The sequence below is a fragment of the Mya arenaria genome, chromosome 10 (genome assembly GCF_026914265.1).
Source record: "Mya arenaria isolate MELC-2E11 chromosome 10, ASM2691426v1".
In the NCBI taxonomy this organism is placed as follows: domain Eukaryota; kingdom Metazoa; phylum Mollusca; class Bivalvia; order Myida; family Myidae; genus Mya; species Mya arenaria.
The window spans coordinates 33,709,443-33,781,531 of record NC_069131.1 but is presented as its reverse complement, the minus strand read 5'-3'; the positions used below and the strand labels follow the sequence as shown (position 1 = coordinate 33,781,531).

General features: G+C 33.3%; 2 protein-coding genes and 1 long non-coding RNA gene across 8 annotated transcripts; all 3 read left to right on the top strand.

Annotated features, from left to right (window-relative positions):
• The first annotated feature begins 16,028 nt into the window (after nucleotides 1-16,028).
• LOC128205801 (uncharacterized) lies at nucleotides 16,029-21,845 on the top strand. Of its 5 annotated transcripts, none has more exons than XR_008256328.1 (6): nucleotides 16,029-16,254; nucleotides 16,785-18,772; nucleotides 18,935-19,070; nucleotides 19,287-19,342; nucleotides 20,261-20,322; nucleotides 20,501-21,844. It is a non-coding gene; the product is annotated as an uncharacterized LOC128205801 (long non-coding RNA). The 5 variants fall into 5 exon arrangements; XR_008256326.1 differs by having other exon boundaries at nucleotides 16,785-18,588; nucleotides 20,501-21,842; XR_008256327.1 differs by having other exon boundaries at nucleotides 16,785-19,070; nucleotides 19,719-20,322; nucleotides 20,501-21,845.
• An 11,881-nt stretch (nucleotides 21,846-33,726) lies between these two features.
• LOC128205788 (receptor-type tyrosine-protein phosphatase mu-like) lies at nucleotides 33,727-52,810 on the top strand. 2 transcript variants are annotated; one of them, XM_052907748.1, is made up of 21 exons: nucleotides 33,727-33,922; nucleotides 38,675-40,102; nucleotides 40,516-40,624; nucleotides 40,753-40,838; nucleotides 41,085-41,231; nucleotides 41,670-41,833; nucleotides 42,003-42,090; nucleotides 42,289-42,353; nucleotides 43,170-43,206; nucleotides 43,347-43,450; nucleotides 43,813-43,938; nucleotides 45,084-45,241; nucleotides 46,410-46,545; nucleotides 46,979-47,110; nucleotides 47,961-48,063; nucleotides 49,136-49,212; nucleotides 49,846-49,965; nucleotides 50,246-50,374; nucleotides 50,596-50,753; nucleotides 50,898-51,033; nucleotides 51,579-52,810. In XM_052907748.1, exons 1-21 carry the CDS (start codon nucleotides 33,862-33,864, stop codon nucleotides 51,675-51,677), a joined length of 3,663 nt encoding a protein of 1,220 aa, XP_052763708.1. In that variant the 5' UTR covers nucleotides 33,727-33,861; the 3' UTR covers nucleotides 51,678-52,810. The 2 variants fall into 2 exon arrangements, with proteins under 2 accessions (XP_052763708.1, XP_052763707.1); XM_052907747.1 differs by having other exon boundaries at nucleotides 40,504-40,624.
• A 4,883-nt stretch (nucleotides 52,811-57,693) lies between these two features.
• On the top strand, nucleotides 57,694-65,933 carry LOC128205793 (multiple epidermal growth factor-like domains protein 10). The gene is made up of 6 exons (XM_052907755.1): nucleotides 57,694-57,718; nucleotides 58,287-59,624; nucleotides 60,197-60,317; nucleotides 63,736-63,791; nucleotides 64,827-64,978; nucleotides 65,594-65,933. Exons 2-6 carry the CDS (start codon nucleotides 59,099-59,101, stop codon nucleotides 65,618-65,620), a joined length of 882 nt encoding a protein of 293 aa, XP_052763715.1. The 5' UTR covers nucleotides 57,694-57,718; nucleotides 58,287-59,098; the 3' UTR covers nucleotides 65,621-65,933.
• The last annotated feature ends 6,156 nt before the right edge of the window (nucleotides 65,934-72,089 follow it).

Here is a 72,089-nt window from a genome sequence, read left to right as displayed (position 1 = left end):
TGTGTTCGTCATAAGCATGTTACGTACTTGCCGTGTTTCGATATCTATATATTATTAAAAAGATGCCAATGAACTGCATGTTTTTATTTCCTTGGCGCTGTTTTTGTCGGAAAATTAGGTCGAATAATGTTTATCATATCCTAGCATATCATATGCATTTTATTGTAAATATTTGTATGAAGTTATATGTTTTGCATTGTGTGTTTAATAAAATGTTTTATAATAGTCTTTAATTGACCAAATATAACCACATTGTACAGTGAGATCGTCATATTTTATATTTTACTATTGTAGCAATGTTTGAAGTGATATCAAAAAAGGACAGCGTTGACATATGGCCTTTTAAACATTAATGAATGCATCATGTATTGGTTTTCATTTCGCGTTAAGGGGGATTTTTCCCGCGTTATTGTGACATTATTTGATAAATTATTTCCGGTTACGGTCGGATCATCTTATTAACAGAATGGTTGAGAGAGAATTACTGTAAGTTTTTTTTTAAAGATATAAAGTATTTTTTAACAGGTTTTTAAATGAAATAATAAACTATTGGTGTAAATATAAGTAATGTATTGCTTTAGTGATGTAATTTTCGGGGATATTAACGCAATTGGGCTAGTTCAATTAAGCTCAACTGCGTTCGTAGTCCGATTATAACGTCAATCTTATAAATCATTCCTTAAATGGTGTATGCACTTCAAGTTCAGATTATATTGACAATGCATGTAAAACTGACAGTAGTATGTCTAAAAATGAAAGCAGACTAATACTTGAAAAGAAGAATGTTATTCAAACAGCAGCCAGTGTCTCCATGTATCTGACATATGCAAAGAATGGAAATCAAATACAGTTTTGTAATTTGGCATGCAGTCCAAATTGTAAAGAATAGCTATGTAACAGACGGACAGTTTAATAGATGATACCAAATGTGTATGGCCAAAACTATGAGTACGAATGCCCAGAAACATGTGAAGCAGACGGTGACAATGCAAACTGAGGCTTTGAAGGTCATGCACATATAATTGCACATGGGTTACCAAGAAAAAACTCGCAATATTGGAATGTACCTTTATCACTGTTTTAACCTTGAATGTAAGTGTTTTCTCTTATATTGTTTTAACATTTGAACATGAAAACATATTTTGTTAATTAACAATTTCATTAAAAATACAAACTTATATTGTCTTAATATGATATAGTTTGTGTTTTGAAGCTTAAAATATATTCATTTTGCCAAGGTTGAGGAAGGAAATAGTTTTCACAGCCGCAGTTGGTAAAGATGTGGCCGAAAATCTAATATTTGTTTTGGCAACTTGTGTGACCATTTGTTAAATGCGACGGTGGTTTATGTACTATTCGCTCTGTTCTAAACGTATATGTAACCAATATTCATAACAATGTGCTCTCCATAATAAAGTCACGTTAATTATTAAAATGACAATAATGATATGCCATGTCTCCTTTCCTAGTTCATCATAAACTATAAAATTGTCATTAATATATATGCAAAGAGGATGAAGAATAAACAACGAACCTCTTCTCAAAGTGTGTATGCTAATGTTTCGGAACGAGCACTTTATAAAATGTTACACACGTTTACACGTTAGGTGAATAGATGGGCATATTTTATGTATTAAGCACATTTTAATTCACCCTATTATACTTTTATTACCGTTTCGAATTTTACACGCATTTGCTCGTATTGCCTTTATATAAGTAAATATTTCTAGTTCTTGAAAAAGACATGGAAACTGTGCCTCGAACGCTATATGTTCAGATGGTAACCCAAAATTGCAAACCTTCTCCAAAACAAGTAAGGACGACACAATCACATGAAAGGCAATCTCGCAAAAAGATAACACAACCAGGATAACAACCTGCTAAAATCGTGGCAAACAAATGCTGAAAACAGGTAAGTCTATGTTGCATGATGTTATTTGGATTGTAAATGGAACATAACGAACTCGTGTAATTATTTATGTATTACGCTGGTTGATTTGTAAAATTTTATTTTACCATTGAATAAAGAATTACTGTGTACATAATCTAAAAATAATACCTCAAGCACTTTATTGTCAGTCTTTTTTTTCTCGAAATATTTCCTAAAAATATCCAAACGGCCTCACGAAACCGTTCCATCCCTCGCAACTATTAGGGCAGGTCGCAAAGAAAAGATAATGGGTAATCCATCCATGTACATTCAACATCAATTTACTGTTGATATTTTCACCAGAATGATTAAAAACAAATCTCTGAGGTCACAATAGTCTGTAAAACATACCAGGTGCGTTTCCATAAGTATATTCTATTTTGTTATGGAAGATGCGAAATGTATGTCATATAAAATTACGATGGTAGCAATACTAAAGAGGTTGCTAAACACGACGCGTACATGTACTTGTACGTGTAGCTACACGTTTATGTAAATATTGGGATAAAAAAGTTATCAAGTTTAAACTTGATACTTGTACATGTAGGTTCACTGGTACTCTTTTAAATCTGATTCGTGCAATTGTACATTCTATAGTATACGCATAAAAACATTTTATTAAATAATTGTCCTGAGATTCGTTACAGAAAAAACTTGGTGGCAATCTGGTGTACAGTTCCTTTAAGATGACGAATCAAGAGTACGAATCAAAGGAGAAGACTCGGAATACTTCAATGTCATTTTTATTAATGTATGCTAATTTGAAACGTTAATATCTTTAACTTGAGATATTCAATTGATAAATTGTAGAAATCCACTCGTACCAGTTTACGTATTCTGAAATGAATTAGTCTTTCTGTTTTACTAAACTTGCGTTTAATTGAATATTTGCCGAAATGAGGATAATCGTTTTACAAAACGATCCATACTTCGGAAATATGATACAGTTTTATCAGCATCAAATGTTAAAGGCCATCCTTTCAAAAGGTATTTTCTTTCTTGAGGTGTTCAACATGAAACGCGCTTACATAGACATCAGGAAGTATTTGTACTTTGTCTTTATTTCATTAAATTATGATCAAAATATACTTGCAAACTTGTATTTGCTCAACAGATTAAATATGCTAAAGAGACACTTTTATTCAAAATCAATGCATACACATGTATAACAAACATAAATTCCGAGCGATAAACCTTTTACTACTTCCTTAATAATGCATTTATGGAAAATATTAATTACTGATAACAATGTTCAAAGATATATTCAATTAGTCCTGAGGAGAAATATTACTTAGAACATTTAAAGGACTCATGTCTAAGCCAATGTCCTTGATATCAGCCTTATTATGTCCCTTACTTTTAAATTTTGTTTTGATAATAAAAAGGTATTTCGCATTTCGGGTAAAATCTAATAACTATTTGGCAATTATTTCTTATGACTATATAGATGGAATTCAATTGTTTGATTTATTTTAATTATATATGTTATACTTTGATTGTTGAACCAAAATACGGCTGTTAAACCTTCATAATTACTTGGACGTTTTATTTTCCTTTTATAAAATCTATTAACATTACTGTAGCAGTTTTTATCATGGAGAATAGTATTGCTTGTTATTCCAATACTGTGGTCAATCAATATATCTTTAATATTTAGTTTAGTAAAGGTATTTCTAATATTGACTAATAATTAGTAATAGCTATTTGACTAAGTATTACCGTAATACAATGTGTTATGTATATACTCACATCGATATTTTATTTCTACCACTATTTAGATTTATTTGCTTGAATACATATTATTCATCTTACTAAATCTACCAGTGCTACCTAATATGTGTTTTCCAATTGAAATACCTTCCCTTTCGTTTTGTTAAGGTGTTTCAGCATACGGACACAATAGCTATTTAAGATAGATAATCTATCATCCTCACCTTAGTTCTAAAAAGCTCAAACTAGATATTCATTCGTTAAGATAAGCATTATGACTGGAGTGCTAATACTAAAATCTTAAGATTTTGATTGTTAACTACTGCAAAATATGCATATGGTTTGAAATTAAATCACTTATACAACTAATACATTTTATATTTTGACCAAACTATGTATTACCTGTTCTTATACAATGTATGCAATATATGTTCATTTCTTAACCATGGTCCAACGAAGAAACTACTCACCTATGTTAAATAGCTTCGATAAACTTAGTTGTGCTATAATTTTTCTTAGATGAACAAATAATTACATGTTTAAAATATCTTTCTTGGTATAGCTACTGCACTAACAATTATACAGTCTACATTTTCAAAGATACTCTTATGTGTCCAATAGTACTGTCATCATCAGTTAAATAATATTATTTTTGTTTTGACTTAAACCAATAAGTATTTCCTTAATGGTACTACGCATGATATATCTTATATCCTCCTAATACTATCAACATATGTTTACATTTACCTATCTTTTTTGCCCTCTTTTCAAGTTTTTTCTTTCTGTCTATGGTGGTTGGTATCTGGATAATTCACATCCTCGTGTCACTGTTTGGCCTAAACATAGAAGTAGCTGTATGACACTGATTATGTTATTGTATATTTTATTGGTTGGTTAATCTCATGAAAGCCCACATGAACGTGTACGCGCTTCAAAAATATAAGTACATCGGCCATTTCAAATGTTTTGTTTATTTGGTGTTTTTACTTGGCTTAGTAAACGATACAGGTGGCATTTATGCTTTGTGCCTTAATTTTAAGGTCACATCAAATTTAGGCTTGCTAGCACGTCAGCACCACGATATAAAACTGAATCATTGTTCGGCATTACGTCACGCAGCACGTGTAGCTTTCCAATCTAATTCTGAATTTACAAGTCACTGCTTAAGTGTATTGTTTTCCACTGTACTATTCACTTGGTTATCTATATTTCTTTTATTGTCTGGTGATGTTCACCCAAACCCAGGTCCTACTTCAAGTCAAGACTCATCTGTCAGTAGTTCTCATTTTGACTTTTCAAATAACTTGTCAAACTTCTTGTCTTGTCCTAATTACCTTTCGCTTGTTCATTATAATGTCCAGAGTTTACTACCAAAATTAGATATATTGACATCTGAACTTCGCTCTTTCGATATTCTTACTTTTTCCGAAACTTGGTTAGGGGATGCAACTTTAGATGGTCAAATTCTTATTTCTGGATTTTCTAATCCAATTCGTCGTGATCGCAGCGATAATTGTTATAGTGGAGTTGCTGCTTACGTTAAAGAAGGTATAAACTTTAAACGACGAAGTGATTTGGAATTAAATTATCTTGAATGTCTGTGGCTTGAACTAAAATTTCACACCAATAAACGAGTATTAGTTGGTGTTTTCTATCGTCCACCTAATTCTGATAATAATTACTATAACCTCATTGAAGATTCTATTGGTCTAGCAAGAGAAAGTGGTGTTGATGATGTTATAATTACAGGTGATTTTAACCTCAACACCCTAGTTGAAAAATCAGGGAGGAAAATACTGTCTTTATCGCAACAGTTTGCCATCGAACAATGTATCAAAGATCCAACTCATTTATATACTAATACTAAATTATTTTGTTCTTCAGACTTATGTTGACTACTCATCACATGTATTACCTCGGGTTGATTTAGCTTTCAATGATAGAAAACTTGATTTAATTGTTATCATGCCTTCAGAGGTAAAAGATGTTCTGTGTAGTCTATCAATTGGAAAAGCATCTGGACCCGATGGCATTGATAATCGTGTTTTGCGAGAAGCTTGTACAGCAATTAGTCAACCTGTATGTGATTTATTTAACGCTTCGCTCTGTTCTTGTGTTGTTCCTACAAATTGGAAATGTTCAAATGTTTGTGCTGTGTTCAAAAAGGGAGATCCTTCGGACCCTTCTGATTATCGACCAATATCTCTTTTAAATACAATGGAGAAGGTTTTCGAAAGAGTTGTATTTAAACATGTATTTAACTTCCTTCGAGACACACATTTCTTTACCCGATATCAATCTGGTTTCCTGCCAGGGGATTCTACCGTAAACCAACTTACCTACTTATATAATAGCTTTTGTCAAGCTCTCGACTCTGGTCTCGAAATAAAAGTTGTTTTCTTTGATATAAGTAAAGCATTTGATAAAGTTTGGCATCGTGGTCTTCTCTTTAAACTCGAAAGAGCTGGCGTGTGTGGTAGTTTATTGTCTTGGTTCGCCAACTACTTAGAAAACAGACAACAACGCGTTGTTATTCCTGGAGCATCATTTGACTTAAAATCAATTAAAGCAGGTGTTCCACAAGGATCAATTCTGGGCCCTCTTTTATTCCTTGTTTATATTAATGATATTGTTAGCGAAATTGATTCGTCTATTAACCTTTTTGCTGACGATACTAATCTTTTTGTTATAGTGGATTCCCCACAGACGGGAGCTGTTCAATTACAGAGAGATATTGATAAAATAAGTCTTTTGGCTGAAAAGTGGCAGGTCAAGTTTAATCCAAACAAATCAGAATCAATGGTTATTTCTCGAAAGAGGAACAAACCAATACATCCCTCTCTGTACATGTTTGATATCGCTATCCCTATAGTGGAATCACACAAGCACCTTGGTATCTTCTTTTCTGATGGAGGAAATTGGCATTCTCATATTAACTATATTATTGGAAAGGCTTGGTCTAGTGTCATGAAACGACTCCGTTATCAACTTGATAGGAGGTCTTTTGAGGTCACCTATCTATCATTCATACGGCCAATCTTGGAATACGCTGATGTTGTTTGGAGTAATTGTACTCAATATGACAAGGATGAACTTGATAAAATTCAAACTGAGTGTGCACGTATTGTTACTGGTTGTTCTCGACTTGTTTCCCTGCGACTTCTTAAGATCGAATCTGGTTGGGAGGATTTAAGTTTTCGGCGAGAAAAACACAAGCTTCTTCTTTTTATCAAAATGAAAAATGGTCTTGCACCAGATTACCTTTCAGACCTCGTTCCACAAACAGTAGGCCAAGCCTCGTCAAGATTGTTAAGAAACTCATCACACATACCTAGCATTCGTACACATACTTCACTTTATATGAATTATTTCCTACCTTCTACTATATCTGCATGGAATAATCTCCCAGGCGAAGTAAAATTGATTGACAGTGTTTCTGGATTTAAAACTTATCTGAAGTCGGATGTCCCAAAAACGAATGATCTTTTTTATTATGGTAAGCGCCGATTACAAGTCTTGCACACACGTCTTCGCAATGAATGCAGCTCACTGAATCATCACCTGTTTGTTAGAAATATCGTGCCGTCTCCCCTCTGCTCGTGTGGGATTCAGGAAACATCTTATCATTTTCTCCTAATTTGTCCTCTTTATACAGATCAAAGGCGAATAATGCTGTCTTCTGTAGAAGAGCCGACTGAAGTAACTCTTCATAACCTACTTTATGGTGATGAAACTCTTTCAGAAGATCAAAATAAGATAGTGTTTGATGCTGTTCATCTGTTTATTCAATTGTCCAAACGATTTGACTAGTTATCCAACATTTGTATCGAATTCAGACTAAATTTGTAATGTCATTCATAGTTCTAAGCTAAGTAGATTGCTTGACACTTGAAGTGTATTACCGAAACCAACCACCTACCCTTTCCTTCTTCAACTCTATATTTCTCCGTTTGAATTCAATTAACGATATTGCGTGATACTAGTAATTAAGTAACCGTGTTATCATATGTCCCAGATATAGTTCAACATTCTATTACTTTATATTCATCGTTATGATTTTCATTTTGTCATCTATATAGAGCTTATATAATGTCCGTCACTTAGAAAAGCACTCTACAAATTGTTTGGAGAAGAACATTATAATATTTATTTATCTTTCGTTCTCATCCGTTTCATAACATTTGTACTTGTATTTGATTTACATTGTATTTGACATGTATTGATGAATAAAATATGTTTAAACTGAAACAGCTTGAATATTACGGTATATTTTGGCAAATGGTTTGGCAACAAAAGGTAAGATTGAATAAGATTGCCATGGTTACCAATCTGACTTAAGAAGGGGTTTGTCTTGTAAATGGCTATGAAACTATGTTGATCACTATTGCAGGATCATTATATTGCGTTGGACTGTATCGAAGTTCGAAAGCAAAATATTTCAATTTATAGCAGGGGATGCATTATTCAAATTGCAAAATCACGTGACTACTTTTCATGTTAAAGTTTACAAGCAGACACAAGGTACTCACTGCACGAGGCTAGAATGATATTATTTAGGTTTCGTGCTACACTGAAAACAAATAAACAGAGTTCATAAAGAGAGTGTTTTCAGTATCTAAGGTCAATGTATATGTTTTTACTGAGGAGAAGGTATTGCCATGGAAGACACTAACATAATTTCCGCTTGTGTTGTATATAATTTTATTTATTTTATTGGTAAAGGTGTAAAACGTAACGCTTAAAAAATAGTTGTCAAAATTGATTTTCAAAACCTGCATTAAACATATACTACAAAATACTAAAATACTAAAATACCAAAAACAAAATAATACAATCTGCATTAAAACTGAAGGTTGCTCGGTTGACAGATTAGCATCCATTCCTTTGAGAGTTTCTTATTGTGTGTTGCTGCAAGCTCGAGTCTGGAAGCACTTTTATCAAATTAAATTGCATTGCAATTAATAAAGTATTTTATTACTCAGCGGACAAAAAAAGAAAGCTGCACCACAGACACTTCTCTTGTTTGCCCGACAGGGATGTCCCCGATCACCGCTATGATTGACTTCAGACAGTGTTAACCTCGCCCATGCAGTCTAATGGTCCTCTGGCTTGTTCATTGCAGGTTGAAATGTTAACCTTCCTTTTAGGTAGTTGTTGCATTGATTGCATGTATGTTAAGGTTTGATGAAGACATTTCAAACAGTATAAGTTTTTAAAAATCACTTTGACAGCATGACCATTATAAACTCGAGAATCTCACAAATCTTTCAATCTGGTCGTGAATTTCATTTACGGAATTTATTTCCTGTCGGTGCTATTTGCATTATACCGAAACGAGACATCAGTTTAGCAATACAATTTATTTTTAATAAGGTAGAAGATACTGCTTGTTAACTGAAATGGTTTAATCTGTTTTGTGGAATGTTTTACATTTTACTGACCGTTTCAAGGCGGTACTTAACAATTCTTGATAAACATACCAATTATATATATATATATATATGCCCATTGCCACTAAACCGGGTTTATGTTTAAACTTTTTGCTACTGAGCATGTTTCTTTAGCTTTTTGCATATATATGGAAAGAACAGGGACATATTTTGCACTTGATTTTTTTACCAAAGAAGGGAAGGCCGAGCTATTGGCATTCCTAGATGCTACTGAGCTTGATTCCGTAGTTTTTCACATAAGTATTCATGCGGTTAAACAGGCCTTACATGATCCAGACACTGGTTTGACAACATTTTCATGTGCCATGTGTCATGTTTTCTGGGCCATTAATAAAGAACACAACAACAATCGAGTCGACTATGACGAGCCCAATAAACAAAACAGTTAAATTCGATCACATTAAATACCAAACAAAAGCCAAACAAGAGACACAATGCTATGTCATATTTTGTACAAATATCAAAAACATAGCAAAGGTCAAATGTGTTATTCATGTATAAAGTAAAGAAATCAAAATAATTGATCTGAGACTACATGCAAGCTATTTGCCTACGCGACCGCGGGATTGGTGAGATAAAAGGACTTGCTTAATGTATTTTGTTATTGACAATTAAAGTGTTCGTTTGTAACTAAAAAACTGATTTTAACATTTATTTCATCAGCTATCACATTTTGACTTAGCGGAGGTACACTGAACGAAACATGACATAACCCGTTAAGTAAACTTTAGATTTACTATGAAGCAAGATTTGTTTTAGATTCAGTGCAAAATACCTTTACCTATTTTTGGTTTATTCATTGCTCTAAGCTGCAGTCCAATGAAAGCAGAATAATTCCTGCAATAACTGATCCGTACGACAGATTCTGAGTCAGGGCACTTTTATCAGGTTAAACAACTACAAACATCTTGACATTGTTTTCTTGTAATTTATTGGACAAGAATAAACAATTGAGTTTATGTGGCTCAGGAAAAATGCAAAATTATGCAGTTCATACTTAAAATGGCATTTTAATCACGGTTCACTTTTATTAGAACGTTAGAACTGTTTGGAATTATTCTAATATTCATAAAAAATAGCTTGACTATTCAAACAATGTCAGATGAGGAGATGATAGCAATGGAAAGACACGAGGCAGAGGCTAAAGCTAATAGACCGCATGCAGACATCCCAGGTATGAGACAGTATACATTTGAATAATAATTTGTGTCATGGTCTTGAAAATATTGCGTTTGTACAAGCAAGCAAACCCATTTACACGTTTGAACAAATTGTTAGTCATTAAAAGTTCTCCTATAAATCTATTAAGGCTTTGTTGCGTGTTCAAATATCAAACATAGCTCAATCAAAGGTTTCAACAGCGGCTCAAAAGACGATAAAAACATTGAACAACTTTGTGTATTCTATGTTATTAATGCATGTGATAAGACCAAGACCAAGATTATATCTTAACTTTAAGCCAGACACATATGCTTATCACCGGCTGCTTATGTAACTTATTCAAATACAGAGCTTCACTGCTAAGGACCGTTATCTTGATTGTCAAACTCCCCTGAGCGAAACTATGTCTAATTTCTAATCACTTGTGTCACGATGTTCTTTTGTCGTCAGCTTTGAAAGTGAAATGGAAAAACAGATGGGTTATCATATATTTAAATACTGTTTTGATGTGTTTTACTTTGAAATATATTTCGGATCGGCGTGATGTATTGTCAATGAATTATTAATAATTGGGTCCTTTACCTTATACATACATCAGATAGATATATTGTTTCAGAATTTAAAAAGAGCAATTTATGATATTCTAGATTAATTGTTTAGATATTGCACATATAATGCAATTTATATCTAAGTTCATATTTAAAAACGTGGAATTGTTCTATTCAGCCGACAATCAGGAACTTGTAATGGGTGATATTAAAGCCAGCTGTCGCAAGGTTGAAGGCAAGGATTACAACCAGTAAAGAACGCTCACACGTACACACGACACTGCATACGGTATAGGCTTCATGTTATAGTCAAACGTGTATTTAGTATAGATTAGATTAACGTTTCTCAAAAAAAAAAACCCAAAATCTTACCATTGTTTGATATTAATTTATTGCATATAGTGCGATAGAAATTGTGTTTAAGTTATGTTGCTACTTGTATGTAGCTTAAATAGTTAGCTTACTAGAATCAGTACGTTTAATAAGTTATGCATTTTATGTTTTGGTATTTTAGCGCTCAGATGTGAGCTCACTACCCCTATATAGTTTAAAGACTGAGATAAGAAGCGCAACGTTCCAAGATCCAGAATTTCCTGGCATTCATTGAAGATGTTGATGTGGCGGTAAAGGCGTTACAACATGATGAACCGATACTCGTCCATTGTTTGTGAGTCATATGCCGTTCAGCGTGACATTTCCTGGTGCATTGAAACATAAGGCATAAATGATCTGCAATCGTATGGTCAGTGTATTTTGTTGATAACTTGATTATGTTAGAATGATCAAAATAAATCTGAGAGTAGATTCAAATTTAAATTTAGCGATTTCATTTAATTGTATGCTTTCCGGTGATTTGGTATATCACTGTTTTAAAGTCTAACACAAACAATAGTCCGATATATTAGCAAACCAGTTGCAAACGTGAACATGAGAACTTTTAAATGTATGCTATTTAAGGAATTCGAAACATAGACGTTTGATAGCTGAAAGCTCCATTAACGTTAATGCTTAATTGTTATGTCTGTTAAACATATACAATTGCAATATCTTTCAAAAGTTATTTTCTTGCAAATTACTAAAACATTAAAATAAATATCCGAGAGTGCGTCATGCATAAGGTTGTACAGTTCCAAACCGGTTGTAAATGAATTATTTTGAAATCGTTTAAAGCTAAATAATTATCTTTACTGTAACATTATTTTTTTGGAAAAAAATATTATTATGTTTGTTTCGAATACCCTTTCAAAAAATACAAAAAGATATGACGTCACCAGTCCTTTAAAATTCGCGTATTTGTTGGTCGGTTAACTTGAACAATAATGTTCCTAACAAATAAGTTTTAAAATAGTTTTTATAATCTGCTATAAGCGATTGAAATTCATCGCCTCTAATGTTTAACAAACTAATGTAGCTACATTATAGAGTATATTTTCGGTCCTTCGATGCGAATATTTTCTTTTTAAAGTGTGTTCAATACCGCTCTTGATTTGTTAAATGCATTTACAAGCTGAATTGATTCATTTAACTGGTAAAATTACATGTTACAACCTACAGTAAATTACCGCAGAGATGGCGCGGACAAGATTGGCCGATTGTATGTGATATCACTCCTACCACAGCGAGTGGCTGTTGATCAGGAAGTTAGCGTAGTGAATGTTGACTGTGAGAAAAGTAAGAACAAAGAGGAAGCTTTCTATACCAAACATGAATCTTTATCTTAAGTCGGGTATATGTTAACAAGCAACATAAGCTTGGTGAGCAATTTTCCGGCATCGCTAAGGGGTAAAAAGTTTATATACTGGCTAAGTTGTTGTAAAAGTTATTGATTAACTAGTAAGCTTTTAAGTTTGTCCAAGTACAAATGCACCTGAAGTGTTCTTTCGAGTGATGTCTTCGATAGGTCTTGATACTGCATGTATTAGTTTTATCCCCGCACAAGTCCCTCACAAGTGTTATAATAAGTGTTGCTCTCAAGCGTGTTGATGAATTCAAGTACGCACTCGTTGCAAATGTGAAACTGTTCCTGAAAGGAATAATTTACAATTACCTCTTCGGTAGCATTAATTAAACTTAAGACTAACAACACGAACGCACTAATGGGCTACTAATGTTAGCATGCCTCATTCTTATTTAAACAAAGTACGGAAAATAAATAACTCGACCGTCAGTTCTCTGAAATATATTAGTATTGTTAAAACTATATACCTTGTGCGGTATAGAAAGCTTCCTCTTTATATTGGTCATCAATAAAACAATGTCAGTAAGAACGAATAAACGTCGTTCATATTATTTCATTCTCTTACAAAGCTAGCATAACTCCTCATGTTATATTTTCTTTGTGTATATTGTGGTTATAGCCCTTTATTAAATACATTTGAGTAAATAAGACTAAACAACTAACATCTTATTTGTACGATTTATATGTTACAGAACCAAAACAACACCAGCAATGCGATTGTCAAAAGCATGTCAATAAATATAATAAAGATATAATCAGAGTGACGTAAATGGTCTTGGGTATAGTGATGTAAAAGTTGAACAAGTTATGTATATCGATAGTGAAACGAATTTGACGTGCATTCATGCACAGTGAAACAAACATGCCTTGACACGTGTTTGAATAGGCAGAAAACACCACGCGATGTTCTACAACATGCAGTCTTGGAACTGACTCATTGATTAGCCAATGAATCAGCGCACTGGGACCTGTATGCAACCGTTAATTTATACACATGACAAAACCAAGCTTTATACAAGTCTGGTCGATGAACCAAAGCACTTGCACTTGCATGCATGCGTATATTTATACACATGCAAAAAAACGGCTTTACACATGTCTGGTCGGTGAACTAAGGCATTGGGACCTGCATGCAAGCGTACATCTGTATACATGACAAAACAAGTTTTACACATGTCTGGTCGGTGAACCAAAGCACGTTCACCTGCATGCATCCGTACATTTATACACATGACATAAACAAGCTTAACACATTACTAGTCAGAGAACCAAAGTAATAGCACCTGCATGCATGCGTACATTTATACACATGACATAAACAATATTACAAGTCTAGTCGGAGAACCAAAGCACTTGCACCTGCATGCATGCGTACATTTATACACATGACAAAACAAGTTTACACATGTCTGGTCGGAGAACCAAAGCACTTGCACCTGCGTGCATGCGCGCATTTATACACAAGACACAAACAAGCTTGACACAAGTCTAGTCGGAGAACCAAAGCACTTGCACCTGCGTGCATGCGCACATTTATACACTTGACACAAACAAGCTTTACACAAGTCTAGTCGGAGAACCAAAGCACTTACACCTGCGTGCATGCGTACATTTACACACTTGACACAAACAAGCTTGAGACATGTCTGGTCGGAGAACCAAAGCACTTGCACCTGCGTGCATGCGCACATTTATACACTTGACACAAACAAGCTTGACACATGTCTGGTCGGGGAACCAAAGCACTTGCACCTGCGTGCATGCTCACATTTATACACATGACAAAACAAGTTTGACACATGTCTGGTCGGAGAACCAAAGCACTTGCACCTGCGTGCATGCGCACATTTATACACATGACACAAACAAGTTTGACACATGTCTAGTCGGAGAACCAAAGCACTTGCACCTGCGTGCATGCGCACATTTATACAATTGACACAAACAAGCTTGACACAAGTCTAGTCGGAGAACCAAAGCGCTTGCACCTGCGTGCATGCGCATATTTATACACTTGACACAAACAAGCTTTGCACATGTCTAGTCGGAGAACCCAAGCACTTGCACCTGCGTGCATGCGCACATTTACACACTTGACACAAACAAGCTTGAGACATGTCTGGTCGGAGAACCAAAGCACTTGCACCTGCGTGCATGCGCACATTTATACACTTGACACAAACAAGCTTTACACATGTCTAGTTGGAGAACTAAAGCACTTGCACCTGTGTGCATGCGCACATTCATACACATGACAAAATCAAGCTTTACACATGTCTAGTCGGAGAACCAAAGCACTTGCACCTGCGTGCATGCGCACATTTATACACTTGACACAAAAAAGCTTGAGACATGTCTGGTCGGAGAACCAAAGCACCGAAACCTACATGCAAGCGTTCTTGCACATAGACAAGTAGAAAAGTATAACACATTTACAGGTTTGCACAAATGCAAACAAACAGTAATAACTAATTTGAATGCAATCTCAGCATCGTTTATTTACCCTTTTTTTAAGAGAGCAGACCTAGTATTGTTATTATTGTTTAGAAATCTGGCTAAATTCAGTTAATAAGACTTGTTGAATGAAACTAAATGCCTGGAAGCTCCATAGTATGGCTGTCGGTTCTATATTTACACTTGATTGTAAAGTCAATTATTTTGAAGAAGCAATGGTGGCAGTAATTTTGTAGATTTGAAAATTGTTTAAATAGTCGTGATTATGTTTGAACTCAAAGTCATTGTCATTTTGTTTTAGAGCTGCGCTAAAATTAAAGAAAAAGCTACACAGGTCATACCTATCTTATCACTCTGAACAAGATTAATTGAGAGGGACAATGTGGAGTTAATAAATAATAAGTAGAAGTAATATGAATTAAATATGAAAGTTCCGGATTTAGCTACCCGGCGTGAACATCAGAGAATGGCTTGATATTACAAGCAGCGACTTTAAATTTGCTTTTCCAAAGTACAGACCATAACGTTTTTGTACCTAATTAGAGGTTTAAGAAGCAATTAGTATTAGAGGTTATGATCGGACGACTGTGTGATTGCTGTAATCATTATTTAAGTCAAATATATATAATTTGTCTTAGATCAGATGGTGTAGAACCCTAACAAAAACGATATTGATAGTAATACTTTAATAGTGATATGATGAGAATTCTGCCACAATTTAAGATTCACACGCACACGTATACACTCTTTAAGCTTGTGCATGGTTTGATGACATTCGATGTTTAGTGTCATAGCATATGACTTAAGGAGCCTCTTAAAAAGCGTTTTGATATATTCTTAAACACTTGAGCCTTAGCCTTAGGAAGAAAAGTGATACTAGTAAATTATTACTACGTGTCGTGTATCAACACTTAAAACTCTTGTAACTCAAGTATTGGCTTCTTATCACATTTTAAGAGTGTACTTTATCTGGCATGCAATATAAAGAAGGTGCATGTATGTATTGTTGCGTCATTTTCATGTCCAGTGGACAGACTCTTAATATTAATGATTTCAGTGTTAGCTTTCTGCTATAGGTTTACCGTAGATATTTATAATAATGCTGACGGAATACTAGTTGACAGAATGCCTATGCTTGTTATTCAATTACTGGAAGGTTAATTATACGCTGCATTACAAATGTTAAATATAATTTTAAGCTATTCAAAAATGAATAACTACTGCTTCTTTTAAAGTTCTTGAGTTTTATAGCAGAGACACAAGGTAAATATATCCTATATGCATGCTTTATTTCACAGAAATGTTGTTTTAAAGAAATAAGCTTATCAATATGTGTACGTCTTAACTGTTCATCATATATTGATTACAACTATGTGCCTGTGTTACTAGTTCATAAAAGTTAATAACAGGGTAAAATACTAGCATATCCCGACATTTCGTAGAAAATGCCTCAAGTATGTTTATGATCTATAGACGCAGGCCAATGATTTTAACCACATTGTTATTTTACGATAGTAAACATAATTGCCTTGTCACAATATTGCCACACTTATAAACCCAATTGCCATTCCGTTTTCAAAACTCCCAAATTGCCATTAAATTTCATATTATGTTGATCATATACGTGATTGGGTGAAGTACTAGTGCAATTTCATTTTTCATATTGTCAATGAGTTGTTAAAGACTGGTTTTAATCTATAACTAGTTATGAAGATTAGATTAAGTAGTAACATAAATTATCCAATATTATATATAGACGTTCTTTGTATTATATTCCTTACATGCTGTCTTAGCTGCAAGTGCACGTGTTTCAAACGATCCATCCACGCAGTTGTACAATGGTTGCGAAAATGGGTATTGGGGACAGAACTGTAATATTTAAAATGTCAATCCCCTAAATGTGCACGATGTGTAAGCACAAATGGAACAAACTGCTACACGTGTCACAGAGGCTGTAATGGTAACACTTGTAAATATTTTTTGTAGAATTCATTGTAACATTTGTGATAAAAACAACGTCAACACATGTGATGAAGAATGTCGAAAGTAGTGTGATCAGTGCACTTCACGCGTAATAGGGTACGGGGCAAAATTATGCGAAAAAACGTGTATAACACAATATAAACGCTGCAAACGATGGCGTCGACGTGCAAAATACAAAAATGGATATCATGGGCTTAGACATCAGAATGACTGCAACTATGCTTGTGATATCTGTGATAAGGAAAATGGCTGCAGACGATGCAAATATGGTTACTATCGAATGAATGGAACTTGTTATTCATGTCCATATAACTGTAAATCGTGCGCAAATTCTACCCTGTGCAATTCATGTAAGGGCGGTCGATTTAGAAGCCGTAAATTTGGAAACGTTTGTCAGTACCAGTGTAAGCAATATTGCATAAGAGGCACTTGCAATTCTTCGAATTCTGTTTGCCAATGCAGTCAATATTATACTGGGGAGAAATGTGAACAGTGTATCACAGGCTACTATGGCACCAACTGCAAACATATATGTTCGCAAGGATGCTCTAAAGCGTGTTCCCAAACTGATGGATTATGTTCATGCAAACCTGGTTGGACGGGAGATATGTGTAATAGATGTGACGACTTTTATGATGGAGAAACATGTGAGCTTTGTAGACCTGGGCTTTATGGCTCTGGTTGTGAACAAAGATGTGGAAGAGGCTGCATAAATGACATATGCAATATATCCTCAGGGTATTGTCAATGCAAATATGAACATTTTGTGACACACACACCAAGCACTGATCCCTCTGTGTACTGCAATGATTGTTTATATGGCAGATATGGTGAAAGATGCGAAAACAGGTGCCGGAAGAAGTGTTACAGATGCCAAAACAAGTCAAGTTGTATTTTATGTAAAGACGGATACTTTGGGGAAGCTTGTTAAATGCAATGTTCAGACGGTTGCAAAAGTGGAACATGCGAAAGGGTTGATGGTTCATGTTTCTCTTTATGCAAACCTGGTTATTTTGGAAAACAATGTAACGTAACTTGTCCGGAATCCTGCCAATCATGTTTAAATTCTTTAAAAGGCATCACTTGCAAAACTTGACGAAACGGTTATTATTCTCATGGTATTGGCCGGTGTACCGAATGTAATTCCAAATGCTTCAGCCAGAAATGCAATGCAGGTGTTTATGGGGCTGTATAGAGGATACTGGAACATGACCTGTGAGAGCAAGTGTATACCAGAATGCCTCACTTGCAGTCAGAACGATGGAATGTGCATCAAATGCAAGAACGGTTCCAAATATGGACCTCATTGCAGTTTGGATTGTAAAAAGACATGCAATAACTCAGAGTGTGACATACAAGGGGATTGTAAAAAGACATGCAATAACTCAGAGTGTGACATACAAGGGGATTGTAAAAAGACATGCAATAACTCAGAGTGTGACATACAAGGGGATTGTACAAATGGATGCCTTACAAATTCATTCGGCAAGCAATGTGACAACGTGTGTGATAGTCATTGTATATCGAAGGGTAACGCCACTTTGTGCTCTGAACACACGGGAATGTGTTTATACGGCTGTGTTGCTGAATACCGAGGATAGTTTTGTCCACCGGGTAATGCGTGAACTATATAATACGTTACATCTGTATTAGTATAATGAATAATATAGGGACATGCAAAGTTGTCAATCAATCAAGAAAACGTCCTATTTGAGGTACAAGGTAAGGGCCTGAACGACACTAAACGGGGGACACGAACGTACAAATAAAACACACAAGCATTTGTAACCTCTGAGAGGTAAATTTATGAAACGAATACATGTCTTAGTTAGAAAATACTTTTTGTTAGAATTAAAATACAGACATGTTTTACTCTAGCCGTTTCTAAAGATAATAATGATTAACATTAGTTTATACTAGCTGATGCATAAATACTAAATTAATACGTTTCTCATTTGAGATATGGCGATTCAAGACATTGTGAATAAAGAGAATAACACGACAACATTGGCAGCAGCACTTGGAGGAGGCATTGGAGGTGGCATTGCGGGACTTATCATTGTTTCGATGCTGGGATTTGTTTGGCTTCGAAGAAGGTTTTGATCGAACAAATATATGTGTATTTACCTAATTGTACTTAAAGTAGCTTAAAGTCCGTTAATAACACGTAAGTACACGTTAGAAAAGAGATATGACAAAAAAAAAGAATATATTCTGTTTAGTTATAAGACTTCTAATTTTGTCTCGTTGCACGAAATAAGTAAACTTTGATAAAATGCTACGATTTGATTTATATGATCGGTACATTTCAGGCGACTGTTCCGCATTGAACGAAATGAACTACATTTAGACGCCCCTATGAGTGAAGGTAAGCATATGAATACGATATCAAAAGATTTAGATGCTATCAAATGTTTGTAATAAATGTATTAAGCGTGTTATTTTTCAGCCAACGTCATATTCATCTACATTCAAAGCCTTTGTTTACTACATGTGTTTTGTTTTAGCAGAAATTGTGTTTTGTACCATAATGGGGAGTGTTGTCTTTTTTTCGCTCATTTATTAACTCTCGTAGTAATTGGCTGCGACTAATAGTTTGAAGGATAAACTTGCAATAACTTACGTTCGAATATAATATAACTCTATTAACTTATGTACTTCGAGCTCGTGTATAAGTACAATAAGTACGGATGCAAATCCGTATTACAGATTCAATAACATCAACAACTATATGTATGTTTCAGACCAAATGAATTATGAAACAGTAGATAAAAATCTTCGAGATATTGAACTCAACAATCTTACGTATGGGAATCTTCGTGTTTCGGATGTTCAAACGATTCACTCAACATCTGATTATGTAAACGTGTCAAAAGCGAAAAGGGACATCAGATACGTAATATATAGATTCACCATACGTTGAACTTGGACTGATGCTATATAATGGCACTTTTTTATTGCTTTAAAGGGGAATGGAAACTGTCAAATCAAAATATAATTATTGACAACAATATTATGGACTAGATTTCAGAAGATAAAGTTAAAAGCATATATAAATAAGGAACTGAATACCATTTTTAAAACACTGTATTCTATGAACTGCTTTATAACGTATGACAATTCATCATCCATGTATTTCAACAAAAAAGATATAAATCGGAACACACTCAGGCCAACACCTTATGATGCATATAAACCGCAAGAAGCGGAAATATTGGCAGGTGTGAGGGTGAGTGCACGGTAGCCTGCTTAATTTTCGAATGTGGTCATGCTAATTTTATTTCAGGAAAATTTGAAGCTCGGACCATAGCTATAAACTGACATCTATAATGGAGTGTGTGTGCGATGGTAAGTATGTGTGTTATCACGGTTATGCCCTTACTATACATATAGGAACACTCACATGTCTTAGTTGTCAGCCATGCAAATTGCAGTTACAAGTTGTAAAATGATTAAATGTAATACCTTAAATGAGTATCTTGGGTGAAAAAAGGCATATAAACAATGCAAGTATTATGTTTTTCAGACCTAGACCATTATGGCACCTTTAACAGCATCGTTCGTAATACTGATGGCAGCTGTGATGTAAAAGGCTGATAAAAGAAGTAGAACAGATACACAACGTATTGATTTCAGACATTCGAAAGTCATAGCAAATGCATTATGGTCATAAGCTGTTTTTCGTACATGTTCTATTATCCCATGTCTTCTAGTGCTCATTTTGACAACTTTGTCATTTGGAAATGTTTTGAGGTGTGTGATATTCTTTGAATTTAACTCGATACTTATTTCATGAAGGATTATTTTATATATGTTTTATTGTGATGTTTCGCGCCTTTCATTAAGTGTAAACCAATAACCATATGCTTCTTAACACTGGATTCTGGTCTTTCCCATATTAAAATAGGTTGATATGTTTGCACTTTTTGAAATTTAAGCCCGCTATCACTTCCGAATTGATCGTCAGCGCGCACAGGGATTGGAGCCAATATTAACGAAGTCATTTCAGATATGCCGTTACGTTTACGCTATTAAGCCCGCTATCACTTCCGAATTGATCGTCAGCGCGCACAGGGATTGGAGCCAATATTAACGAAGTCATTTCAGATATGCCGTTACGTTTACATAGATAAGTAAATATTTCACTCGTTTTCATGCAAACCGAGAAACATAGCTTTTGCTTCTCAGTCTGTGAAACATATTACGATCTTTCCCTGAAATCAACAATTATCCCCTATAGTCTGCAGTGGAAATATTAAGTGGATATTTAAACTGCTTGCACATAATTTTGTTTCATTATTTTAATAAAGATGTTTTAGTGTCCACTGTGTCGGGTTGAACATGTTTGAAATGAGGGCACTGAAATGGTGTCAACACGTTTTATTTATCACGCGATTTTTCAATAAACTCCACTTATACTAACATTTTAGAAATGTTGGTCTTTAAGAAACCGACAATTTGTTAAACTTCGTCAATAGATAGAACTCTCACGCTGATCATAGAAAATTATATCAGATAAAATCATCTACTTAACATCACAGTAAATATTTAACGAGTGGCTAAATAAAGCTTTTAGTGGTCTCGCGATGTATTATACTGCGATCTTACCCTGAAACAAACGATTATCCTCTACATAGATATCGACAAAGCACCTTTACCATAAGCTGAAACATACATCTTATCAAGAACATGAATTATTGGTTAAATATAACTAATTGGCTGCTGATGGGGTTACAGCAGACTGACTCTTATATCACAAACATACTTGAGCCCTTTCTTCAACTCATTCGCAATTAAGTTTACCACGTTAATGCATGGCAGTGCTAAATATTAGAATCGCAAGATGGTAATTAATATCAAATTTGTCTTGTTCAGCTCAAATCTGAGTCGATTTAGGCCCTTATATCATAGGACTGTGTAGTCAGTGTTAACAATCTTTATACTTGATTAAAATAAACAACAACAGTTGTGCGTCAACATCGCGTTGAGGAATTATATTGAAGGATGTTGGAAACTGTTTTTCATCAATATACAGCTCTAATGCATAACTATTATGTAGGAACACTTAAAGTTTGTTTACATATTGTTACGTATTAAGTGTACAAAGTGTGTACAAAGTGTGCAAATGAAAACATATATGTCGATAAAATATCATTTAAATGTTCTGTTATAATAGCAGTGTAACTGATAAATCATCACATCAAGATACAAACATACTTTAAGTTATTTCCATAAATACTTTTCTATAAATTCTGCGTCTTTCAAAAAGCTAGCCGCAAAAGGGATTTGTTAATGAAATCTTCAATATTGAACAATACAAAAGTGTTCTTTTTAACAATGATCGAGGCTGGAGTAAGCAGTGTATGTTTATAATTAGTAGTGGCTACATGTTAATATATAGTTTATGTTTGATTCTTGAATAACGTGCACTTATATGTATACATATATGTAAAATCATTGTTGTTGATACGTTTGTATGAATCATTATTGAAAAGTGTCCACTAATATCAATTTGTATCAATACAAATTTCATATATGTATCAATCAGTGAAGTTAATATATTGTAAACATCAGTGTAGTAACTATCATTGTTTGATTCACTCTTGAATACTGTCCGCTTATATTTCAATATGTAAAAGCACTGAAGGTAATAATATAATAATACATTTATTAACTATTTAATAGGGTGCACTATCATTTGTACATCAAATAATATTTTAGAGTAAATATATTTTCGTATCGCTGTTTAGTAGACTCATAACTTCTAATGATTTAAAATTAATTCCTATGAATAACAAAATACATTGAAATATAATAACTATACGTCATCAAGAGGTATGAGTAGAGTACCGCTTCAGTCATCAGTGATTTTCAATTCCTTTTATTTACGATTTGTACTGGCAAGTCACGAAACAAACGCGTACTTTTTGTAAGCGTCTGTTTCGTGGCTTGCCAGTACAAATCGAGTACTAATTATCATCAGATATGTTTTTCTTGAAACTTCGGAAAATATTGCCTAGGTTTTTTTTTCCATTTGATAATTGAATTTATTTTAGAAATTGTGAGGAGATTTTCCAAACTGAGCATTGTTGAGCAGGTAAACAAAGACAGCGAAAAGCAGTAAAACAATATTCCTTAACAGTTTTCCTGATATGATTTTAAAAGCATGCGCAAAGGAAACCGTATAGATTGTACCGAATGAGGAAACGCATACACATGGAAAGTATTGATTTGGAAATTATAACCAATAGCATTTTGAAAAATGGTGTTTATATCTTCAAATTTAGATCGTGTTCCAACAGCATGTATTGCACAACTTATCTGTGTTAAACACTCCCAACATGTAGTGACAATGTTACTGGGAAATGGACATCATTGGAAAGCATTCATGTTTTATCAAGTGTAAACTGTTTGCTGACTACACCAATCATTATTGACAAAACAGATATATACCACAAACTTCTCAAATTAAATCATGTATTAGTCACTTATTGAACACGACAACAACTAAATCTATAAAACATTCACGAACAAAATTCATATTTATGAAAATACAGAAACCATAGATGTAATTGTGATAGAATTGTTTATTAAATTGGCAAAGCCCTCAAAAACATCACTTCATGTAACAGAGTCGAAACTTATGTTGTACCGTCTATTACGTAATCCTGTTTATGTGTTATGCAATTACTGTTAAAGTGCATGAGTACCACTGACCCATTCCCTGAATTTGGCATTCTTAAACACCTAGTTCAGCAGATGTTGTAGCTGCCTAAATGCGAAAACATCGGCCATAACAGACACTTGTTCCAAAGCCACTGCCTTAAATACTCTGCGAAAAACACGTCGACATTCATTATATAGAAAATTATTCACCGCCTAAACAGACAATGTAAACTTGGGTTAGGACAAATATTCCGGAACTGATTTAATGAAATTAGCATCGAACTCTTTTAAAACAAATTATCGCTATACTTCAAAAGAACAAAAACATATAGCATGTTTCAATACAAAGAAAAAAGTTTAACGCTTACAATAACTGTTGGATTGAAAAGAATTTGATTTATAAATCATGACTTTACTACTGAATTATACTTTTAATGACGACATAACACTTTACTTTTTCAGGGTGAGAAAACAGACCACTTTTTAAAACAACTAATAGGAGACAAATAGCATGAGTTGTATATTAATATTCATTAATAATATTCATATCATTACGAAATAAATTAAGAATGCATATCGTTTTAATTGCAACTTTAAAATCGTTTTTTTAAAAACACATAATTACAATCCGTAAATAGCGTCTATGTCCTAAAATTCTTGCGTCGGTATCTCATTTTCCGAGTAAGTCGTTGGAGTTTTATTTTCAAAATGGGGACCATTCTCGTGTGAGGGCAGTGACGACTTTGGCGCTGTATTCAATGTAACGTCCACCGTCAAACATGGCTGGTCCTAAATGTGCTCCATAGGATCGGGATAATCTTTGGCAATGACAAGACATTGAGTTTGGTTTCCGTGCAAAGTGAGGTCGAACGTTGTACTGCTTAAACACAGTGAATGTTTGGTGAATTATTACAAACCGTAGTAGAGTAGTCTTTATACCACGAACTATCATTGCGTCTGCTGCGACTACTAGAGGGGTAAAATGGTACCCGAATAATTCGTGCTGTAACATTTGCTTTTCTATCCACGCTCAGGTGTCAACAAGTTCAAGCGGTAAGTAAATCAGTCGCAACTAGCCAAATGTCTGCGTACTGTTAAGGCAGCTATTTGTGGTTGTTAACCCCAAGTGTATTCCTTGCTGTTGGCTCGAACCTCTCTACTAAATGCATCACATGTCTTTAGCAATGTTGATTTGGCCTTGTCACTCTGGAGCGTCCTGGTCGCTTGCAATCACTCATTGTGCTTGTTAAATAATGGGCGTTCATTAGCTTGGTGATTGTCGGATGGAAGCATTCAAATATTTTCCAATTTCAAGTATGCTCATTTTTGCGGCAAGCATGCTTATTATGTGGTGACGATGTGCGTAAGTAATACCTTATATCATAGTGTATGTATCGAATCTTACAGAAAATATTAAATTTCATTTATTTTTAAAGGCAATGCAGTCATGATAACATCACGATGAACTGATGAGGGATTGGATCGTTATCTATAAATTGCAGCAATCGTTACAGCTTTTATTCTCTTCCTGAATGAAAATGTCTTCCTGATTGTCGATCCTAATTGCTTTTTTAGCTTGAACTAGACAACATTTAAGTAAAAATATCAAGTATGCACTAGAGAATACTTGCACATCAAGACTTTACAAGTGTTTTTGTGATGCATCTGTGAAAGTGCTAATTTATACATGCAATACGTTATGGAAACAAACCAAAGTAGTTATTTTATGAAATGTTAACGATAAAAGTAAAGTGTACACTATTAAAAGCTTATGCTCATAAAGTTTTGCTATTTAAATGCAGAAGTTTAGCGTTGTATAACATATTAGACAAAAAAACAACACATTTGCATTTTTGTCTTCAAACCGGATAGGCAAGCATCATTACCGGCTTACGCGCGTGACTTCGGTTCGGTTTTCTATATACGGACTGCAACAGATGATATACAGTGTTTTCTTCATTCTTCAAGACATAACCAATACAGTTGTGGAGAAAAAGTGTTGCAAGATTAAAAGATGTATACTTTCAATAACTAGGGCTTACAAAAAGCGTTTAATAAGTTATGAGCGTAAAATAAAATATCGTTTAACTTATGTGCACTCATGTGTATGCATGATAAGAGATGGTACACATTAAACAACAAAGAGTAACACTTTATGCTTTATATCATTTACTTTATTGACCAATTACTCCAATTCATAATAAAAAATCTCATTGTCTTAATCAGCAATTCACTTCACAAGACTGTATAACAAACTGCGGTTATTAATTGCGGCGCTGTATGCACGATTGGTAGGCAATCAGCCAGACTTGTCGGAAAGATACCGGAGGGTGTCTAACCTGTAAACTGGAATTCTACGGTCCATATATAACTTGAAAAAACACATGTGAAAACGAAGTCTGCATTTGTTCATAAAGCGTATTTCCGTTGAAATGCTTTTTTAAACATTTAGTTACCTGTGTGGTTTCAGTTCTGCAAACGGATGTTTTGGGTGGATCTTGCAATGACGATGGAAAATGTTCATGTTTATCGAAGAAGAAAAAGTGCAACCGTTGCCTTAAATGCTTTCAAGGACCCAATTGCCAACCTTATCCTACGTTAAGAAACATACGATGTACTAATGTGTCAAGGTATTTGTATTGCAATTCAGAGTCTTAAAATGATTCAGAGCATTCTGAAATGACTTCTAATGTGTGAACATACGGGTTGGGTGACGGCACGAGGCTTCACAGTTGCTTGCAACACTCAACACTATGTATGACAAATGCCTTGCTCGGATTGGTGTACAGAGGGAATGTGCGACGACATGATATTTTGCATGTATTTGTGACATAATGTAGGACCAATGCAGATTTATAATAGGTGTATAAATATTTTTCTGTAAAGAGTATTACTTAGACTTTGATACACATTCAGTACCAAAAAGTATGGGAAATAACTTAAAACTGTGATTGCTTTATGCTTCTGTCATTAGCTTTTAATATTGCTTTGTTTTATATAAATGTTATAGACTTGACAAAACAATAAAAGGTTAAATTCAATTCAATTACGATTTGTAATTGAGCATTTAGAGATGATTTCCTTTCAGAAAATCTACTGTGATTATAAATTCTTAGTTTATTTGCATAGTTTATGAATCTCACTAAACTATCTTTTGTATTAATAAGTTATCATTTGTTTTTTGATGATTTGAAAGGCGGCAATAATGTGGTCGCATGTGTTTCGTCTAAGTGCAGTATATTTAGGGCACACGAGAAGAAATTTGTATTCACTGTCATTCTAAGAATGCATTTTAAGCACAACCTATCATATTTTGATGTATTACTATTTCTTCCTTTGCAGGTTTTTATTTGTTTTTGAGGTCATCAATTTTTCAATTTACCTCCTGTCCATATAAGCAGTACGAGTCCTACTCATTTGAGTTTTTGTTTGTTTGTATGCCTAGTTGGCTGATACCGATTATATTTTTTGGTTGAGTTGTAAGTTTTATTGGGACATCGTTTAAACTCAAAAGTAGCTTATCTCATGCAGGTCAAGAGTATTTTTTTTTATCTGAAACGCCCTATTGTCAGTTTTTAATGATCAACAATCAAATCTAGCCTCAACATTCAATTCGGTTTATTCAGAATTGGTCCCGGGCTCGGTTTATTTGTTCGCGACCAATGTTTGACCGTTAATTTACTTTGTTATAATTGGCGGCATTTATCATTTGTCTCCATTATAAGGCTTCTAGATTGCTGTATTGCAGAAGTAGGTAGTTCAGTGTGGTAAAATATTATAAACAAGTTATTAGAGGAGTGCGATGCATGTTGCACAAAACGCTTCCGTGATCTTAACCACTTGTCATGTTTTACAATAAGTAAATATCTAGATACAATTTACAATTCCATTGTTTTCCTATCATAAAGTGTGAAGATGTCATAAGTACGTCTCCCTTTCTCAACAATTTTAATATTTTTCTTTGTTTGGTTTTATTGTTAATTTCTATATCAGGCTGGGAGCTTCAGCCATGCGGGCAGAGTTATTCATTACCTAATCAAGATTACAATACAACCTTTATATTCAGTTAATGTAATTGCAATTCATTAAGTATTATGCTAAATCATAAATTATTTCGACTTTCGTGGGTGTTTATCCGCCTACTACAACTCATCCAATACACTTTCCCTGTGTGATTAGCAATATGTCAGGCAATAAAGTTGTATTCTTAGTCCGTTAAATGACCTGAAGTAACATCTTAATGGTTACGGAGGGCTCGTTCGCTACGCTCACTCCGCCAAATCTTAATTATTAAAGTATCATGTCACCTAACTATTACTAAAACTAAACAGCTCTAGAATTATGCCCCTTTAAATCAAAATACAAACAAACAAAGGGCCTACATCTTCGACAGACAAGCTATTTATTATGTATTCATCTTGAAGCTTGGTGACAGTGTTTGGGATCATAAAATCACCATCAAGTTAGATAGTCAATTGCAATACCGCAGTAACTGAGGTGGACCAGGGTGGTACGTAAGACCACTTGGAGGTGCGAAACTTAGGCAGTACGCCCTCCACCTACCACCTTCCCAAGGAATCAAAGATAAAGCCTCTAGACGTGTGGTGTGTGGGATTATGGTCCTCCTTAAAAAATATCTGTGGTAATAAAAGTCTAAAATTGTGCATTCTTTTTAATATTGGCATAGTTTGACTTCCTACAGAAAACGTTCTTGGACAATTTTAACCATTTTTTTTATATGCCAATCAAATTCAGTTTGCATATCCAACAGTGAAGAACAGCTCGCCGTATTGAAAAATCCGTATCATGATACTGTCGTTTTCTGATTCCGTATCATGCGAGTACCGTGTGTAATCTCGGAACTACTTTCGCGTTGCTAAAAATAACGTAACCCCCCAAAAATACCTGTCAACTTTTCAATACATTAAATTATACTACGCTCCAGAATGACGTAAATATTCAGGAAAATTGTTGTCATGTTCTTCAAAGAACCATGAGGATAAGCATGAAGCAGTGAACACTTCCAATGTACCTAGGCAGCTACTTCAGTGATCTAGTTGTTTGCCATTTCGAACTCCATCAATTGTTGCATTATCCATGTGTATTATCATAAATATGAGCATCTCGCCAATACAAAGAAGAAGGCGAATTTGCGTCATTGAGAGAAATAGCGATTGACTCACGAACTTTCTCAAGTCTGCTTATCGTCAAAAAATCCCATGATTATTTTTTTGTTAAAAATGGCCGCGTTACGGCTACATGAAATGACGATTAATGTATACTCGTAAAATAAGTACCTTTTTGTTGTTGTTATTTTGTGCTGTGACATTAAATTATTGTTCTCGTTTTGTTCTTATTTGGCTCAATAAAGTGAATTTTGTAACTTCTAACTTCGTTTCGCTGTAGTAGCCTCCCATTACACTTCATTACACATAACTACTTAACAAATTCAAATTCATACGCGCATTTGACAGATGGTTGTAAATTTAAATCAAATTGAAACCGAAAACTAAAAAGGATGAAGTAAATAAGCAGGTATATAATGGTTGCGGTATCGATGGATACGTGTTTACACACCGAACTCGACGTAATACAGGTCACCAGAAAAATGTCCTATCATTATATCCCCTATTTAAGATTTAAGACTAGCGTTTTTCATGTATACATTGAAATACAGTGGGCTTTCCTTTTGTTTTGGCGATAGCAAACAGACACCATGATTAATTCACAACAAAGTTTTGCTCCCATTACCTTAAGATTTGGAGTATATGTGGTTTGACAACATATATGCAAAACGCTACAGAAACATGCTCAGTACCAAAAAAATAAAACATAAAACCGGTTTAGTGGCAATGGGCAAAGACTGATGCCCTCGACAGGTTAAATCTTTAATGTTTTTGCATTATAGTTAGGATCTTACAACCGCCTTGTTTGTTATATCATTGATATTGGCACAAATAAATGGTCGCTGGTAATATTGGTTGCAAATTGAACACCCCATTTATATTCATAACACATATCCAAGTTATTGGGACTTTGGGGCGTCATTCTTGGATTTATGTTTTCAATGTTGTTTATTGTGTATAGACATACAGGATTAAACACAATCTATAGATAAGGTTGGCCATTTTATCCTAGATAAAATAGTTTTGTGAACTCGAACTTATAATTGCTATCGTTTGGTAAAGTATGCAACGGTATCTGCAAAGGGATAGTTGACCAATATCTTATAACTGTTGAGATGACTTACAGTAACATGTTTTATATACAAATGCGGTTATTAAGTATGCATATGTCTTGAATCGCACGAAACAGAATGTAGATTCATACTTTGATGGGTCCCTTATAATTCTCCAAATAGACATCACCCCACCCGGTAGTGACAAGCATGAAGTGAACCTATATTCAACTTAAGCATGCTCCAAGATATAAAACGGTCATTCATAGCTTCCGTGAGTATGATTTTGTTCTAATGCATTTGTTTTCCTCATTCGTCGTACGATTTCTGCAACCGCATGGTGTCAGTCATTGTGTAATTATGTGCAACTTCCTCTATTAAGATAAAGATCAGTCATATATACTGTGACTCATCCTTTACATTTGTTAATGTTTATACTTATTTATAAACGTAATGCTTTATTCAAAGCCTTTTTTGCGTCAGTTGCGTACTTTTTCAAGATGGCTGCCATTATTAATTATTTCAAACATTCTTTTGTTGTGGCGATCACAAGTCTTCCATTCAATGTGTTGGTATTGCAATCATTTTGCTTGGCACTGCCAATATTCGATGGCACTGCCAGCTTACGTTAGATGCACAAGTATAAAAACGCCATGATACTTGGTGGAAGGGAGTTTGATTCAAGCCATTGTTCAGAGCAGAACCACGTTACGTTTGGTACAGGCAAGAATAAACAAAGTAATTACTACGATAACATTTTATATTTGCTTGACATTAACAAATACAATTAATACTAAATGTGTAAAAAATATACATTTTACTTTTATTTTTACGAACGTCCAATTTTGATAAAATTTGTGTATATAACATGTATAGAGTAAACATGGATATAAGCGGTAACCAAGGTCAATAACAATTATGAACAAGTAGGTTGACATGTGTATTTTATCACGCTAAGAGTGCCCATAGCAGAAAAGCATGAAATAATATCGTTTAATATTCGACATTTATGGAATGTGCGCAAGAATAAAGGACATGGTTTTATGTGATCTTTAATACAAGATGTGGTCTAACTGGATATAATACTATTTGAGTAATTATTTTCAGTTCAAGTGCTATTTCAATTAATATATTTCCTGAATTCAATACAAGCTTACAAGCTGCGTTCAAGTTGGAACTAGGACATACTATATAACTGTCGAATGCACCACTATCAAAAGAAGTACATTTTAAGAGCATAGTCTAGGTGGTCAGCCTAGAGTGGAATCTTACTGAAATGGTCAGCCGATTGTAGCTGGTGTCTGCAGTTAAAATTTATGTCTATTACTAAGTACTATTGCGGATCTCAGGTAGCCCCCTAAAAATATTTTAAGTCATATTAACTATGACTTGTTTTTAAAATATTTATAAAGGTTATATACAACAATTAAAGCTGACGAACACTCGGATGTGTGATTTCTCTTGAATGCAAATGCCTCAGTTATACGCCGACGAATTTGGAAGAAGACTGGATTCATCAAGTACAAACTTCTCTCACGAAAACACATTCAAGTTATTTTTTACAAAATCGTATTAAATGACATCTAGTTAATAAAATCATCGAAATGCAAATGGTATAGTTTTTTATGTTAATGTGGAACGCGCAATGTGGTACTTTAGATGATAAATATTATATGATTAATCTAACTTTAATATTTCAGAAAACGGTTTGAAATATTCAAATAAAAAAATTCTCGTGATTGCATATTCAGGTGATGCGTTCGGCACATCCTTAAATTTCGATTTCATTTTATTTTTAAGATTGTTTTAAGTTTAAACATTGATTTTCTTATTATAGATCTAATTACAAAAAAACGAAAATAGCGATACAATACAAACTGTTTGATTTCTCCAGATATACTCAGTCTGGAGAGAAAAAGATATTAGTTCAGACATACTTATAAAATTACTATGCATACTTACAATCCATAAAAATTCCGGGGTTCCAGAGTTCCCGTTGGCTGGCTTTATATGTTATTTTGTGTTTACTATATCTAAGCTAACATATACCATCAATCATGACACAAAACAGAAATCGCTAGATCAAACTCAATTCGGACCTTTTGTCTACAATGAAAAATAAACTAATTGAAGAAAAGTTATCAACTCGAGGAAAACAGTTGAAATAATCACGCTTTCCTCCAATGATTAAAATGGATGATGAACCATTGTATCAAAGTATCATAAGACTAAATGAGAAATGAACGGACGACTGGCTTAAATTGTACCAATTGAGCAAGAAGTTGTTCCATTTAGATTGTTTACAGGCGTGCAGAGTTATATATTTAATGACCTATATAGTTTCAGGAAAGTGACATTAAATATGAGTAATACAGAAAGATACACGATGGTTAAACACAACACAAGGTGTAACTTCTTCATTCATGATTGTGCTAAATTATCAGATCATATTAAGCCGGGAAAGATTTTAATTTAGTCTCAAACTGACGTACAACGCTATTTTCATTTCAGGCTCACGTGAACATACTTCTACCATGCTAGGCACTCACATGTTGTTTGTCCTGATGTACTACGACTTTTAAATACTGAAAAATACTTTTTCTATATTTATTATTAATGTGTAGTATTCCGATTTCCAGATCAATATTAAGCGGTTTTCTGGATTCCAGTCCAAACACGGGTTTCAAGGGGTATGGCGGTGTCTTCGTCTTTTAAAGTGACGATCAAGACAACAACATTAGCATTATATATTTGGAATATATGGCCGCTATATACAGCGACAGTATTTTGAGACTTTTCTACATAAATTGTTTCACCGATTTTGAGCAAAAACATCGATTTTGTTTTTAAATTTCTACTTGAGTATAAGGTTTGAAATAACTTATTGTAGTCATGGCTTTTTTATTGATAACACATATATAGAAAGCAGATTCAATGGAACGTTATCCGGATGTCTTTTATCATAGATATTATACAAGATATGAGAACACATTCAAAATGACCATATATGTACATGGAATTGGAACGCCATTTTTTCAATTGATCATCTGCTAATGATAGTGTTTATTCAAAATAGTATTACTTATTTTATAAGTCTTGAGCCCGAAATAGCTTAATACTAGCTAGCGAATGGGCAAGCTTCTAAGTAACCAACTAGGTAAAACCAATTAATATCGAAATCGAAATTTGGCGGTTGAAATCTGCATCATTAAACCGACAATTAAGTGTGAATAAGTCTGACAATTACTTTGGCAAAGGCATGAGCATGAATATGTAAATATATATTTTGGAATAGGACATGGTCATTTTGTTATCTATCAATTATTCGTGTGACCTTTAATTTTCTTTGACGACAATATGACAGAATGTTTTTGAATGACTTTAATTTATTACTTTGTATGATTGACTTTGGTAAAGCCATTGGACGTTTATGCTCGATATTTGATTTGTTTTTCTATAAAACTGACGAGTAGCCTCTAACTAAGAGCATGCTGTTTTACTGACAACATGAGGCATTAAATGGATGAAAATTTAACTTACACCTATATGTGTTTGTCGCGTTGACATTTTTCAGAAGTAATTTACTAAGGCCTCTTGTGAACAACGTTGAGTCAATTCAAGTTTCATTAGGTCGTGTACTTACAGTCATCTTTTTGAAGTTTTACAGCATAAACTATCAATCGTTTGAAAAGTTCGCATTGTTTCCAAATTTCAATGTCGTAGTATACTAGAATGAAAGAGACTCAACAGTCGCGCATTTACGAAGCATTTTGGATTAATTCATTTTTAAATCATGGTTTAAAAATACAACAGGTCTTTGTTTCAGTTAATATGTAGTCATGGGTATACTGAACTTCCTGGTTTGTATATTAAATAGCGTGTCTAGATGCGTGTGTGATATGTTTACATTTCATACTTGGCCTGCAAGCTTTGTGTTATAACAATGTTTATTCATACGATGAAAATGAATGAAAATTGATTTAATATGAAAAGAAAGTGTTATGACTATTTAACTTACCTTAAATCAGGAGTTTTGAAAACTTATGATAAAGATGATCCCGGGCAAAATGGTAACGTTTGCTGTTCTGTTTTTACTTGTTCGAGGTAAGTTTTTTTCTTGTCATAAAACTCATATCTATTTCAATATTTTTAAATGCATGTAGATATTGCTTTTATATTGCAAATCTTTGATAATGTATAGCCACTATTTGTATTATAGCCCAATACACTTCATTGCCTATTCGCGACTTTACGGTTTCCCATAATCCCTTGCGCGCGCATGACTTCCGGTAAAATGTTAATAAGGATGACGCTAGCAAATTTGAAGAAATACAACAGCAGAGATGCAGTTAATCCAATCAAAGTACCGCCTTTCGATATGGTGAGAATAAAATATATATAAATAGTTCATATTTGTAGAGGAAATCAAAGATTTAACCCATTGTACACGATCACACTCTAGATTTATTAAGTGGGTGGAGTAAATTTGCAGAGCAGATTTCGTATATGTCGAGTTGTGAATGTACGTAAATGAAATTGAATATTTATATAAAAGTTATCCTGTCACCTGTGTAGTCTTCTGAATGATTTATAACTAGTTAGTTATGTTTAAATATTATGATGGCCACCGGGCTAGTCGCATACACCCAGGCCTGGAATTAAATTGGCTTAAAACCCATCCATAAATAAGTCTGTGAGTAACTTACCTTTTTTATAAAAAATATACTTTTTATGATCCATTCCTTTCTTTACAGATATGATTCAAATGTGCTGATGATATCTTCTGAGATCATTACTTTCAATGAAGAACATCACTACAATTGGTTGGGCTGCTAGATTGGTAGCAACGTGATGGACAGCTAGTGCCTGTTGAAACACCATTGTTGGTTGGACATCTGTTGCTTACTGGATCGCTATATTGGATGGACCATACGTGTTGGCTGAACAATTATAAATGGTTGGACCGGAAGTGTTGGTTGGACCATCATCGTTGGTTGGACTGCTTGTTTGACAGAATGTGTGATGACAACTAGTGTTGTTTGAATCACTGTTGGATAGACAGCTATTGTTTATCAGACAGCTATAATCAGTTGATTTACAAGTTTTGGTTGAACAACTTTCAATGGATGGACAAGAAGTGTTGGTTTGACCACAAGTGTTGGTTGGACTGCATTTAATGGATGAATATCTAGTTGAGCCTGATTTGACTGCAACGAAGTGATGATTGAACCGCTATTGTAGGTTGTCAGGTCATATTGGTTGTATTCCCATTGCTAGTACTTGTTGGATGCTAGTACTTGTTGGATCTCTTTTGTTGGTTGAACTGTTTTTTGACTGTTATTATTGATATTCATACATATATAATATGTTATGTGCTAAGTATTCAACACATTTTTTATGTTTATTATTATTATTATCATAACAGATATTTTGATTTAATAATCATATAAATATATATATATAATTAAATGTTTGTATGTCCTTGTACTTTATTTACGTTTAACATTTACGTTTTACAATGTGCATTATAATGTTTTATTATATAGATAATTAAATAAATATTAATATTTTGATTCTATACAACCATTTGTTTTTGTTTTGCTATAATTTGTATGTAAGTATCAGACATTTTCTACAGAAATAATAAATTTGTCATAATCCTACCCCCCCCCCCCAAAAAAAAACACACAAAAAAACAACAAAAAACAAACAGAGCTCATGGTGTTCATTATATGCGGATTCTTATGAAAATGAATAAGTTGAATTGCATCATTGAATGTATGATTCTTCGTTGAATTTGATGAGATCTCCTACTAACTGACCTTGAGGGACCTGCACCTTTAAAACTGCAATCTCACAGATTAACTGATTTATCAGCTATCTTACATCACTGGTTTACATACTGTTTTGTCAAAACGGTCAAGATATGTAAAAATGTTTCCTGATTTTCTATCAGCAATCTAATATCACTGGTTTTCAGACATTTTTTTTTTGTCAAAACAGTCAGTCTGTGAGAATGCAGCTTTAAACTTGAGCACTGTATTTACAATGATGAACAATCTTAGTTATGAAAATTTTAATACAGTAGCAGCAGATGTATTTAATCATTCAAGTCTTTAAATATTATGTAGAATCTTGCTGGACATGAGCATATTGTTTACGGAAATTTGCACGTGTACCAAGTTTAATTTAAATCTCAAGGTTGTTTGAATTTGGGCCAAGAAAATATTCGGCCTACAGTACGCTAACGACACCTAGGCTTATTGACTATAACAAAACTAATGATAGGAAAAAGCTCGAACCAAGGGCTGCCGGTATACTAGCACAGCATTCCTACAAACTAAGTGAACCGGTTGGCTAGTTATTGCCCACAAACGTTAACTCGATTTTATGTCTTTAATATTTACCATGGGAGTTAAACAGTCATTGAAATAAAAAGAACATAGACAATCATATTGATAACAACAGCATTTTTTACAATTTAATAATACCATTATATAATTAAATAACAATAAAAATTGTCCTTGGTATGAAATAATCCCTTTAAAGGTTCATTTGCCAAGGGTTAAAAAACCCCATCTTGCTTCTTTTTGAAAAATCTCTAGCTTGTTCGGCTGTTATCTTTTAGTCCTTGCAGTCAAGGAAAGTTTTCATTCATATTGACACACTTCATTTATTTTATCTCTGCTCTTGAACCGAATTCAGTCTTTTGTGTTTTGCACAAAAATATCTTGTAAAACCACTGATATAGCTGCTATCAGATCAATGGTATTAACTGCCTACTCCTGTTCAGCATCAACTTGGCAGACTCAAACAGCCACAATGAACATCTCTGAAATTAAATAAAATAGTTATATCATCATCCAAGTGAACCAGAAAAATAAAATATAAAAGACTCTACAGAGGCTGTTAAATCTGCACTCTCACAGATTTACCATTTTGACAACTTTTTTTATTTGTTGTCTTGCTATTTCCAAGACAAAAATAAAAAAAAAGTTGTAAAATGGTATTTCTGTGAGAGTGCAGCTTAAAGAAAAATGTTTTTAAATATTGTTTTTACTTAAATATGAACATCTGTGATCCGATCTTTTTTGTCAGCAGCCTTATATCACTGGTTTTATTGCACGTTAGCATAAATGGCTCGTTCGAAGACAAAAAATAAAACAGTTGTCAAAATGTTTAATCTGTGAGAGTGCAGCTTTAAAATCATTCAGATATTTAAATAGTTACAATTTACTAGTACATTATTTATCAGCTGTTATTCTAAGACCTGTTTATTGTTTATATCAGCACAGCAGGCAACATTTAAATGCCCTTCAAAATCACATTATGCTTTAAGCTTCATTTACTTGACTGCTTTAAAGCTGCATATCTTAACAATTTCACACTTATTGCAAAATATTATTCATTTAATTTAATAACAAACCCAACAAACCACAATTTTATGCATAACAATCAATATGTATTTGAACCTTTAAGAAATGCTATGAAAGTATTTACCATTATATTTGTTATTTTACCCCACCCACTTAAATGTGTACTGAAGTTGGGTATAAACGTCGAAAACTTCATTGACATTTACAAAACACGGTTGAAATTTATAGAAAAATATACAAACTGATGTTCCTAACATGTTTTACTCACCTATCAATCTATTTTGCCACTTATGCTCTCCTTTTCACTGGTCAACATCACACACATACATTATCGATATCTAGGGTAGACATTTTACCGGAAGTCGTGCGCTCGCAAAGGATTATGGGAAACCGAAACTAACCGAATGAACATACTATTTGTCAGTTAAAATTGAAATGTCCTTAAGACATTTGAAATGATGCTGTCGTGAGTAAATAAAACAAAATGATGAATTGATATAACTGTATAGACGAGGGTAATACACAATTTAAAATACCTTGACACTCTCTTAAACTACAGTTTAAAACCATATAACCATACATAATATTTTGGACGTTATATTTGTAATATTATTTATATGAACTACTTCAGAAACAAGTTATGTAGCCGAATGTTTAAACATAAGCCCTTTAGTTGTATATATAAATAAAAAGATAACACATACAGATGTCAAACATATTTTGTTTCTTCAAAACACATATGGTATGTGAATCCCGGTCCAGGTCTGAACAAAAATCCACACAAAATGCGATTGTTTCTCAAAATATCAAGTGCATATATTATTGAACTATGATTTGTAATGTAAAATTTAATCGTATTATCCAGCAAATAAAGCTATTTGATTTTGTATGTCCAAACTTACCTTATGTACGTACAATGGCTAACCATCAGACTGTGCAGTCATACCTGATGAAAACGAAAAAAGACAAAAATTAATTTATATATTCATTTATTAACCTGTTCGAAATTCATTTATGTATAATCACATTTGACTTTATCCCGATTTCTAAAGGTTAGTGATTATTTTGAGTGAACATATACGACGTATAGTGCGTAATAAACTAAGGCACGTCACTCGTTTGTTGCCTGTAATGGTCCATATATGAACGAAATAATACCAACTATAACTACTGATAATAACACATGCTTTGTAAAACATACACCTAATTAAAAACGTTTTTAAGTTAGAGTAACATTGTTTATGTATAAATTATCTGATACATTGGATCAATATTTTTATTTTATTTCAACAACACTGTTTTTCTCTGAGGAACTACAAGTATTATTTCCATAATTTATCATTGTTTTATAAAGACCTATTTGCAATGCGTTTGTGATAAGTTCAAACCTTTTAATTTAATTTCTAGCTATTTTGGAAAGATATACAGCACCCAAAAGCAATATCAAGAATTCCAATTTAATAATTGTTGTTTTTCACAGTTGTCTGTACACAGGAGTGTTCAACATGTCAGTGTTGTGCAGACGGCTATCACCCAAAATGTTCTAGTAGAGGCTACTGTAATAACGGATGCATAGACGGGTATTATGGAGAAATTTGTAACTACAAATGTACTTCTCAGAATTGCCTTAGTTGTGATCAACATTATGGTAATAACTGTTTAAAATGTATACCCGGATACTATTTGGAAAACCATAACTGTTATGACTGTGGACCACAATGCCAATCATGCTCTTCATACGGTTGCAACTCGTGTTATGACGGCTACTGGGGAAACACTTGTGGTGCAAAATGTACGCACAACTGTGTTTCGTGTAATAAATACTATGGTAATTGTCTGTCCTGTGCTTTTGGATACTACGTTTATAATCGCAAATGTGCCGCTTGTGGTGCACACTGTGCAGTATGTGGCTCAGGAGGTTGTATATCGTGTCATGGCGGATACTGGGGAAGAACATGTGATAAAAACTGTGCCCAAAACTGTGCATCTTGTAAAAAATCGGGTGGTTGTCTGTCCTGTGTTTCTGGATACTACCTTTATTATCGCAAATGCACCACTTGTGGTTATCATTGTGCAGAGTGTGGCTCAAGTGGGTGTACATCGTGTCATGACGGATACTGGGGAAGTACATGTAATGAAAACTGTGCGCAAAACTGTGCATCGTGTAGTAAATCGGATGGTAATTGTTTGTCCTGTTCTTCAGGATATTGGGGAAACACATGTGAAAAACCCTGTGGTCATCACTGTTTAGCATGCGATAAATGGAACGGCAGATGTTTATCTTGTGAACATGGATATTGGGGTCATCCGTGCACTGAATGTAAGAGGGACATGTGCGTCAATCAGTTTGATTGCGACTTATGCTCAAATATTTCTTTTTATGCAAATAGTGATGTCTGCTGCTTATGTAGGGTAGATAATTGTGTTTCCTGCTCTAAGGCTTTGGATACTGTTAATTGCAAAGTTTGCAAACAAGGATACTATCCTCAAATTAATGGAAAGTGTGAACTTTGCAATGCATATTGTTTCAATAAAGAGTGCGATTCATCTTCTGGAGTATGTCTTCAAGGATGCATTAACGGATACTGGAACCCAACGTGTGACAGAAAGTGTGATTCAGAATGCTTATCTTGCAGTCAAGCAGATGGATTGTGTACACGGTGCAAGAACACTTTAAAATTTGGACCTAACTGTAGAAGCGAATGCAGCAGCACCTGTAAGAACTCCAAGTGTGACAATAATGGGAATTGTATGAATGGATGCATTCAAAATGCGTTTGGAAAGCAATGTGAAAACAAGTGTGATGGCTCCTGTTCACCGAAGGACAACGGAACCATTTGTTCTGAAAAAACTGGAATGTGTTTATACGGCTGCCAAACTGGATACAAGGGAAGAGTTTGTCCACAAGGTAAAAAGGTCTTATTTAATTTAAACATATTTTATTCATCAGCGTATTTAAACAAAACATAAATACAAACAGAAAATACATGTACAATCTAGAAAAGTATTAGAACGAAAGATAAATATATCTTAAACAGTTCTTCTCCAAACCTTAGCAATAGTACATAATCAATGACGGACAATTGTACATCTTACAATGTAGATGACACAATGATATTGATATTGTTGAATTGAATAAAGTGGTCCAAAAGGTTTTATTTGCAACTTTACTATAATTGACTTTAGAATATATTTATATGCAGTAATAAGATTTCTGGTTAGTAAAACATTTTAAGTACAAAACTAAGTGTTTTTCAACATATTATATGCATGGTTTATTTTTTATCATACTTTTTGGAATGTCCGAAGTTATTAAAACAGAGGCAGAAACACAAACATCTTCAATAGCAGTCTTTGTTGGGGGAGTTGGCGGAGGAGCTGCAGCTCTTGCTGCCATTCTGGTGGTTGGACTGATTTTGCTTCGAAGAAGGTAATGAACTAACTATATACGTATGGTTTAAGTGAAGTAAATTACATGCATTTTAAATAATCAAACTGTTTATTTTATTATTAATGATTGTAAACTTGAAACTGAAATAGAATCTCTTGAATGTTCAGGAAAGTCAATTTGAGAAATAAAAGACAAACACCTGAAACAGAACCTGAGAACTTATCCGCATTGTACGCAACGGTGAACAAAGGAAGTACGTACGCGTTATGTGTAGCATGTTGATGATGTATTTTGTATATTCATAGCAATATTCTGACGGATGTGTATGAAATATGTTATTAAATGTTAATGTTCCTAAACATTACATACACGGGTGAAAAAGCATGTACATGTACTTTGTTGTGCGCTTAGTAAAATGTCTAACTGAAAGGACCACTAGATGTTGATTACCTTAAAAGGAAGGTCTTGTTAATATTATTAAGCTTTTACGTGTCTATAGGAACTTCCCAAGCAGATTATACCAATGAAGATACCGACAATCTTCACTCTGTCACTATCATAGAAAACACCAATTACCAGAGTTCACCACCGCAGAGCTCTGTGAAGGAAAACATGCCTATTTTAACGGAGGACAATCTTGAAATTGGTTAGTTATCGTAATTGTAACATCATTTTTTATTAAATGCTTTCCGGTGGTTTATAAAGATTTATCAGATAAACCGGTTTCAAATAGTAAAACTATCAATTTGATATTTTTTCACTGTTTTGAAATTTAAACCCACTCTCGATTCCATATCAAACGTCAGCGCGTTCAGGGCTGGGACACAATTTCAACGACGTAATATTTGAAATGACGTTACGTGCGCATACAAATTGTCGCGTTATTCTAAATCCGTTTAATTATCATCTTTTTAATTCCTTTTTTAAGCTTATAATAAAAAGCAAAAATATTTGTTTCAATTTTGTTGCTCGTAATGTAAGAATTGGTGCGCGTTGGAATACATTACGATCTTACACTGAACCGAACAATTATCCTCTATGTAATTTGACAATAACAATTTCTACTTGAATTTACGATTTTCAGATAACGAAGATTTTTGTGCACGGGAATTCACAAACATGATTGAGAAAGATGGGGGTGTTAATTACAACAACGCAAGAGAAATCAGCAAATTCGAACTGACTGTGGCCGATTTACCTAAATATGTACAAAACAAATCGGTAAAGGATCTCGAAGAAGAGTTTCAGGTACCGTACACTGCCTTGATGTATAATTCACGATTCTTAGTCGTTATACAGGAAACACAGTCAGTTTAGTTGTAGGTACACATTCATGTAAACATTTACGTATTCAATTTTGAATATATTAATTGTTTAAATTTATATATTGTTTTTGTGTGTTTTTTTCAATTTACAGAAAGTACCACACGGTCTTGTGAAACCTTATGAAGTTTCACAAACGAAGCTAAACATGAACAGAAACAGATACAATGGAATATATCCTTGTAAGAACCACTTCCCTTTTTTCTGAATCAGGAGACTTGTGTTTGTTTTCTTAGATGCGTACGGTTGTAGAAGTGTTACACTGTTAGTTTGTTTCCGAATACTTTCTGTATGTTTCAGGCGTTCATAACATTTTTTCGTTATTGAACACGATAACAATGGCCTCTAGTGCTTAATTGTATTATCAATGTCAATTTAAGATGATGATTCGCGTGTGATAGTACGTGGAGGAGATACAGACTATATCAATGCAAGTTACATAGACGTAAGTCCATTATTATTTTTAAAATAATAATAATAATTATTATTATTATTATTATTATTATTATTATTATTATTATTATTATTATTAGTAGTAGTAGTAGTAGTAGTAGTAGAAGTAGTAGCAGCAGCAGCAGCAGCAGCAGCAGCAGCAGCAGCAGCAGCAGCAGCAGTAGTAGTAGTAGTAGTAGTAGTAGTAGTAGTAGTAGTAGCAATAGTAGTAGAAGTAGTAGTAGTAGTTGCAGTTGTAGTAGTAGTAGTAGTAGTAGTAGTAGTAGTAGTAGTAGTAGTAGTAGTAGTAGTAGTAGTAGTAGTAGTAGTAGTTGTAGTAGTAGTAGTAGTAGTAGTAGTAGTAGTAGTAGTAGTAGTAGTAGTAGTAGTAGTAGTAGTAGTAGTAGTAGTAGTAGCAGTAGCAGTAGAAGTAGTAGTAGTAGTAGCAGTAGCAGTAGTAGTAGTAGTAGTAGTAGTAGTAGTAGTAGTAGTAGTAGTAGTAGTCGTAGTCGTAGTCGTAGTCGTAGTCGTAGTAGTAGTAGTAGTAGTAGTAGTAGTAGTAGTAGTAGTAGTAGTAGTAGTTGTAGTAATACAGATATAGAAGAAGTAGTTGTATTGCAATTGTGTCTGCTCTTCTTGTTGACATGATATTGGATTGCATTTACAGCTGCATAATTTAAAAGTCCATTCGTATAAACGTAATGTTTTAAGCCATCGCTGTTTCTGATTACAAACGTAATATTTGAACTCTTGGCATTTGTGAATACAAATTGAAAATACATTAAATCGAATTACCGTAGGCATAATTAACACAAATTCTTTTTTTCAGGGTTTCAGGAAACGAAATGCATACATAGCTGCTTTAGGTAATATGATGCATGTATTTAGCGTTTGTTTTATAATAATATTAGCTCCTTTAAAACAAACTTTAAACAAATAAACTTTTAAAATAATGCTAATTATATAATAATGTTAACGTATATGGTAAATAGTATGAACTATTAAGGTCCAATGGCTAAGCAGCTGGGCGATTTCGGCCAATTCTGGCGAATGGCCTGGCAACAGAAAGTGGAGAAGATTGTCATGGTGACACATTTCGTAGAGGGTGAGGTAAGGCGGTTTTCAATTGACAAGTGTATGACCTTCTATGAGTGTTGTTGCTTCGTGATGAATGGACAACAAGTGAAAATGATACATATATAGTTATAACTACAACGAGGATTAAAGCAACAACAGTATAATTTGACATATGGTATTTTATTATGAATACCATCAACATTATTGAGTAGGAATATCATGTTCTATTGGGATTGAGAATATTGAAAAAGAGGGGAATGATTTTGAAAAATCATATACTTTCACTTTTACCTCTCTGGCATTAGAGTGTCGTTGACATAACGTATAATTATAATTCTGAAGTGCAACGTTATGTCAATATAGTTAATAATCAGTTAATGTTTTTTTCTTTGCAGAAAACCAAATGTGAGCAATATTGGCCAGATCATGGTCAGAGAAAACTATATGGCGATATAGAAGTTGTGTGCAAGGTTGAACGACTGTACGCAGATTTCATTTGGAGACAGTTAACGTTATCCAAGGTAAAGTTTAATTTACTTGGACACCGCCAGTAGTTTGAGTATAAACGTAAACATAGGTTGATGGAGTTTGTGCAGCTACGCTTATTAATAATCAAATAATCAAATTCTGATTAATATTACCATAACCTATACGTGATACAAATGACTACACAATTAGTGACTTGGAGTACTATAGCGCATCGTCGGATTCGCACAACTTACCCATTTCATGACACTCCATCCTTCACCTGTAAATCAGTTATCAGTACTGAGTACTCAAAGTTTTCAAGTACTCCCCCCAAAAGCTCAGCGTCAGGTAAAGGATATATATCATATTTATTGTCTTTAGGAGGAGGCGGTCTAGGTTTCAACATGTGGCTTCCAGCGTGCAAAGCCTCCACTATACATCTTACTATTAAAGAAACTTAGGCAGAAGAAGCTCAGATAAAATAGATTTAATAAATAGTTTCTAAAGTTAAGATGTCATCACTTATTGTACGTGGAAGTTTCTCCAATGAAATATGGAGGAAACACTGCTTTGAATAAGTGTGATTTCAGGAAGGTAGGCTAAAACATCTAATTATTTCAATTGACTTCATATTCATCCACTTGAAAATAAGTTTCCATCAGATCTCGAATTAAGTATGTGCCCTTAAGGTATTACGGGATCAAACAAGCGCTTTAATGACTTCCTTAAAGGTTGATATTTCTTTGTAAATACTTCAATATATTTCAAGCACAAAACTGCGTTTTAACCGATTTCTTTGCCACATTGGCTTTTTTTATTATCTTATTAGTTAAGAAAACAAACTTAAATAAAACAGTAGTGCAAACATGATAGTCAGTAATAAGCAAAGTACGAAATGCAAAAAAAAACAAAAACAACAACAACAAAAACAATCATTAAATGCCATATCCATTTTAATATAATTTACATTTGTAGAGATTTTTTATCTTAAATATAATACTTTTACATTGCGCTTTCGTATCATTAATCGTATGAAAAGGAACTCGAATTATGTACAATTGTATTATGTATTTAGTTGCATTCTTTCCTCGACCTACTATGTGTTCAACAAAGACAAACTTGTCTTCTTTTAAGAAAAGTTACATGATAAACGAATTTCAGTGTGCATTGTTTATATTTATGTTTCATTTCAAATCAGGGTAAACACAATTTCGAAGAAAGAAATCTGCACCACCTTCAGTTCACAGCGTGGCCAGACAAGGACATTCCTGATGACGTCACATCAATTATAGAGTTTAGACAGAAAGTGAACGCCTTGCCGAGTACGTTTAATGGACCAGTGATAGTGCATTGCAGGTAGGGTGTCAAGATGTGGTTTATCTTATTTCACCGTTCATCCTTTAGCTTCAACGATTGATGAAATAAATGCATGTTTGGAAATCAATTTAAAGCATTTTGGATCGAAATAAAACACAATATGAGAAGCGATTCATATGAGATTCTTGATTGATTTTGCAGTGCATTTAGTTTAAAAAACAAAAGGTTTTTGTAAAAGACAATAAAATAACAATCAGATAGCATTCGCTTGGAAATGTGTATTTGAATTTGATGTATACTAAAATAAACAAGAAAAATGTTTGGTGCTAGGTTTCAAATACGCCGCAATGATTTGGCTATCATTACACTTTTAATTGGACCGTTTTTTTCTGTTATTAATAACCGGATCGTTCGATAACGTAATCTCCTAAAACTATTCCATACGCAATATATATATATATATATATATATATATATATATATATATATATATATATATATATATATATATATATATATATATATAAATACGTGATGTGAAAGTTAAAAGTTAGTATTTTCTCATCGTATCGGTATAGAGACTACTAAACGGTATGACATTTCGCTATTAGCAAAATAAATCAGCAGACATACTATAAGACATATTCTTATAACGAGGACTGTCCCAGCAACCTTGATCTGACATCAAACATTTCCGGGGATCGATGCAACCACTACTGCACTACACTACGAAATGACAAGTGCATTTATGAACTAAGATTGATAACGTCTTAAACGTATGTAGTTAAAACGTATCCTCAAACTATTTGATATAAAACCGCAATCAAAGTCGTACATTTGCATTCCGTGTATTTATAAAAGTCACCGGCCTTACCTTAGCATAGTTTGTCATACAAAAGTATAAAAAGCATTATCATGTCTGTGAATTAAATTGCTTTCCCTCATGCAAATAATTTACTTATCACATCATATTAGTCTGAGAGTCTGAGTGTATTGAGTATGATGACGCCAGAAAAAAGTGATACAGATACATTCTAAGATTAACAGGTACACTATCGTAGAGTGTCAAAAAAAGTATTAAATTAAACATATTGAAAATTATGGTATTTGCAAATCAAACTTAATATAATTGAGTAAAAGAATGCATGTTTTATGCTCTCTTCTTGGCAGACACAATAGAAAGTCATTGAGCTTTATATGTCTTCAGTGCCGGCGTAGGAAGAACAGGAACCTACATAGCTCTGGACATTCTGACCAAAGAGGGTGAAACAGAAGGAGCAATAGATATCCCGGGATGTGTTTTCAACATGAGACAGAACAGACCCAGCATGATTCAGACTTTAGTTAGATGTTTGCTAATGTATATGTTGTATAAGATTATTAAATGAATAGGCGCAAAAAGGCGTGGTCCGTTAATAGATAAGCGCAGTAGGGCAGCGTTCGATATTCATTGGTTTCACGGAATAAATTCTAAAGTACTATTTTATAATGAGAAGGTAAAAAGTGCGATTGTGTCCATATAAATGAAATTTATGCATTTATAGGACAAAAGAAAGATTGAATACTTTCTTTTATATTTTATTCCTTGCTAGTTAATTGTTTCTTTCAATCATTACCAATTTGATTAAATGTTTACATCTTATTTTTATGCTAAATGCAGTTCAAGGAAGTGTGGCATTAATGCATACTATAAAGTATTCCAGCAGTACGCCCGAAAGTAACTAAACCATACACTAAAACCACTCTTTATCTAATAACTATGATTTCTACTTTCAGAGTCAATACAAGTTTCTACACGAAGCTTTGGTCCATTCATTGTCACTTGATTGCTCGTTGATAAAAAGAGAACACTTCCATGAATATATGAATATGATGTCCAGCAAACAGGAGATACAGAAGCAGTTTGAGGTAGGAGTGTTACTTAAGGTATCAAAGGTTATAGTGAATTAATGTTTAAAATTAATGTAAACACCGTTAATCCAAAGTCGTCGGGACCTAAATAAACGATATCCGTCTAACGATAATCCGGATTATCACTTTTCCGACAATGACAGCGTTCGTAAATCATTGGTGACGTAAAATATGTCGTGGTTAATATTGCAATGTCGGCTACACATTATCAACATTTTTTATGAATGTTTGTTTTCAGTATACAGTTATGTTGAATTATTGTAAAAGAACGCCAAACTTTTTTTTTTTAACTTTTTATTAAAAGACATTATGAACTTATCGCCGGATAGTTCGACAGATAGTCGAGAGAGTAATGTGGCGATTGCATTCGGTAAGATAAATATTTTAAATCATATTAAGACCGTGTAAACCAACGATTATAAACAAATATCACTCATCCAAGATAAGTCGCTCATTATCTGACATCGACGTATGTTACATACCAGTGCTCAATGCCTTTCTTTAGTATTACCTTACTATGCTACATTATCACCGCAGGCCGAAGCACACATGCTATCCCAGTATCTTGTGAAACTATGAGATGACTGACAGGCTCCATTCAAGATTTCAATTTACGAAAGATAATTGATATAAACTTAGGACAGTAGTTTTGACTTTAAAAGAGCGAAAAATTCGGTTAATTGATCAAATTTTTAATAAAAAATAAGATAAAAATCGGGACCAATAAAAATTAAGAAACAAAGATAAATTCGGATAAACGGTGTTTTAATGTTTAATGTAACTACTTCGTATCAAAATTTACATTAATATTATGCATATATAATGTTGTGTTCTGATTATTCGTTAGAAAATGCAGTTGAATCAAGAGCGAAAGTCAGAACAGGAACTGCAGGCTATGGAAAGAAATCGGCTTCTGACAAAAAAGAACAGAAAATACGCAGACATACCAGGTACCACTATTTTTATTGCAAAAGTGCAGCATTCGTTAAATGGTTTAGATATATAAATGGCATTAATCTCAAAATCGCCTATTTAGACGAATAAACATGTTATAAACATATATGCATACACTAAATAACAAAATATGACAGGTTAGTTTCTCTTCAGGTATTAAGAGATTTTGAGGCAATAATTTTAAAAGATTAAAATTAAGTAAGTAAGTAACGTTAAATGTGCTTTATACAGACATGATCATACAAATACATATAAATGGACTCACTAGATAACAATAATAACACCCGGACCAAAGGAAAAATCACCAAGTTTAAACACTTAAACACTGGCTGATTGTGTAAAAGTAGTTGAACATACTGGAATTCAAAAACAAAAACTATATCATATAATTCATTTTCTATATATTTTATGTTCGATTTGTATAGGCAAAATGATTTAGAATCCATAATCTGATTAAACATATGTATTGTAATGCTATTTTGTACCCTAAAAATGCAGCTACAATGAATGAGCATTTGCTTTAGGGTACATTGGCATTAAATGCCTGAGTTAATTTGATTTGGTTTTAGGGTTATTGAGAATTTAATTATTAACATCTAATGGACATTTCAGTACAAAATAAATTTCATTCTCGAATTGTATTACACATAAACACAATCTTTACCAAGTAGCCATATCGCGCCAGACGGTTTTGTAACCCCATTTCCAATTTATTATATCCTAGCCATGTATATTATTTTTCTTCAATTAGCGCCAAATTCTCCAAATTGTGTCTCACAAATAGAAACCATATCCTCATCCCGTATTTTCGCAAAACTCGGTTATCGTTAGTCCAGCCACATGCATTTAACTGTGCTAATATTTTATTACGTTTGCCATATTTTCAAAGGGCCGGTACCCGTCTTCATGACCGTTGGTAAAATATTTCCTTTGATTTTGATTTGCCACCTGTTTCCGTGTCGGAGGTGTCTGCTGTTGCCAAGCGCCTTCTTCTGTCAACTTGAAAATCCCGTCCTTTGAAGTGGTTTTTGTTCACATGATCTTTATTCTTAGTGTTGTGTATTTTAGGTGATTCCAACAGACCACGACTTTATCTGTTTTTAAAACCAGGCGAATCTGATTACATCAATGCGATATACATCAACGTAAGTATGTAGGATGAATATTTAATCATAAATTCTGCCTCAATCTTAACAACAGACGTACGTAGGAATTTCAGTTAATTAATGGCTATCACACATGAAATTGAAATTGTAACTTGCAAAATCAAACAATATTAACAAAAACAAATTTGCAATTCAAACAAATTTTGTAACATATAAGAAACATAAAAAACACATAAAATAACTTTAAATATTAAGAATATGATTAGTGATATGAGTCTGTATGCTTTATCACGGAAATACAGTATCTAACTGAAATAGTAACACTGACAAACGCTTTTATTGAAGTTGTTGATCTTACGATAGTTTGCCGTACGCATGTTCAAATGATAGCTCTAAAAGTATTTGAATTGAAATGATAGCTCTATAAGTATTTGGATAGTCTGCATACAATTTGTTGACTTGCTGAAACGAAATTTCCATTACATTCAGTAAATGGACTATTCATTTTTACAATACAGATACAATGTACACTACAGGGAGAACGTAAAGACAAAAAATCTTATAATACTCTTTATAAAGGCCTAACGTTAATGCCTAACATACGCTAAACGAGAGCGACAAAACTCCCTTATTACTATTAATACATTTCTGTCACTTTAAATCACTTTTCAGAGTTTCAAAACAAAAGACCGCTTTTTGGTTGCACAAACACCTCTGGCTGACACAGTTTTCGATTTTGTTGCACTTGCTGTTCAAGAAAACTGTTCCTGTATTGTTAGTATGGAGGCACAGGTGTTGTTTTTGTTATTATCTTGTTCATACAACAAATAATGTAGCAATTATGAAAGTACAATATTACACGTATAAAGCGATATATAGCTTGTGTTAAGTTATACTCTTCATTATTTAGCTATGTCTATGTAGAAGCACTTATTATTATTTCAATACTTGTTCATTTCGATAAAGCCTAAAACATAATAAATGCGGTATCGAGTTGCCAGTTATGTAAAATCCTCTGTATATTATTCAGATGAAGAAACGGGTTTCCTGTTACTTTTATTGTTTAATGCAGGGGATTGGCTTATATGCTCCTGGTGACAACCTATCAATGAAGAAAGGTGTGATTTCCATACGTTCTGCCAGAGATCAAAGTTCAAGACACTTTGTTAAAAGAAAGCTGCATTTTGAACCCGACGAAAAGGTTCGATTTAGGGCTGTATGATTATTTTTGAAAACACAGCAAATGCTAATTTCTCTTTTATTTAAAGTTGAAATTTTAAAAGTTTATTATTGTTCATGTGGAAATAAATATGTGATTTCTAGTATGAAATAAACCAAAACAACAGCAATAACAAAAGCACTTAAGACGACAACAACAACAACAACAACAACAACAACATTAGTATTTTCGTTGGATTTTAGGCCAAGCCAGAGATAAGAATACCACACTATGAATATTTGGACTGGGATAGAAATGACGATACTCCAAAGTCGGCAGAACATTTTGTTGCCTTCATCAAAGAGGTTGAAGACGCATCCAAATCATCTCACTTGAACGGACCGATATTGGTGCATTGTATGTACGTACACCCTTTTATTAGCAAAGTCGCCTTCAGATTTTGTCTTAGTGTTAATATTAAAAATACCTTTGATATCACAAGAAAATAACTAATTAATACGGTCGTAGATACCAATCTTTACCTGACATAATATCATTGTGACAGGAACGGCGCTGGAAAGAGCGGACTTTTATGTGTTGTCTCGACATTACTTGAAACACTGAGTGAAGATAAGGAAGTCAGTGTGGTCAATGCGGTAAGGAAAGTCAGAGCAAGACGACCACTTTCCATTCCAAATAAGGTAAATATAAAATACTTTCTCAACCAAATCATTTTATATAATTTATACTTGGTATTATTTTTGCATCACAATGGCACAATGGAAACCACGATGACTAACCAGTAGTTATTTTAACGATAAGCCTGTAGAGAGGCGCCAAGTTCAAAACCTAACATACACTGAACGAGAAACACATTGAATAACAACTGCTTCTTTAATACGAATGTCCATGAATGATATTTATATTTATTGCACACGAATAAATTTTAATAGTTTGTATCGGTAGACGTTTTGAGTCCATCATATGTTTGTTTGTTAAACTTCTTAATATTTGTTCATTTGTTTTCAAGGTCGACATATTTGGTAGTGTAATTGCCAAGTTGGCATTCAGATTGCATAATGAAATAAGTAACGTTGCTATTGTTTCGCCTAGATTGTATCCTATTTATGACGTTGTTTATGTTATCGATTCGCATATTTAAATTGGAAGTTTTCGTCTTTTTTATATTTTTAAAACTGTTTATCCATAATGATCATTGTTTTTGCATACAGGTTTTATTTTTCAGGAACAGTTTTTCTTTTGCTACGAGTGTGTTCTCCAATCCTTGAATACAACAGATGACGCTGTGTACTACAACACAAGTGCGAATATCAAGAGGAAGTAAACACGACTGACCATTGTGATACAAGACGTCGATGTGTTACCCTTTTCAAGAACACATGAATATTAACATCATGGATAGATATGTAATCTTCAGCTTCATTACGTATAATTTGCTATGTTGACTTATGTAAACGTAAAATGATTGCAGTTCTGCATCACCGTAATCACATAATTTACAAAACGCTAGTGTTTATATGTATATCTAAACATTGTTTTTTGACTGTCATTGTAAATATTTGCATACTTACTGCACTCATTATTTGAGTCATACTGTAGTGTATTGTATTTGATCGAAACGAGATCCCATAGGAGAGGCATAAATGCAAACTTATCGCGCAATAGGTAACATTTGATAAGATTCAGCGACATTCAATGTGCGCGTGGGGTATACTTTCAGTCGTTAAGTTGATGTAAGAACGCAGTTAGTGCTGCTTTAATGATTAATGAACGCATTGTACATTATCATTGTCATTACATATGTGTTGCATTATGCCGGATGTAGAAGGTACTTTGAATACACAATGAATGAGAAACGTTTACAAAGACGTCATACAATTAAACATTTTTTATTTCATTTTTATAAAAAAAATGTTGTATTTAAACGAGCCATTAAGTATTTTAAATGTTTTTGGCGTTGATAAGGTTTTTATTGACAAAATGTTTTGTACGAGAAGATTTGCACGTAACATTATATTTTATTAAATATTTAAGCATTTGCATAACTGCATATATATATATTTTTATAGAAGTTATATTTTTATTTAAAAATAGTTTTCTGATAGTATTCTATGTTTTCTACCAACTTGCATTGGCTTCAAATAATATGTATACTATAAAACAGTTGATATATGAATAAAAGTGTTATCATTTATCAAAAGGCAAAACGTGGAATGGTCAACATGTCCAATGGTACAAAAACATCATGTCTCACTCAAACTTATATGACATGAATATTAAAGTGTAAGGATGAATCTGAAAACAGGAGTATTGTCTGTTTACTTTATTTACGTTTGCTTTTTTTACATTGTATTAAAGCATTATATGTATTGAAATGTTTTTATAATGCTCCAAATTGACCTTATTCAAAAATATATGTTGTATATATTTTTATAACGAATAAAATATATTCTTCTATGTGACTTGTTGGATCAAGATCATTTGTCTATGACGTAATAACACACTTCCTGAGGTTCAAAGATTAGCTTGAAGCAAGTAAAGACAAACATAAAAAAACGGGAAGTGAATAAGTATGTTCTTGATACAATACATTGCCTGATTTTAAATAGATAAAGCTGTATACACCATTATAACTATATCATATGTGATCATGTTATAAATAAATGTATTCCTAAAAAATAGACGAATAAGCATGTTTGTCGGTCCACTGCTAATATATATTATTATGTCGATTTATCATTAAGTTATACAACACGTTAATTATTACATAGTACAAAACCGAAGCCCTCATAATTGAAGGCACACACCTGTTTGAAAACACTCCTGTGCAATCTTATTAACTCTGTTTGTGGGTGCCGTAACTACTACTTATTTCTATACTGATTTTGATGTCGAGTTTTGCTATAAAGCTGTGCAAATTAAGGTTTTCTTAACATTATTTTTAATACATTAAGGCGACATTTAGTTTTTTCCCCCGTCTATAAATGCGACACAATACGTTATTCAACAGTGTTGACCGAATGCGGCAGCGCCAGCAAAATATGCAGCATCAGTCGTCATTTTATAAAGGTAAAATCAAACAACTCCATAATTGTTCCCCATCGACATGTATGTATATCGTGTTCAGGCAATATCTTCTTAATTAATTATCAAATCTTCTTGAAGCTTAGCTACAGTGTCTAGTGGTATGATTTCCATACTCATTTCAACTACCAAAATAACCGCTTCTAGAAATACCAATGTTTTATCATTTTGTAATATATCGCTCCCTAAATTAGTATGTGGGATTGAGGTCTTCCAAAAATGTGTGTGCTATTATAAGTCTCAATTTGTATAGTCTTGTGTTATCGATACAATATTAATATGTTGATCACCACCGTCTTGTGCCTAGGACGAGACGAGCGATATTCCGCTTTAAATTTTGAAATTAATTTTGTTTATCTCTTGTTCGACAACAAATTAATTTTCAACACAGTTTTAGAACGTCAAAAATAAAAATTGGACGTATGTGTGGTTCTGCAATTTGGCACATTAGATAGGTAAGATATTTAATGTAAGAAAATTCTAGGATATTAGGATGCTAGGATATTACAACCGCTCTGTAAATTATTTGAATATAAGGCCATCAAGGACCGCTGATAAAAATCATAATTCACGCTTCACCTTTATGTTTTAAATATAGATCTTAGCAACAAAATAAATGAATACACAATGAAAATGTTCCTATTCAGGAATAATTCAAATTCAATAAATTAAACAAGGTTAAACTTTTCCTCTCAAATCCCTCATCCTCAAACTGATCGACTTGATTAAGTAAACACCTTGGAATACAGGACTGATTTCAAGATCAGAAATAGTTATACTAATTATGTGTTTTGTTCGATCAACTTGTTTTTCTTTTGTGAATCGTGTTTCTGTATGTATTTCGGTCGACATTCACGCTACCGGTAAATTAACCGTTGTTGTATTACTTAATATATATTTGGCTAGGGCATTGGCAATCGTATGCCTATACAGTATAATCATAGTAAGAGCTTCTCAGGTTCTTTAACGAACGACTGTATATAGTCTCACGGATCACTCCTGTTATACGCATTTCATGTAATAGCGTAATGTAAGTGCATTTTATTTCAAGAGGTCCACGAGAAATTTATTCAACCATGTCAATTTAGAATATCCCATTTTAAAACCTTGCCACGGCCGGGAAACGTAAATAACACGAAAATGTTTGTCTAAAGCCGTCAATTAATATTCAAACTGTCCCCCACAACAAACAATAACTTGTCCCAAATGTATTTATCAAGGTATTAATTCAGTGGATTACACAACTCCCTCCTAATATCATTATCAATATGATTAAAAAGGTTAAATTACCATTGAAATGATTATAAACGCTACCGAGATCGGTGCCATTTTGCTAAATATTTTACTAGTAAAGCAATGCTTATTTGATAATTACATGGAAAAACTCATCATCCAATGAATTAAGTTTAATTACAGTACATTAGATAGGAAAACTTAAACACCCAAATAAATCAGCTCCTGCTTTCTGGATGCTCCAACATTTTTTTTTTTTTTTTTTTTTTTTTTTTTTTTTAGTGTGTTACCTTTTATTGTCCCCGTACATTTATGGTATGCGTGGTTCGGGGCACACCACAGGAACATACCTCACAACACATTTCATAAAGATAGGGAATTTTATACATACTAGTGTAATAAATTTCAGTTCTATCAATAATGATATCATCTTAAACAAAACATCATCTATAATTTGAACTATTATATTACATCCTTGTCTTTTTATTTCTATTTCAGATGTTAAAACAAGTATGACATAACTAAAAGGGTGAACACACATCTAAGTATATATATATATATATATACATACATATACATACACATACATACACAAACACATATATACATATACATATACACATATACATACATATATATACACACACATACATACACATACACACACATAAACATATATCTATATATATATAAACAAAGCAAAGAGGTGAAAAAAGTAAAGAAAATATAAATACTATGTTCTTGTACAAAGTATATAAGTTTTTACTGTTTTTAAAACGTATGTGGTCTAGATAAACAATTTTACAACTGACCAATTTTTAAGTTCTGTTTCATTAATATTTGATTTTTCATAAATATTCCAAGCAAATTTTAAACTACTCTTTAAACCAATAAAGGATGGTCTTATTTTTCTCCTTTTACAGAGATATATGTATTTTTTAATTTCATAACTAAGTATATTATATTTAATTGATTTTTTTCAAGTGGTTCCCAACAAAAATGTCTGGCAATTTAATGGGAAAAAACATTTATGGCTGATAAAAACTCTCCAACAGTTCATGACAATGCTAGTACAGTATTGTAGATGACTTGCACAAGACTCTTTTTATCGAGGCTATTTATGTACAATTTTTATAGTAAAGTACAACATATATGTCTCGACGATCCGGTGACGAAGATGGTGTTGACGATCCTTGGTCGAAACATTATTGTTCGTGTTTTAAACAAGGTTTTTTTTCACCGAGGCACACTTGTACCAGGTCTATGGTGCAGTACAATATCTGACAACTATTGTCGGGATACGATGCTGCTGTCCATGATCGTCTGCTGCCAAATACGAAGCTCTTACAACATAATACAGGTTTCAGTTAACGCCCTTTTCATATAGGGTAATAAGTTACCAACTCTGCATTTTAGTAAAACATTCAAGCAACTACATAGTTGTTACTTATCTTTTAATGTTCACTGATTGAAATAAGCGACATGAATAACGGAATTATCCGGTATCCACGAGGAATGGAATTGAATAACGTTCAACTTCCATTACAAAGACCTACTCCAGGGATGGTACCGTAATAACACCATAAAATTTATTTAGCCAAAAGAAATTGTTCTGTTCATAAGTTTTTAATATCGTCTTCGACACCTTTTAGTATTTTATTACGCTCCAGTCAGAACTTTATATGACAAACGTCATGGGTACGAATAACTTATCTAAAACAAGTCATTGCTGCATCTTGTTTCATCCAAACCAATTTTGGCATGCCTGTATTGTCATGTCACTTTTGATCTTGTGATAATTTACAAAATTTCGGTTTGAACAAGATTGTCCTTTCTCTTTTGCTTAATAAACATAAGTTACTCATGACAAAAATATTGCTTTACAGACCAAAAGACATCCTCGGTTGAATGCCAAAATCGACAGAAAATGATTAATAGTTTGGTACATATCATTTAAGTGAATGTGTTGTAAGGATGATATCGAACCTGAATTAAATCATACTTAAGTGATTATTACAAATAAATAATCTAGGCATTTAAGGTTTCAACGGTTAAGGAACAAAATTGAAATTCATCTCATACTCGTTTTGTTTGATTTTCAACGCCCCATTTTCATCCGTATCATCCTGACGTTCGCGACGGTTTCAGCAAAGAGAAGTAAAACTTCGTGGCTTATCATGATCTAAGGTTGAGTTATCGTTCTCCAATGCCTATGTTTTCATGTAACCATACGTTACAAATAATCTTCCTTATGGACACGTTTCTATTTTTCCAACCATACTACATTTCTATTTATACAATTTACCTAAAACAATTATTCTGAAAATATAAATTATCCTGCTCTATTTTTATTATTAAAGTTAGTTACTTTTAAACCTTCGAAATAAACCAAGACTATTTCCATAATTATAAAGATAATATTTTATACCATCGTCAATCCAAGTAATTGTATTTAATTTCTATAAAAAGCCATTTTTTCCCATATGAGTGGTCAACATTATATCTATCCCTATGAGAAGGCTTTATTACTCAAGTCTTCCGATACATATTTTTCACTCAATCAGTTGGCAACCGTTTATGATTTTAATCATGTTAAACGGTAAGTATGAATAGCGGCTGGCTCAGTAAGTGGTTTGTTTACACTTTGACTTAAACAACTTCAACAATCGATTGTTAGAATGAACTTATATATGGCTATACGACATTGTCGCATCAAATCATTCATTTCCATTTCACATGTTTAAATTTTTATCAAATATTTCTAGAACAGAGTGATAAAGAATACCAATAAACCACTTAAGCTTATATTTTTATTTGTGTACACAGGTATACACGTATCTGTAATCACTTCCTTATCCGTCAGCAAAACATTTAGATCTTGTCTGGGTTAGATTGGTTTTAAATATATTTAGATAATGATGTTTTTGTAAAATCGTAATGAAGTTAAAAACATGACCATAAAGTTTTAATTGTGTTTTATATATACCTTTATCATGGGGATATGCTACATTGTGATGGTTCTTTGTCTGATATATGTGCAAGTTCATGGTAAGTATATATGTGTTGTTGTTTTTTCGATTAATCAGCAATAATCGGATGAATTATCAAATATATATATATGTATTTATTTTTATAATACCAAAAACTTTATTGAACAGAGAACAAATATAAATCACATAAATCTGTTAATTTGCTTTTTAAAAAAAACAGAATACACATCAATATAAGAGGAACACCATTTTCATGTACAAGCTTTTTAAACTAGATACAGTTATGCAATTTACTGCTTTAAACCTGTTTCTTTTTTCAGAAGTGTTTCACAATACACGCTCTATTTAAAAGTTTAATGAATATATAAATTTGTCTGTCTATGTTACGTGACCTTTACGGTTAAAAAAATCGGGTTTGAAATAAAATTGAACAACCAAATATTCATTCAAGCATAACATCTGATGTAACTGTTCCTAGGCTGGCTGAATATATTCTACCCGTGCACACATATTGAAATGAATGTCACAGACGTCCAATGCAAACAATACATTTTTAACGTTAAGGATTATCTTAATATTAAAAATGTTTGATCTTCCTTTGTTTTGTGTTTCTTTATTTTGCACAGGCATTCCAAGTGAGTGTCAGAACTGTGGTTGCTGTGTGCCCGGTGCACAAACATGCATTTATAATGGTTACTGCAATTATGGATGCCTAGATGGATATCGGGGTGATAGGTGTTATATAGAATGCCAGTATATCAACTGTAAAAAATGTGCACGGAATGATGGCTTCAACTGCTCTGAGTGTAAGAATGGTTTTTATGACAATGAGTGTGGATCGTCATGTGCACCTAATTGTGAAAGATGTCAAAGACAAGATGGTCAGTGTAGTTCTTGTGTGAATGGATACTGGGGAAAGAGTTGCAACAATGAATGTGGATATCATTGTAAAACGTGTTTCCGATGGGGAGGCTGCACAGAATGTAATACGGGGTATTTTGGGCCTAAATGTGAAAAATATTGTGGAGACCATTGTGCTAATTGTAATAAAGAGACTGGATGTACTGCATGTGAAAATGGATATTATGGAACCACTTGCGAAACTCAATGTGGTGTAAATTACTGTACATCGTGCACCAGTCCTACACAGTGCACTTCGTGTACGGATGGTCGATTTGGAAGTACATGTCTGTATAAGTGTATCGATGACTGCGTACACGGTAATTGTGATTCAACGACAGGTTCTTGTCAGTGCAATGCTTATTATACAGGCGAGACATGTGACCAGTGTTTGGTGGGGTACTATGGTAACGGCTGCACACAGAGGTGTTCTTTAGGCTGCTCTGACGGGTGCAATCGGATTGACGGGGCATGCACATGCAAATCCGGTTGGGCAGGGGATAAATGTGACACATGTGCCGATAAATACTTTGGAGACATGTGCAATGAACAATGTAATAGTAATTGTCTGTCATGCACTGGGGAATATAACTGTACATTTTGTCAATCCGGAAGGTATGGTGATCAATGCCAACTCAGATGTGGGAAAGGCTGCGTAAATGCCAAGTGTGATAACAAATCAGGACATTGCATATGCATAAGCAATAGTTTTGTTGCAACACCATCAACAGGCTATTGTGATGTTTGTGTACCCGGACATTATGGTCAAACGTGTGAGAAAAGATGTCCTGATACATGTTATTCGTGCGAAAACGATTATAATTGCACATCATGCCATGACGGATATTTTGGAAAATCCTGTCAAATACACTGTCCTGGTGGGTGTCAGGAAAGTACTTGCAATAAAGAGAGTGGGTCGTGTTTGTCATGCAGAGGTGGGTTTTTCGGAGGATACTGTAACATATCTTGCCCGCAGTTATGTAAATCATGTGACCAAAACGGGTCATGTTCCGAGTGTAAACCTGGATTTTCAAACATACAGAAACTCTGTACACATATAACAGGTATGTGTGTCAATTATATTGCAGCAAATGTACAAATACATCTTATTTTGCAACTGGCGTTGATTGTTGCTTGTGCCATCTTTGAAATTGTGTTTCTTTTGCAAAGCTTTTTGATACAATTTAAGAGAAATTTTGTCCTCGAGATAAATTATTAGTTATTGTTCATATTATCCCGCTGCTTTATAATTGATTTTGATGTATATTGTATGATATTCGATTCCTACGCAATTAATCAACTGCTTTTAGTGGAAATAATTTGAAATGTTATTGTCGAAAAATGGTTTACCAGTAATGCTGTTCAATACATGTGTTTTGTTTATTTGGTCTACTGCTAAATAATTCAAACGAACGTTTATGTGCTTTCTTTTTAAAAGCGTATGCATTCGTTTGCCTCTGTTGTACATATAACAATATACTGCAATAATTGATAACAAATGAGTTACATGTCAATAAAAAAATTAGTCATTTGGAGTGGATATATTTTAGAATGTGAAAGCATTGCTTATAATCTGGTTTGTTGAATGGAATTAGATGAAAAAAATGTATATTAATATTAAAATCTTTTTTTTCAGCAGATATTGAAAATACAAGTGAAAGTGAAAAACAGACAACATTGTCAGCATATCTTGAATGTGGTGGTTTGGTGGTGCTTGTAATCATTGCAATCCTTGGAATGTGTTGGTTTCGTAAAAGGTTCGTTACAGTTACAATTATTAAAATGAGCACGCTATTATATCGGTGAATTCAATTGGCTAGGATATGTATAGTGTGTTATAAAAGAGAAATTATGATTATTTCAGATGAAAAAACAAAACAATGTATACAGTTTCTTCTGATGTTTTAATCTATGAAATGCCCTGTTTTATCAATCATTTACCAATATGCTATTCAGTGAAATTCAAGATAGCATCGAAGTATCAAGAAATAGCAAAGTAATAATTTGTGTTCTTTCTGTAAGACGAAAAGGTCTACTTTAGAGTGTGAAAAGATACACTTAAAAACAATAGGAAATTTGAAGAAATGAAAAACCTTTGAACTTAATTACCGATAAAATTCTACAAACTCAGATCATGCATGTTTATGGGATAACTTAAAACATTGTTTTCGTTTTAATAAAAATATCGTCAAAGTCAAAAATTGGCAATATTGTTCCATTTTGGTTTGCGAACTTGCAAAATCAAAATTGATTGAGGAGTAAGTAAAATTAATCCACTTAAGTAAAATTCAAATTTATTTAATTTCTTAAGTATTGTCCAGTATAATGTAAATTTACATTTATACGATACGCACCATTTTATTTGATAACCATATTTCATTATTATAACAATGAGAACATTTTATACTTAAGGACATTTTTTGAATTCTGGCAAATGTTGTATAGTAAAGTTTAAATTCACATCTCAACAACTTTTGACATCCCTTCCATCAATCAGCTAAACAATATATATAACAATTAAAGATAATTAATTGTCTTAATCGAATAGGAATTGTAAACATAAATATATATATTTATATAAAGAAACAAAAACAGCAATGTTCAATTTTGCGAGTTCAAACAAATCCTACCCCATCTTATTCAGCTACAGTTGGAAAGTTGGAGAATTGGAGCATTCAACACTATGATATGATTCACATATCAGAAATATTCCATACCATGTGTCCTACAACTATTTTGTTATCGCAATTTCATTTACAACTGCAACGGTAAGTTTGTACATGATATCAAAGAAGTACAAGTAAGTCCGTGTCTTCTCGAATAATGTGTGATTCCTTGCTGATCCCATTCAAAGGCTGTCTCATCAATGTCGTGGGAGACCGGTGTTGTTAAATAGGGAGGAAGGCACACTAGAAAGTTCCACGGCCTCTTGTTACACTTTCTGTGTTGTTAGTGACCGCATATATATCTATTCTAGGAAAAAGTATGTCGAAAGACAAGCCATTTACCGTTCACTGTCGTATAATATGTGGTTCCCCATGATAAACTATTTGTGAACATCAGGGTGGTCTTGCTCTAAATTCAACATATTTTGTAAATATATGGAAGCTGCCTTTTAATGAAGATGTGTTTAAAAGCAGCAAAAAAATAATTTATCTTTCTCCAAACATTACGATGTTCATCCTGGTCACCAACACGTTACGTTCAGTCCTAATTAATTGTCTTTGTATGGATATCATCTCAATTTACTGGAACGAAAGTCATGCAGTTCTGTTGTGGGAAAGTCTCTGTTTTTCTACTTTGAGTTCAGCAGCTACTATTTGGAAAGTGTCATTCTTTGTTATATAGTTGGTAGTGATCTCACTTTTTGTATTTTTCATACTGTTCTGATAAATGTCCATGTAAGTCTCTCTCGTTGGTACATAGTAATTATTAAAAATCTGCGTCTGCATCTGTTTTTTATATTTGACCAGCCTGCGAATCAAATCCCTCTTCCATGATAGTCATGTCAATATTCAAGATTTTTGTAAACAACATAGCATGAAGAGCTGTATCTAAGAAGCAATGTCACCTTAGCGCACGGGAAATAAGTCATACGATCATCATGTACGTTACTGCATTTGGTGTATACACTCTTGCAATAAAGAACCAGATATAATATGCCCGATGCTCCTAGAAGAATTTATTTCAGTGTGAAAATACCAAATCTGAGAACTACTTAGTTCAAAGGATCTGACCTTCTGCAATATGAAATATTGAATTGACCTTCTGGAACAGTGACTGATCAAAGGTGATCACACTGGAGTAAGTACATACTTTGATGACTTTAAACAGCCAAAGTGCAGTTTGGTTAATACATGCCTCATCACTTTGGTTCAAGTTTATCATAAGCATGCTATCCCTGTTTTTTTTCCGGATACTCTTCTTCTGTTTCTTAGAAAAGACAGATAAAACCTGACCAGCTTGGCCTGCTTGTATTCAAAGACCAGATCATTTTTGAAAATAAATCGAAAGTGTAATCTTTTGTCTGTAGTTCATTAACAAATAAGTAAGATTGACTGTAGGTCATGTGTGAAAGAATGTGTGCCAGTAACATACTTAATGCTTATCTTGCCAAGCTCTACAATATTTTACTAGGATTTTTTTTTTTGGTATGGGCATCTTTACAGCTGATCCAGGGCTTGTACAATCTAAAATGCACATTCATTTGTTTTACCATGACTATCTTATGTGCATGCATTATGGTCACAATTGTCAGCAACAAATTGTAACAGTTGTCCATGAAAAAATATCAAGCAAGTCAGTGTTCAAACCTGCTTCAGCACATGCTTTAAATTGCTGGAGCTTAGCGTACGATGCAGACAATCCCACCTTATTTAGAAGATCAACCAAGTACCTTGATCCAAACCTATGATGTATTGAACCACTAGGCCTAGCTGTAAGGGGCAAGAATATTCCTGGGGCGACATGCTTGGATGATAGTCTGACCAATGAAAGCCAACTTGACAGCGTCATCGGACCCATATTCATCATGCGTGTCAGCAATTTTGGAAATTGTTCTTCTCAGACTCACCTTGACTTCATTTTCTTCAAGAGTACCTTTTGGTATATGTTCATCAACATGATCCAGTAATTTGCTTTTCAGATGTCTCATCGAAAATGCTCTTTGTTCCAATGATTTTTACCATGACCTGGACAAGCTCACTAACGTTTAGTATGTTTCCATATGCTCCTGAATGTAAGAAACTACATTTTTGAAACTTTCATTAATGATTTAGGTGATACTTATTGACACTTTCACAATTTATTCACGGTGATATGCTACGCTGACTAGCATTCTTATCAAACCGTATCGCATATAGTGATTTTCCCTTAACAACCGATATCTCACATTTATGCTTTAATTAGATCCAAAATGACATGCATACAAAATGACGTCACTAACGTGTATTTTATTTTCAGTCTCTTATTCTAACCTGGTAATCTACAGACATGAAGTCCCATCCTGCAAAGCACGCTAGTTTGTTAATAACAATATCAATTCTGCTTTGAATTAGTTTTTTTTCCAAAAGCATCCTACGGTGTCTGATATTTTTTTAATGTACCAAGCCCAGATGTATAAAGCGAACTATATTGACTTCGAGTAAGCAAATGTTGGCAAATGATTCATTTCAGGCGAAGGTCAAACATGGAACATGATGATTTACATACCAACAATTCATTTCATGATGGTGAGTAGTTCAACAACATTTTATCATTTTGATTTATTTGCATTTTAGAATTACCTGTTTTAGCCTACCATCTTCGTGTACACAATTGATTATTGTACAAGGACGTCAAAATCGAACATACACACATTCAATACCTTTATTTTTTAACTTATTCAAGTATTCTATTCGATGAAGGCCAACGACAGTAGCAGTCATTATGGACATATAAATTTTACACAATAACAGCTAAATGGTGATAACAAACTTTATTTCAAATTTAATATTTAACACTCAAACATGTCGTGATAAATATGCATCAAATATCATGTTTAAATATTTAGCAATAGAAACAAAGAAGTAAAAGAATATATACATTAATGAAAAACACCTTTAGAGAATGGTGTTTTTACACAATTTCTGTTATTTTAGAATTATTTCCTTTATTTTAACGTCTAGTAAATAAACAGTGCTTAGTTGTCAACAGCAATTTGTGATGTTGTGTTCAGTAAGATAAACATGTTATGGATGCTTAGATTAATATACTACCTACTAGGGCGATATTTGATCCTCAGATTGATCAAGCGCCTCTTTTTTTAACTGTTTATCAATCATATCAAAATGAACGTGTTATCATTTGTACAGTACCTCTTTCTAAACCCAGCTGAGGGCTGTCTATTTTTTTTAATATTAGCAAAAGTCGTCCATTTGTAATACTAGTAGTAAATTTCCCTAACGATATACATCCACAATTATCGGGGTGTATGTGCTCCGCCTTTTTGTAAAACAGTTGTATAATAATTCGTTAATACTTATAAACATTTCTGGAATTAAAAAAATGATTTACACCGCATTCCACAGTCCAGATTTTTAAACTGCTCTTAACACTTAAGACAATATCACTACATGTATATATTTTATAGAATAAAGATGTCTTCATATGGTACACAGAAATCACTATTCTTTAATACACTATTTTTTTACAGTGAAAAGATTGACTTATATTGAATTACATGTATATAGATGTACTCGATACTAATGTTTGTTTTAATATTTTAGCCAACACTTATGACACAGTGGATTCTAATCTTCGTGAGGTTGAACTCAACGATCTGAAGTATGAGACTCTTCAAGTTACAGATGTACATAAGATGCAAAAAACAACTGACTTGTCTACCATCTCTAAACAAGGAAATGAAAACCCGGCATACGTAAGAAAACATGTGCATGATACTGCATCCATTTTATAAAATATATTTGAATGTCAGGACAAGAGATACACTTAAAATGATTTCCTTTTTTCGTTCGCCAAATGTCCAGGCTGTCTCATGAATGTTTTCATGAACTTTGTCATATCTAATTGTGCTTGATATGTAATCGAAAATTCGCTGAAAGCAAATTAGATTTACTTTCATTGTATTCGAAAATACTTGAAAAACGTATATCATATCTCCTTCAAAATGCATCATGTTCATTTTTTGTATATATATATATTTCAAAACGTAATTTTATGCCATAAATGAAGTATTTCTTTGTCAAAAGCTACATCCATTTTGGACAATATTCTTACATTTTTGCATAGTATGTGTGTGTGTTTGTGTGTGTGTGTGTGTGTGTGTGTGTGTCTCTCTCTCTCTCTCTCTCTCTCTCTCTCTCTCTCTCTCTCTCTCTCTCTCTCTTTCATTGATATTTAATGTCACAGTGTAATTCGCTTATGTTGAACTTTAAATCCGTAGCGTTCCATAATATTTCACTTTACATGCTATATGTTTTTGTAACTGATCTCAAACTGGGGATATTATGTTAAAGCACAACTTTTCTTTCAGGAAAATGTTAGTGGACCCTGGTCATAAACGACTATCCGACAGGCCTAACAAAAAAGGACATCATTTTAATTGAAGACGACTGCTGTTGTGGTCAGACGAAAGCCAAAAAGGGTGAAATAAAAAAAACGTCCCAAGAAATTCCCCAGAAAGAGCATTTAAGCATTCGACTTATATGATTTTAAAAACAATTATAGTTGCAGAATGAATGTAAACACGAACTGTTTGATATATGTTTCCAAGTATACTTTTGCATGCCTTGTAATGCCTCATTATCACTCCTGTATCTTTTGAATGTTTAATAGACTTAGATTTTGGGACACCAGAATCATATCGTTCCACATTTGCATTTTGTTCTGCGTCTAAAAATATATATTTTCATACCCGGAAATCACACGCCGAATAATCCAAATACATAGAAATATACTGCCTGTCAATCAAATATATCGACTACAACGGCTATTTTGGATGACCTTCGTTTTAAATGTAAACACATACGCACTGGACTCCTTATAAAATGCTTTACTAACATGCTTGATATAAAATCAAATTTGTTGGCATTTCATTTTTTTTATTAAAAGAATAAATCATGTAGTAACGGGTACAGAATACCTATAAATGTATGAAATGAAAATTACAGAGACAAACCGAGTAGTTAAAAAACAACAAAAATACGTATTCAGATTTTGTGGAAAGGCACCATTTCTATGAAAACGTTATATAACTTTGCTGAGAGCGCGAACTAAGAGCTTTTCGACAAGAGATAATGCATCTATTTGGATATTAAACCAACAACATAAGATTTCCGCTGTATAATTTAGGATGAACGATTGTTAACGGTTTAAACTATAAAAATTATCTGTCTACAGGCCAATGAAATTGATATATTTTAAAAGGTTGAGTTTGACAGATCTTAGGCGTTTAACGTTTGTTTGATCCATTTTATATGTGCAACTATACGAGCAATGCGCCTGCCATCTAAAACATTTAACTGAAGAAAATTTAAGACAAATGCCAAACCGATAACAACTTATAATACATACACTTACTCATTTTTTGCTGTATTTAAACGGTGATTTGTTTTATAATCGGTGCGTGAAATTTTGATATTCAGTAATATGAACTAAGGCGCTGCCTCTACGGGCTTGAAGTATTATTGCTGGAATCGTAGTTCTTTTTATGAAACACATGTTGCACAATACATCGCGGCCGGCATTTTTGGCCTCTCGGGCCATCAAGAACAACTAGCTGTTTTATATAAACAAGTCGCAAACTTTTCAGTACATGTTCTTTCAAGTTAAGCACAGAGCCTTAATTTATGAATATTCATATGGCAAGGACGAAGAGGCTTTTTGAATGTGCTTTTCAGCTTTATAATTATTTTTATATCGGGTCTACAGTCCAGTACAGTCCATACTTTCAGTGTGTGTATACCACGTGATAAATTGCGTCATAAATGCTACGTCGGAAGGCAATATTTAAAATAACTTTGCTATTTCTTCACCATTGTAAATGAAACATAGCGCAGTCCACGCCGATTACGGAGCTCTACCTTCGTTCTTTAACCGAATTTTGATTGCGAGTTTAGTTTCTTAAAACACTTCGGCAAACCTTTCAGCCGTCTGACGGAGCACTGTCAAAACATTATTTTTTACCTCAACAAATTTGGAAACATAGAGTGCCCTTTGTTTCATTTTAAATGGTGTTGTAAATGAAAAGTTATCTTTGATTTAAGTCTTCATTTTAAGCAATTTTGCCTTCCGACGAAGCATATATATAACGTTATTTATAACGTGGTTTATACTAGTGATGGGCCGATGATCGCCGATAATCAATTATATCGGCAGACATTCGTAATTTGGCGATCGGCGACCACATCGTTCCATAATCGAATAATCGAAAAAAAAAGTTTGCTTGAATCTAGTAAATTTCCAACTTTATATAGCGCAGTAACTTAGAGCTAAGGGAAGTAACCGATATTTTGAGTTTTAACAGTTCTTTCATTTCTTTGCGTTTTAATAGCTTTATGATGGCGGACGGCCATCGATCTAAAAATATTTGATTACCCTGGATATCGGTCGTCCAGGTGCTGGACAAGTGCAAATTATTCCAGCGAAATGGTTAGGGTCATTCAAGCCCAGATTCTTATGAAACTAGGCTTGATCGACCCCAGATGTGCTCACATACAATTCATAAATGTATTGAAATGAACGTCAAGACCAATGTAAAACTGTTCGCCTTATTCCAGAAGACCAGAATGCTTTGTGTCAAAGGTGACTTCCGGTTTATTTCCGCATTCAATTTCCTAGTTATCGATACGAGTGAAAGGAAGAGCATAATTGGCAAAATAGATTGATAGGTGAGTAAAACTATGAATTTCTACCGTTTTTGGTAAATGTCAATGAAGTTTTCGACGTTTATACCCAACTTCAGTACACATTTAAGTGAGTGGGGTAAAATAACAAAAGACTCATAGTAGTTCTCAAAGACTTCAATTACTTCTACTTCTACCGATTAGTGACCACCGTCATTATGTGGTCACTAACCGGTAGAAGTAGAATTAGAAGTAGAGAATACATATTGATTGTTATGAAATATGCATTAAATTGTGGTTTGTTGATTTTGCTATTAATTTAAATTAATAATATTTTGCAAAAAGTGTGAAATTGTTAAAATATGCAACTTTAAAGCAGTCAAGTAAATGAAGGTTAACGCATAATTAATGTGATTAAGAAGGGCATTTAAATACTGACTGCTGTGCTGTATATAAACAAATATCCAGGTCATAGAATAGCAGCTTATAAATAATGTACTAGTAAATTGTAACTATTTAAATATCTGACTGATATTAAAGCTGCATTCTCACAGATTAAACATTTTGACAACTGTTTTATTTATTGTCTTCGAACGAGCCAATTTATGCAAATCTGCAAGAAAACCAGTAATATAAGACCGCTGACAAAACATCGGATCACAGATTGTCATATTTAAAAAAAAATATTTTAATGCATTTTTCTTAAACCGTTAGTAACGTTTTTTTTTTTAAATTAGCCATAAAATTATAATTTTCAAATGGAGATATGAAAGTCGGTGATCTGATTTTTTTGTCAGCAGGCTTATATCACTGGTTTTCAGATATTTACGCAGAAATTGCCTCATTCCAGGACAACAAATAAAAAAAGTTGTGAAAACGGTAAAATCTGTAAGAGTGCAGCTTTAACAGCCTCTTTAGAGTGTTTTTTTATTATTTCTGGCTAACTTGGATGATGATAACACTATTTTATTTAATTTCAGAGATGTCCATTCCGGATGTTTCAGTCAGCCAAGTTGATGCTCAACAGGAGTAGGCAGTTGATACCATTAATCTGATAGCACCTGCTATGTCAGTGGTTTTACAAGATATTTTTGTTCAATACACAAGAGACTGGATTCGGTTCAAGAACAGAGATGAAGTAAATGAAGTGTGTCAATATGAATGAAAACTTTCCTTGACTGCAAGGACTAAAGAAATGCACACAAGTGACATAGATTTAAATGTTTGATACAAAAAGTAGACATTTAGAACTTAAAATTATGACACAGGATATGAAACAACACTTCCTAATAGCCGATAACAGTCGAACAAGAGATTTTTCAAAAAGAAGAAAGATGGATTTTTTAACCATTGGCAAATGAACCTTTAAAGAAATTATTGCATACCAAGGACAATTTATTGTTTTTAAATTGTATAACGTTTAATGTTATTATTAAATATGTTTATTAATATAATTGTCTTTGGTCTTCTTATTACAATGACTGTTTAACTCCCATAGTTAATATTAAAAAGACATAAAATCGATTTGTGGGCAATAGCTAGCCACCCGGTTAACTTAGTTTGTAGGAGCGCCGTGCTAGTATACCGGCAGCCCTTGGTTCGAGATTTTTCCTATCATGTTACTTTAGTATTTTTATAGTCAATAAGCCCAGGTGTCGTTAGCGAACAGTAGGCCGAATATTTTCTTGGCCCCAATTCAAACAGCCTTGAGATTTAAATGAAACTTGGTACACATGCAAATTTTCAGAAGCAGTAGGCTCATGTCCAGCAAGATCATACATAATATTTCAACACTTGAATGATTAAATACATCTGCTGCTATGTATTCAAATTTCCATAACTAAGATTGTTCATCATTGTTAATATAGTGCTCAAGTTTAAAGCTGCATTCTCACAGACTGACCGTTTTGACAAAAAAAAAATGTCTGAAAACCAGTGATATAAGAATGCTGATAGAAGATCAGGAAACATTTTTACATATCTTGACTGTTTTGACAAAACAAAATGTCTGAAAACCAGTCATATAAGATTGCTGATAGAAGATCAGATAACATTTTTACATATCTTTGTTTGAAAATTGATATTTATGGTTAGAAGCGCTACTAGCATTAAGAAAATGGAGTCTTTTGACAGTGTTTCAAACAACTGAGATCTGTTCTATTGTGAATCATTTTATATGATTGACTGAATTGAAAGCAATGATACTACAATCAGTTAATCTGTGAGATTGCAGTTTTTAAAGGTGCAGGTCCCTTAAGATCAGTTGGCAGGAGATCTCATCATATTTAATGAAGAATCATACATTCAATGATGCAATTCAACTTATTCATTTTGATTAGAATCATCATATTATGAACACCATGAGCTCTGATTTTTTTGATTTTTTATGACAAATTTATCATATCTGTAGAAAATGTCTGATACTATCATACAAATTATAGCAAAACAAACAAAAAATGGTTTTACAGAATTAATATTTATTTAAATATCTATAAAAAAGAGTTGTTCATATAATAAAACATTATGATGCACATTTTAAATGTAAGTATAAGGACATAAAAAAATATTTAATTTATATGATCATTGAATAATAATATATCTTATGATAATAATAATAATAGTTATAAGTGTTAAATACTAAGCACTAAACATATTATACATGTATGAATATCAATAATAACAGTCAAAAAACACCAGTTCAACCAACAAAAGAGATCCAACAAGTACTAGCAATGGGAATCCAACCAATATGACCTGACAACCTACAGTAGCGGTTCAATCATCACTTCATTGCGTTCAAATCAGGCTCAACTAGATATCCATCCATTAAATACAGTCCAATCAACACTTGTGGTCAAACCAACACTTCTTGTTCATACATTAAAAGTTGTTCAACCAAAACATGTAAATCAACTGAGTATAGCTATCCGATAAACAATAGCTGTATATCCAACAGTGATTCAAATAACACTAGTTGTCCATCACACATTCTGTCCAACAAGCAGTCCAAACAACACTGATGGTCCAACCAACACTTCCGGTCCAACCATTTATACTTTTTCAACCAACACGTATGGCCCATCCAATATAGCGATCCAGTAAGCAACAGATGTCCAACCAACAATAGTGTTTCAACAGGCACTAGCTTACATCATGTTGCTACCAATCTAGCAGCCCTACCAATAGTAGTGAGGTTCTTCATTGATAGTAATGATCTCAGAAAATAACATCCGCATATTTGAATCATATCTGTAAAGAAAGGAATGGAACATAAAAAGTATATTTTTTATAAAAAAGGTAAGTTACTCTCAGACTTGTTTATGGATGGGTTTTAAGACAATCTGGATCCCGATTTAATTCCAGGCCTGGGTGTATGCGACTATTTGGGTGGCCATCATAATATTTAAACATAACTAACTAGTACCAAATCATTCAGAAGACTACACAGGTGACAGCATGATATAATTACTCTTTCTATGTAAAATGTATATTACATATTAATAACATACACCGAGCAGTATAAATATCATAATCTATATTGATGATGATTTATATATGTTCATACATAAGACTATTACATACAGTAGTTATACCTGGTAATGTATAGATTTCTCATTATAGATTATGACAGTCAGATAGTAAAACAGACTAATATATTATTTGTGTTAATTTTCAAAACAAATGTTTAAGAATAGATGACAATTCTTTGTTGTTAATAATACTCCAATAAGAATAGTAACCGCAGTCTTTTCTGAACCATCTACCCCACCCACCAGAACTAACTGTCCAGGTAAACAGTCAAGCGATTTATAAATTATGACATTCAAATCACAATAATGTAATATAAACTCATTAAAATGACAAATCTAATCAAAATAAATAAATTATAACAAACCTCGAATGATAATTAGTCCGTATTTATCGCTGTTATTATACTTCGCTATAACCCGGAAATAAACCGGAAGTCACCCGGCCGCAAAGGATTATGGTCTATTGGAAAGTCGAGAATGGAAATGTTTGCCGTCCAACTCCGAGAATACGTAAGTTTTGCTTATTTAATTTCCAATTACTCGTTACTTTTAATAGCTAATGTCATCCAAAACTAATGTGTTATGTCTCATTTTTTTCAATTTAATTTTCAAAACTGGTTTAATTAATGCACCAGTCAATTGTTACCAAGCCCCC

Bases quoted from the DNA above. Each gene is read 5' to 3' on its own strand.
- LOC128205793 (XM_052907755.1), top strand. From the start codon at position 59,099: ATGTGCAATGAACAATGTAATAGTAATTGTCTGTCATGCACTGGGGAA. The intron at 60,318-63,735 runs GTTCGTTACAGT...GATTCATTTCAG, and splicing joins ATGTGTTGGTTTCGTAAAAG to GCGAAGGTCAAACATGGAAC. The intron at 63,792-64,826 runs GTGAGTAGTTCA...TTAATATTTTAG, and splicing joins CAACAATTCATTTCATGATG to CCAACACTTATGACACAGTG.
- LOC128205788 (XM_052907747.1), top strand. From the start codon at position 33,862: ATGATAAAGATGATCCCGGGCAAAATGGTAACGTTTGCTGTTCTGTTT. The intron at 43,451-43,812 runs GTAAGGCGGTTT...TTTTCTTTGCAG, and splicing joins CACATTTCGTAGAGGGTGAG to AAAACCAAATGTGAGCAATA. The intron at 50,754-50,897 runs GTACGTACACCC...TCATTGTGACAG, and splicing joins CCGATATTGGTGCATTGTAT to GAACGGCGCTGGAAAGAGCG.